A 72,089-nucleotide genomic window follows, 5' to 3' on the forward strand; every position below is an offset into this window, starting at 1 on the left:
TAAATACGTAAGTATGTAAATATGTACTTCATTTGGCCAGTGTAGGCATCTGTACCACACCACTCCAGTCTCAGACCCACCCCACTATGGGATAGGTGGTTATTACCTTGGTCAGAGCTGTTCTGGTGATGGGCTCTGTAGCCAGAAAAGCGTTGTGCACAGTAGCCAGTTGCTTCTCTATCAAGTTTGTACCAGAACTCTGCTCCTTACATAGTTGTGACCAGAATCCAATAATTTGGCATGTCCATTCAAGCTGCTGCCAAAGGCCCCATACATAACCATCTTTGGTTACACTAATATCTAGCTCATAGGGCATTGATGAGTCCATTACATTCAAGGCCTCTATAGCCTTGATAGCTTGCTTAGCATCAGTAAAAGCAACTGCACATGTCTTATCCCAGTTCCACCTGATGCCCTTTAGTACCAACCAGTATAAGGGCTTCAGAATCTATGCCAAGTGTGGGCTCTCCAGTAGCCCAAAAGTCCCCAAAAGTCATCTACTATTGCCACAGTGGTAGAGGTAGGGAAAGCCTGGGCCTTGTCTATGACTGCTTCTGGGTTAACTTTAGTTTTACCCAACCAGAAAACCCCCAAGAATTTTACAGACAAACCAGGTCCCTGAACCTTGGTGCTGTTCACAGCCCATCCTTTCTCCTGTAGATGCTGCAGCTGACTAGGAACTGCCCCTTCTAAATCTGCAAGAGAATCAGACATGAGCATGATATCATCAATGTAGTGATACAGCTGCACTGTTTGCAGTTTCATCATGTGGCCAAGTCCTGGGCTACAAGTCCATGACACATGGTAGGACTGTCGAGGTGTCCCTGTGGAAGGACAGTGAATGTCATTGCCAGCCTTCCCATTTGAAGTCAAACTGTTCCTGACTTTCCTGTGCTGTGTCAATAGAGAAGAAAGCATTATAAAGGTCCACAACATGATTCATTACCAGTTCATGACTGATGGGGTCCATGAGGGCTGCTATAGGGGGGACAGCAGCATGCAGAGGGGTTGTGGCTTTATTGAATTCCTTGTAATCTATGGGATCATACACCAAGAGCCATCTGGCATTTTCACTGGCCACCCCTAAGAATGAAAGGGACTGTGAGTGGGCCTTATGGTGCCCACCTTCTCCATATCCTGTAGAGTTTCTCCATTTTCCTAATGTCCCTCAGGCCATTTATACTGCTTAGTATTTGTCACCCACTGAGTTACGGTAAGAGCCACAAGTGGGTACTTAGCATGTCCCCTCAAAGCTGCCTTTACCACATGTACCCTCAGTCCGAACTCACCTGCAGTGCGGTCTGTAACCACAGGCCCTGCAGAATATCTACCTGCAAAAGATATTCAGGGATGGGAGAAGTGTACACAGCATACTCCTTTGGGGGTAAATGCCCTATCCCCAGTGGGATTTGGGCTTTCTTCACTCCAATTGCCTTTCCCCCTTAGCCATCTATCACAGCAGGGAGCCCAGGAAAACACTCAGGTTTGCCATAAATCAGAGAGCATTCACCTCCCGTGTCTATCAGTGCCAGGACACATTGTACCTTCATGGGGGACCAGTGAATTGCTAATTGTACATGTGGCTTCTGGTCCCCACCACATCCACCAAGGTGGGGACCTTGACCTTCCCCCAGTTGAACCGCGTCACTCAATCATTGTCTTGTGGGGGGTGGGGGCCTGAGTACCCAGGGAAAGCCTGAGTACTATTCCCTAGGAAGTCTTGCAGGGACACAGGCCAGACCTGGGGCTTTGCCTCCTGCTCCTGTGTCCTGGGCCTCCGCGGCTGGAACTGCCCCACTAGCTTTAACTGGTGCCACAGTTCGAACAAGATCCTGTTGGTTTGCCCATGAGGGTTTTCTTTTACTACCCTGGCCTTTATCAAATCAACCTGCATATGGGTTCTCAACCTTCACGGAGTCCTTTGCACCTCTCCTTTCAGTCACAGCCCATACTTCCGTCTGTGCTCTTATTATTTCAACCACCCCCAGATTTGCTAAAGTACAAGTAGCCTCAGTTATGGGTTACCCTATGTGGGGGCCAAGAATAGAAACTAGGGATTCAAAGAGAGGTGGGGGAGCTGTATGGAGCTCCAGATTTCCCATTCCTACAGTGAACAACTCCTCATCAGTGCCTTGGAGGTCTGTATTATAGATGATATTTTCCATGCTTAACTTCCGTAATACATGCTAGAGCTCTGTATACATTTTCCAGCTAGTGGCTAAACTGCCCTGCTGGCTCCTGTCAGCCTATCCAGAAGCACCTGGTTCCCTGAGGTGTGATGGGCACTTTGCAACCACTGCCAGAGCGAAGGGTGAGTCATCAGAGAAGCCAGTCTACCCATTTCAGAACCCGACATAACAATGTTTTCCACCCCCATATCCCAGAGATGCTCATGTCCACCAGCTCTTCCAGGGTACAGCGGCAGAGCGTGGGGTGTTGCACAACCTGAGGAGATGGCTCCTCCCTTGAGGGCCGACAGTGGGGCACACAGAAACAATGAGATACAGGAATTTTAACAGACTTAGCCACATTCCTCCCTGTCTATCACATCTAGTTCACATTATAATGAATTTATCTATGGTGATAGCTCTTCTGGAACAGTTCCCCTATCTAAATTATTTTCCTGCAGTTAGTAGAGGTATTCGGCAAGAAAACAGATATGAGCAGGTAGAGGGAGCATAAGACCAGTAAAGTCCACTAAAAGGACTCAAAGAGTTAAACAGGTTAGACCAGAGAGCCAGAAAGGACTCCCGGGGTTAATTAATTAATTGGTTGAAGTTCCAAAGGCCAGGAGCGACTTGGAATATCCAGATAGTCCCCAGAGGAAGTATAAGCAGCCCATGTCTTCACTGAATCAATTAGATCATGCCATTGTAAAGTCTGGCCTGCAAATAGGCCCTGCTTATTCTTTAACCTATATGCTGCTTTTCCTCTTCTTCCTGCCCCTTAATCAAGTAACCTTATCATCAGGGATGGAGACAGATCTCTGATGTGTTAATAAATCTATGTGGACAAAGAACACTGAGAACTGGACCAACACAGTCACCTAAATAACCCTGTTCTTAAGACAAACTTCAAAGGAATTATAAATCACCTGTATACATCATGTCTTATGATGATTCCTATCCAAAAAGCTGTATAAAACCCCAGACCCTAAACCCTTCAGTGTGTCTCTTCTCTGAAGATGGTTGAAAATCCCTTTCTTGAATGTGCACCTTTTTGGTTTAAATAAATGCCTCACGACTCAACTTACTATGCTTTTCTCTGAGCTTTTCCAGTGGTAAGTGCCTTTGTTACTTTGCTATTTCATTCTATTTCCAGGCTTAAGCACACATCTTCACTCTGTCCCTGTCCTACTTCAGATAATTAGGGAGGGGCTGCTGAGAGCTCCGCTTTGGGCTTGCAAGTTCCCCTTGCCTGGTTGACCGGGGTAGAACTGCAGCAGTCTGCTCATGCTCTTTAGTAGCCTGCCTGAAAATCTCCTTTGTTTGCTTTGGTAAATTCTTGAACATAACCTCACTCTATCCAGTGCTCTGAAGCTCCCCCAAATCCTGGGGTGGTAGGGACTTAGCTCCCGTGTTGTACAGATCCTAGTGGACCCTGGATGTCAGGGGACCCTGGCTTTAGGAGTGGGCAAGGGATATGCCCAATGCTGAGGAGGAGTTTAAAGAGCTTCCCTTTTCTCTCTGTTCTTCCTTACTCTCTGCTGCCTGCAAGGCAGCTGCCATTCCCTGCTACTCTTGTTCTAGTGAATTCCTTCCTCACCTTGTACTCTAATTTCCCTGTGTCTCAAAACCGAATTCCTCCCCAACAGAGGCGAGGAAGGAAAGTCAAAGTTTCTTTCTGAGTCTTTTTGTCCTGATTGTTCTCAGCTCTGAAATAATCTGCAAGCCAAAGTGGCATATCCTGGGTCAGCCTACTGTGGCCCCTACAGGTGTCAATCATTTATGGCTTAGAGAACTTCATTTTCAAAAAATAAAATATTGAAAGAAAAACATGTCTTACCGAGATACCATATTCTCCTACTTACAGACATCACATACTCCTTCAATATTATTTTCTATTTTATCATTTCTTATCTGATTTTTGTCTGAGGACAGAACATTAAAGTCCATTTAGCTGTTTCCCTCTCTAACATAGTAACAAAATTCTTGGAAAAGAGAGTTCTGATCAGGCCCAGACTCAAAAATTTTCCTATTCAGGCAACAAATTATAAAGTCATTCTCGACAGGGTCCAATGGAGGTAAGAGTGAGGAGAGACAATAATCATATTTTGATGAACAATAGTCATCTTAGAAAAGTAAATTCTTTATCCCTGTTCTTTCTTAGGAAATGAGAGCTACACCCTCAGGCCTGGTGTGATGGTTAATTTCATGTGTTAATTTGGCTAATCTGTGGTACCCAGTTGTTTACACAAACACCAGCCTAAATTTTGCAGTGGAGATATCATGTCAGTGTGATTAATATTTACAAATAATAAATGAGTAAAGCAGGTACCCTCTATAATGTGTGTAGAGCTCATATTATCAGATGAAAGCCTTATAGGTAAAAACTGAAATATTCCGATGAAAAAGGATTTCTGCTTGAAAACAGCAATGTAGAAAATCCTATTTGAACTTTATACCTACTAGCTGCCCTGCAGATTTCAGACTTTCCAGCTCCCACAATTGTATAAACTGACTCATTAAAATCTCTCTCTTTCTCTCATATATCTCAGATAGATAGATAGATGGATAGAGATATACTGTTACCTAGGATTGAATATAAGAATAGGAGTAGGGATCAAAGGCTGGAATGTAAGAAATCTTTTAACAAATTGTGCCTTTCCAGCCATGCTTGCTCACAGGAGATAATCTGATAACCACCAAATTGGCTAAAACCAGAGAAGCCCAAGATGGCAGCTGAGCTTCACCTTCAACCTAATTTTTATTCATTATGCTCTCATTATACTAGTAAAAATTCTGTGCAGAGGGAAGATATGCACCTTGCTAGGCACATATGAAGAGCATGCAAAAACCCAGGGAAACTGAGCTTGCTCCAGTGGTTCCAGACGCTGTGTTTTTTCCTGGGTAACAGCCTTACAGCCCACTTCCTCCAATCTGATGGCCTTAAAGATAGAAGAACCCTGCCCTTCCTTTGGAGAGATGCTGCCTTAGGAAATGTCCCCGGTGCTCTCCATACTTGAGCCCAGTAATAAAGCTTGTTTCTAGCTGAACCATGGCACAGACAATGGGTCTGAGAGGTGGACCTATTGTGTCTGGTAACAATCAGAGATATATGTGATATTGATATATATATATATATACATATATATACATATATATGTATATATATATGAAAAGATATAATATATATTCATATATATTCATATATATATATTCATATATATTCATATATATATTCATATATATTCATTCATATATATTCATATATATATATATGAAAAGATATAAATATCTCCTATTTGTTTTGTTTCTCAGGAGAACCCTGATTAATACACAGGGTTAGGCTGAGAAGTTCAGGTAACTGGGAGAACAATGGAACAAGGGGATAAAAGATCAGGGGCAGGCATGGGGGTAGACATAGATCACTGTATGAGAAGAAAGTTAAAAAAAAAGACACATACTAAGTAGTGATTGATTGAAATTTGGCACCAATATCTTTAATCATTAATGGCTATGTCAATATATGGGTTATTAGAATCACTTTGCATATGAGTATTTGCTAATATTTGAGCTGTTTGTAACTCTGGACAGCTACCAAAAGAAAAAGAAATTACACAGGGTAATAATAATTCTTAGATTTTTAAAATAGTTTGTAGGAAAATTCCATAATACAGTATATGCAATGGGTTTCAGCCCTGGGCAAGTTCGCTATGGATTCAATGTGACCAAAGAAAATAACAGCAAAATGTTCTTGGGGTGAAAGGGTTACACCCAACTTTATTTCCAGGTGGCAGGTCAGTCACTAGAATCCCATTCATTTACTCAGAGTGAGTCTGCAGGCAGCAAGCCGGTCTCTGCTTCTGGGCCCTTCTGCACAGCTATCTTCTGGGCCTGTCCTCAGCGCTGCCACCACTCCAGCCTCTGCTCCGCTCTCCTGCAGCCTTGCAGCCCTGCAGCCATGTCAAGCCCGGAGCACTGCGAGGAGCTCTTTTATAGAGTCAACAGCCATGTATTGCCCACAGGTGTGCAGTGAGCTAGTCAGTCAGGGCCAGGTAAGAATCCTGGCCACAGGAAGTCTCATTTTATCCACAACATTCCAGTGTTATGAGTCAATTTACTTTTAATATTGTTGGGGAGGAAGAATTTCCTCTATCCTTTATGATCCTTTTAGCTGGTCTAAGAATCAAACTGACATGAAACAGATTAACAGGAGAATGAAACCAAAATTTAATTAGTTACATGCATATAAAGAATCCATACCCATGAGATTCTAAAAAGGGTCAGGGACAACGAGGCACATTGTCAATGTAAATTAAAGAGATGGGCTAGGGAAGGAAGGCAGTTCCTATCATGTCACCTGTGCTCATCCAAGGTGTCTCATCTACTGGGGGACAGATGCAACTACTGGTCACAGGATCTATCTTGCACATCAATGTGACAGGTGTTGGGGAAGGAAAATAATGTTCCCTTTACCTTTCAGGTTCTTGGCTGAGAACCTCCAACACCATAATAAAAGACAGATTAAGAGAAAAAAACAAATAAGTTTAATAACATGTATACCTCCTATATACATGGGAGAGACTCAGGAAAGCTAAGTAACTCCAAAATACCCCTACTCACCACCATAAATATAATCTCCAGGTAAAGACAAAAGAAGATGCTTCAAATGAGGAGCAGGTTATGAGGGGATAATATCTGGAGAAGCACAGCAAACAATGGTTCGGTTGTTACAGCATTCTTCCTGACTTCTGCCCTGGTAAGAGTTTTGAGAGATTGACTCAACCCCCTCCCCCCCCTCTGGAGCATGCAGACACCCTTACAAATAGCGATTTCCCTCGTAACTATAAATGTCTCATGAAAAGGTTACCTCTACTAGTTTTCAGAACTTCTTCCATGTCTGCTGTTTCTTAAAAATAACCAGCCTAAAATAATCCTTATGCCAAAGAGGCATATTCTGGGGAGACAAATTCTGGTCCCCTTCACAGGAATCAGTGTGGCAGCTGTGGAGAATCCAGAGTGGTGAAAATTGAGTTAAAAGCAGGGGCAAAGCATTTGAGATACTCTAATCTTGTTCAAAGTGTATCCAAAAATAGACAGATTGGTTTCCAAGAAGGGAAAATACCACAGACACACATACAGCTGTTAGAGTAGGTAGATAGCCAACCATGAGCAGGAAATTGAGGTGGGGATTTCAGTCTTCTTTACAGTCAGCTGGTGTTTACGTAAAGCTGGATCCCTACTCTCTATGTGTTCTGTATAAGCTGTACTCTCAGGTTATGTTAAGTAAGAATGTAGATAACAGACCAGCTGAAATGACTGATTCTAATGTGGAGGAAAATTGACCGGATTTCGCACCAAAATATGTTATACACTCATTACCATAGTAAAAAATCACACCTCACCTCCCTCACTATGACAGTTGTGATTAGAACCAAATATAGCCCAAAACTCCAAGTCCACCCTCCAAGAAAACTCCACCTGTTTCCTGTAAAACTTAACGCCACTTGATAAATATTCCTCTCCCTTCCCATAAGCCCCCGAGTGTATCCTCTGCGAGGCTCTCTCTGGATCTGCCCATAACCACGTCGGGTGTTTCTTTATACTCTTATTTTTCAATAAAGTCCTAAAGCTCTACTGCTTTTGCATCTGTTCTTTAATTCTTTCTTATGATGAGATTAAGCCCCTATCTCTATTAATAAGGGTACCTAAATGATAAGATGAAGAGTATTGGGTCAGCAATTGCTTTCATTAAACAACTGTCTGTAAGTGGGGGACACTGGTGATCCAAATGGTCAGGAAAGCAAATCTAAGAGAATCAGGATTTCCTATCATACATTTAAAGGTTGTAAGTAATGACCAACCAGTACACTGAGGTTACAAATGGAGTACAGGAAATGTTCATTAACCTCAGATGAAAAGATTAAAGACTAATACCCAGATATAAATAAGTAGGAAAAAGGCCACAAAGAAGAACAGTCATATACACTATGGTATAATTGAGGACCCAAGAGTGGAAACAAATGACAAAAGCAGTTGGTAATCTGTAGACTGAATCTTGCAGCAAGATAAATGTTAAAAAATAACCTCATTTTAGATGGAGACTTAGGAAATATTTAGACTTGGTATTTACTTTATGCATGAGGTTGAAAGTATTGGACACTATTTAAGTAGGTGACATATTGTACAGGGGATAGTGAGAAATTGGTTGTATCTGGGAGGAAGAAAGAAAACCAATTCAGTGTATTTTACGCACTTATCTAGATATTTCATCATACCATCAGTAAAGCAATGGAACTTTGCCAGATGAACAAAGCAAAATTCAGAAAACATTAACTGGGTCTGCATGATTTTAAAGAACCAGTGAAAGTTGATTCATAAACATAAGGAAGAATACAATTAACAGTTTTGAAATAAATAGAAAAGTTATAAACTAGCTAACCAATGTTCAAACTTTCCAGCTAAGATTCTGGGACTCTTTCCCACTTACTTAAAATCGAAAGTGTTAGACCACGTTTTAAAAGGTATTTGAATTGATCACTATTTGCTTTTACAAAAATGGGGTCAATGCACTAAATATTTTCAATTAATTCGAAGTGCAAGTAAAGGACCAAAAAGATTCTAATTCCACTCCACATGAGCATCTAAGATCATTTTCTTCAGAAATGACCTGTAGACAGTATGAGAATAATTCCATCATTTAGGAAATCCCTGCCTTGTTAACAGAGTGAGAATGTAAATTTAAAGTACTTTTGACTGTGAGAACTTTATCATAATAAAATGGTTTAATATCCCCGAGTGTGAAATATTCCCCCCAAGGAATACATCTATTAATGGCATGCTATGATTAATTAATTGGTTCTGGGAACTATTATAGGACATTAGTCACTTTCATATTAGTGTGCCCAAGAGTGGCAAATAAATAAGACAGTGATTGCATTTTTGTATGTCCGGCCATTTCCTGCCAAGACATTTTGCTGATGTGCAGCTTCTGTGCAATTTCCCACAGTGTACTTCTCGCCGACTTAGTTCAAGCTTTGTTAGTTTAATGCTTAGAAATGACTCATGTTCTAGCAGGAAATCTTTCCTCTCATTACTTTTCTGTAATATTATAGACAACAATGTCCCTTGGGGGCATGACAATTGATCCCAGCAGGGTTATCTACAGTGACATGGTGGCACCATTGCCCATGGGGTGCTGCCAAAGTGTAAGCTTCTTCAAGTCAATTTTAACCTAGCAGTGATTTCTGCAGTTACAAATAATTCTATTTCATCTCTAGTCAGGTAACTGCTGTCAAATTAAAGAGGTGTTCAAAACTCACAGCACAGTTTTGCTTTCTCATTATTATATCTTCAGTTTGATTGGTGTGATATTTCTTGCATGAATGTGCATCAATTAAAGGAGATAGAAATTTATAGAAAATGTATTTAACTAAAGAGGCTTACAATTTATACATGTCAACCATCTGAATTCATATTGCAATGGTATTTTGAGAATATAAGAATGTAGTAAAAGTAAGAGTATTTTAAATGTAATCAAAATAATTTACTTAAACATTAAAGTATAGCTTTAATATATGCCCACTAAAACTTGAATTGTGTAAATATAATAACATTACTTAGAACAACCATTATGTGTCAGCCATTTCACTTACATTATTTAATTCAAATTCCCTAATAACCTATGAATAAACCATATATTGTTTCATTGGATAAATAATACTTACAGATATAAATAACTTACCCAAATTCACATATTTATTATATCTGATCTGAATTATTTAACACAAAATTTAACATACTTTTCTCCATGCCATGTTAGTTTTTCACATTCAAAAGTTACTGAAGAACACTGAGTGAAAGCCAATGGCCTTGTGTGCATTTCAAGCACCAAAATGACTCTCTTCCTGGTTCTCAAACTATCTTGAGATCAGAAGAAGCCCTCTAATCAAATGTTTGCATGATATTCAAATAGATGAAGTGAATCCTACCTGCCCAATATCTCCTCTTTTTTGTTTTCAGCAGTGTTTTAGAAGTCAGAGCCAGAGCCGAAGTTCCCCATTGCTCACAGAATGTGTCACCCACTTGTTTCTTAATAGTTCCCTTCATATGCAGCTAGAAACTATAGATATATGTTAGGTGTAATCTGATCACCTCTCAAAAGTTATTGATATTTTTAGGGTACTTTTATGAATGGGACATTAATTATATATTTTCTATTTAGTCTGCATTTTTTTGGCTCACTGATTCGGCCAAGCCACTTTAATCTTAATTTCTTTTTTCTTTTAGAACTCATAATATGTTTCTTCATTTGTGAGAAAATTACCAGCAACATATGTTCATTGATTGTGGGACTATGAAATTCAGAAAATTTTTTTACAAAAAAACTTTAAAAACATTAAAAATAGTTTCTTATTTTCCCATCATATTCAGATTTTAGTGAATAAGTACAAATGCAAAATATTAAAATGATAAAATATAGATGATGAATATCAATATGTTCTTGTTTTCAGCTTATTAGGTAATGTTTGCTAGTTGATAAACTTATTTTACTTTTGCTAATAAGAAATAAATTTAATCTTAGAGGTCAATAGACCCTCTCTTTCTTGGATAAGATTCTTAAGGTTAATAAAATATGTAGGCATATACACCAACAACAATTTACCTAAATGATTATTTTCCACCTTATACAAATCAATCACATTTATGACATCACATTTAAAGTCAAGAAACTTTTTTTCCTCTGATGTTTTCTGCATTGCTTTACATACATTATTTTGAGTTGGAAGATGATATTTAACAAGTTATACTTAAAAAAATGAAATAAAAATAATTTTAGGCTGGAAGAAAATGCAAGCAATGGTAGTACTAGGATTGATTTGATTTTTTTTGAATTTCATATTAAACAATAGTTTAGTATTTTGGGAAATCAAGTTTAGGTACACTCACAATTTAAATGAATCAATATCAATTTGAATACATTTATTTTTACTCAACTAAAGAAAGAAAGGTAAAAATACTTCATAAATGATCATAGAAAAGGGATTTCAGATCAAAATATATGATAGCTAACTATTCCAAAGACTCTCACATGGGAAAATTCCAAAGATAACGGGGATATTTATTTATGTAGTTAATTAAAATAGTAAAATCTAGCCTATCTCTAAATGTGTGTTGGTATAAATTGAGGGCCTTTGATTTGAATGAACCATCCTCAGGAGAATGAGCTATTAGCAAATTAATACCTTGCTTCTATTAATTGTCAACATGTTGCACATAAATACTTTTGACAGGCACTTGGTATCTACTAAACCAGGGTAAAACATTGTCCTTGCACTAAAGGACATTTAATAAGCCTAAATATAAGTAACATTAAATTGCAACTAATGATTAGACTTAATTAAGAAAATTTTTATTACATGTTATTCCTATTAAAATAGAAATTAGAGCTAGTCAAGTTTGTTAAGACACCAGTGACTAGGGTGTTATAGGTACTGATGGGAATTTTATTTTGTTTCATTAGTGACAAAATATGAGCTTTATGGAACTTCAAAGGACAAGGCAAGTTTAATGTTTCTTTTAAGGTCTGGCAGATTGTAAGGTAACTATGGAGGCAGAGCATAATAAAGACATAAGCAGATAAAGAAATATATGTTCAGATTCATATTTATGCATTTTCTTCACACAATGAAGTATTATGGTTTATGACTAGTGAAGACTGACATCAATTTTAATTTTATTATTGAAGAATCTTCTTACATGGAGAAAAATTAGATTTGTACATGATGGGTCATAACCTAAGTAAAAATAATAAGCAAATAGATTAAAATGACTGATAAATATATTTTTAAATCAAAATGATCCATGCTTAGTCTGAGTGGAGATAGCATGTATTGCTGCCGGGCAGCTGCGTCTGGGGAGGTCTCTGTGCACCAGGTGAAGCGCGAGGAGAAACCTCAACCTGGGTGGTGGAGGGTTCTTGCCTCTGAAAGAGAAATAATTCTTGAGCAGGTCAGAGGAGTGTAGATAAGGAGGGAATTCAGTAAAGTGAAAACAGTAGGGAATGGTAGCTGCCCTGGAGGTGGCTGAGAGAAGGGAGAGATCCAGGTTGAGCCCCCGAAGATGTTACTGGCTGAGATGCCATTTTTCCCAGGATCGGGTCTTGGAGGTGATGAAGAATGAAGCCAGCAGACAAAGGTATAGAGTAACCAGCAAAGTTTAATAAAAGAGTGAAAGAAGAAAGGAAAGTTCCTGCTTATTGGGAGGAGGTGCAAGGGAAGACACCATTAGAGCTGCAGCGTCTAGGGTTTAGAAGCCCAAAACTGGAATAAACCGCATGAGTGGCTGCGAGTTGTTGATAGGCCCCATTGCTAGGGCTGAGCTGGGATTAGAAGAAAAGAAAAACTCCCTTTTTTTCTCAGGCTGAATTTTTCCAGATGTCCAGGATGTGGCTTCTTGTTTAATGCGCAGCCTTGACCCTAGTTCCCTTCTGCCTGGGCCTTACCAGGATATTGAGCTACGTATTTGCCTGTGTCTAGGGCCTTGAGTTCTACCTGCCCGTGTCTAACACCTGCCTCAGTATTATCAAACCATTTGTGCAAATCTGATAAGACAGAGGTCCCTGTTTTAGTTGCTAACCAGTGGTCACTTAAAAAATGAAGGATAAACCTCTGTCCCATTGAGATCTACCATTTGGAAATTCGTAATTGGCTAAATAAAAATCTCCATAAATCTTAGTATCTAAAAAATCTTTGTTGCTTCTGTATGTGCGTCTGTGTACATGTCCTTATCTGTTATCTCCTGATGGTATTAAGTGAACATTTTTTTGTCTTGTTCTATGTAAATAAGGCTACTGCCAGAGGCGATCTTAGAGGCCAAAAAGCCACAGAATTAGTGGGCACAAGTTGAGCATTTAAGAGTTATTAGAGCATTCACCACCTCAGGAAGATTCCTATGATAAGATAAGTTGGTCACAGAATGGGTTAGATTGACACTAGGTCACCCACTAACCTCAAGAAAATTTCCATACATCAGGGTACACGTAAAACATGCACAGTCCCCAAACCCATGGCGGATCTCTTTTAGTTATTAAATCTGGCTGTGAAAAACCCAAAGGCTTTGGCTAACGTGGTTTTTAAATTCTAGAACCAGGCACTCCACCTTCTGGCAGTAAAACTATGGTCCTGGAAGCTGTGAATATCCAGCAAAAATGACAAAATCTTGGTAAGCTTGCTTTGTGATCTGAGAAACTGGCTTAATAAGTATCGTGTGGAGACCCCTTGATCAGATAGAACTGTAAGTTACACCCCATTTGTGGCCAGATATGGTGGGACAGAAGTATACGTTAAAATTCCATTCTCAAGTAGGATCCTAGCAAACTGCTGCCAGCTACCAGGGGAATTAAAACCTACAATAATTATACCCATTATGAGGAACATTCCACTTAGATAAAATCATTTTAGAAGTGCGCTTTAAAAGCAAAATCTTCAAAATTCGTAACTAGCGAGTTTTGTATTATAACAAATGTGTGGGAACTTTTCCTCTTAAGCTATGACTTACAGCAGTAGTTTGGCAATTTATGCCTTCATAAGCAGAATTGAAACATTTACCTTTTTTCTCCCTGGCTGACCCTTCTAGAATTTGGAAACTAGTATTTTTACAACAATTTATTTGCATAACTTCAATAAAAATTGTCCTTGTAACAGGACACACTGATTATACCAACCAGGGCTTTGGCTGGAATGTCATATTTGAGATAGATATAGACTCATACAGGGTCGGACAGTTTCGAGGAACTAAAGTTGACTTTATGGAGTCAATGAAGCTCTTGGAAGCTTTCAGCCTGGTACCTTATTTACAGAATTCCTTGCAGCTTCACCAGGTGAGTAAAGAAGTCACTTCCTGGTAAATGCTGGAGCCTCAGGAAATTTCAAGGACCTTGAGAAGAGAACAAGCAACACATACCCTATAGGTATTGCAGGCAAACTCAGATGGAAAAGTTCTTAGATTGGCTTTCCTGGCCTTGAGAGGCCTTGTAAAAGGTCAATCTGATGTTCCTTATGAAATGTACCAACAAAGCAGATTTAAAAACATCTATAATGTCAGTCGCTATTCTTGCTGCACTTACATAAATAATTGGGCCAAGTTCGTTGGACTTAATTTACAAGTAAATTATCTTTGATAAAGTGAGGGTGATTTTAGAGAGAAAAATTATGTTTCAGTAGTGTACCTTATGGATATTAGATTCTAATACTGTTAATTGCAAACTGGACTGGATCCTGAATTCTTCTGATTTCCTTAAATATCTGGCTATGACTTCTCAAAATAACATTTCCAATTTTCTCCTATCCTTTTGGCTTAGAATCATTAAGAACTAAATTTGCTTTTTCCCTGAAGCCCTTCAAGCTAAAACTAGGTGACTTGATAAAGACCTCACAGGAATTGCCACAATAGTCCACGTTTAAACTATCTTATTCCTACTGCTGTATGGGCCACTTGGAAAGATCACTAAATGCATCCAAACTGCTTTCGATTGCAAATCTGTCAGATTGCCATAGCCTTCACTTCACTCACTCTGTCTGAAGGTACTTGGAACCTGACATCTCAAAATTGTCTCTTTGTCAACACTCAGGACTCATACTGGGTTTCTGATTTGCTCCAGCCATTAACCTTAGTTTTCCATTTGTCTCAGTAGAAATGCTTCTTATTAACTACCTGATTGCTTACACAATACAGGCTTAACTTCAGGTGCCCTCCCGCAAGACTGCTTCCAGAAATGAGACAGAAATGGTTCACTGAATTGACCTATTCTCAAGACCGAGATTGGCTCAGAAGTGGGACTGAAGTGGGAAACCCTTCTAGTATTTCTAGCCAGGAATCTTAAGGTTGCCAGTTTTAATGAGAATTAAGTCTGGGTACTTGAGCTTATTTTCAATAGTAGGTCCCCTGTTTTAATTCCATAACTTCCTTTCTTTGCCCATTGTCAGCAGAAAGTAGCTAAGAATAATCATCTCCCTATTCCCCAAATTGAGGACTTTTAAAACAGTAGTGGAGACTTGAGCCCAGGCATGTATTTCTTTATGTCCTCTGTGGTTACAGTGATTCTCTGTTCTGGCTTAAAGTGTCTCTCAGAAAAATGGTGCAATAAAATTTTAAGGACCATGTGGACACATGGTGGGGTGGGGTGTCAGGACAAACACTTCCTGCTTATAACTTTTTGTCCCAGAATAACCATGTGTCTACAGGATCCCCTCCTTTGGATGGTATGTTTGATATTTGATACATAGACTCACCTTATCGAGGGAAACATCTTATTGGGAGGCAGACCCATCTCACCAAGGTTTTACTTCTTGGGGTGCTAGTTGCACAAGAATGATCCCTCCTAGCAAAGCACATAGCATTTGTCTCCTAGGCCCATATAAGTAGTTGTTTCCTTGTCCAAGACAGTAGTGCACAACCTTGTCTAGCTAGACGCTCCTGGAATCCTTGAATATAAATCCCAATAAACCCTCGTGTCTCATGTGGTGACTCTGGATCTTTCCTTCAGTCTCTTGAGCTCTTTCACATCAAAAGTTTCCCACTTGGGTGTGTGATCAGATTTGTGTCGCACAATTAAAATGTGAAATAAATGATTTTTCAAGTTCTTAAATCTGATAAAATTTCCACAGCCTGCTTATATTTGTTAGTTGTTTATTGAGTTGATAATTGGCATAGCATGTATATTTATATATAAAAAAATGATATTTTATGTAAGAATATAAATATATTCTTTCCCTTTCAATTCAAAATTCAAGTCAGAATTTCCATGGGTTATAAGCAAAATGGAAAGAAAGTTTAGATAAGTGCCTCTAAATTAACTTTCTAAATACCTGGGTCCCAAAAGGTGGCTAGTGTTCATATCACAGTTACTCTGTGACTTTTCACTAGTCAAAACTTTTTGTCTCTGATTTACCTCATATACTAAATAAAGATAATATTTCTCACACTAACTCTAGACTTTGTCATATGAATATCATAAGAATATGCAGCAAGCTTACTTTTAAAAATATAAGCTGAAAGAAAAGGCAGAATTTAATTTAAATGAATCTTTTTTCTTCCTATAAAAACAAGATTTGTACAGAGAAAGTTTTCATTTTCTGAGAGAAAAAAAACAATTCATGTGAAAAGGACCAAAAAAAAAGAAAGAAAGAAAGAAAGAAAGAAAATGTTGAAAATGAACTACAAAATTTGGTAAGCACACTTAGAAATCTTGGGGTCCATTATCCCCTCATCCAAGACACCATTTTAATCATCATTCAAATACTCAGAGTTCAGAGTTCTGTTTTACCTATGGTAAAAAAAGGAATATGTAAACAACATAGTACACTGTCTACTACAAGTAAATAACTCAAAACAAGTTAGCTGGAAACTCAATCGTTGTAGGCATACTACTATCACCAAGTTCTTGAACTGAACTTTCCTCCATTTAGAGGCATGGAAACAACCTTTCAAATGACTCCATTTAAAAATAATCTTATCAAAAAACCTCTTCTGATAATTCTCTTCATTTCTAAGAAGCAACTTGCCTCTAATTATACTTAACTGGTTCTTAATAAATGATTGGAAAGTTGAAACAGCCTGATAAAAAGTTCCTTGGACTGCATGCAAAATGTTTTCCGAGATTCTATCTGATGTATCTTAATGCTTATATCATTGTCTTGGTGTTGAAACAAATTGATCTAAAGTAATGTTAATTACTTGTAGTTTGCATAGGGATGCAAAGGATGGGCTAGTAAAACATGTTTAGGCATTTGAATCAAACAGAACCCATCAGGTTATTTGGCTGCAAACTGTGCTATGCCTTCCTCCATTACCTACAGCCAAATATGTTATGCACCAATTTTATTGACTTGAAAAATATCAAGTGGTAAACTGTACAATTTTTTGTTGTAGTTTTTACCCCTTTTGAAGTTTTACTGCATATACAAATAGATTAGGTAACAAGAGGTCATGGAAGATGCTATCAAAAAGTCAAGGTGATGAAATTTCAGAAATAGAGCAGGAGCAAGAATATAGATGTTATTAAAAATAACTTAAAGGTGAAACCTAGATCAACAAGGCTGAAAACAGTAGAATTATTATAGCAGCATGAGGGCAATAAACTACAAAAAAGAAGTCATTTTCATATAAGAACAATTCTAGAATAAGTGTATGCAAAAATAGGACAGACCCTGTAGAATCTTTTAGATAAACAATGTAAATGGACATTTGAGAGGCTAGATGGTTCTGGGTAAAATTGTAGTATTTCCAGAATATCTTGCCTGGCTTTGGAGTATTTGCATACCCTCAGGGGTGGAGAGAAGTTCATCTCCATGTCAATGGGTAATTACCTGGGCAACCAAGGACGTGTCTGAACCTGAGAGGTTAAGGGGAGGGACTTGCTTGCTTCTATCTGAGCAGGGGAGAAAGAGAGGGCACTGGACTGCAGTTTGTAAGCAATAAATGGGTTTTAAATTTTACTTCTCCCTTTGACTGATTTAGGATTTTAGAGGTATTTTGCCCAGGAATTTCCTCTCCCTGGACTTGCAATGGTATTAACTTTAAAAATCTAGGAAGACATTGGTCAGATGAAGTAAAGAAATGTTCTCTGAGGCTATGTTGCATGAAAAGGGAAAAACTGTATAACTGGCAGTTCAAGAGGACAACTGAAGAAAATACTTCAAATTCAATTATAAAGTCTTAAGAAATTAAAGGAAAAGCAGAGATAGAAATATAAAACTTCTAATATTAAATTTTACTGTGGCAACTACATATATGTACTAAAAACCTAACTTTGTCAGAAACTTTTCAGATACTAGAATAATTTTCATCACACACATGTTCACACACACACACATGCACACACACACAGAGTTTATGGAATAAGGTTTTGTTTTGCATTGTTTTATTTTTTCCTATTTGCAAAAGGGAAGTTGGGATTCATAAACAGAGTATGCATGGTTAGCGATCATGCAGTTCACAGGTGCTGGATTTTGATTTTAGATCCAGATTATTTGAATTCCATATTTTACTATCCTTGAATACTCCATGTTATATTTAATGAACATATGACACCTATGACAGTATTTAACTATGAACAGTAGTTCTCATCATATTCATATGCCAAAATGTAATTAGGAAATGAATTTCTCAGAATTGGATTATTCTTTCAGTTATGCCAGTTTTTAAAAGCCTATATATTAATCCTAAATTTCGGCTTTCAAATATACTTTAAGGATAGCAAGGGAAACAAAATGAAAAAAATAGAGAATCTAGGGCTCAAATTCTTAACAAATTTATTTAAGACAAGAATATATTTTGAAATCATAAAATATTTTGATAAGAAGGCATACAAGTCAAGATTTTATCAGACAGGTGGAATCACTAGATGATGTGCATGTATATGTGTGTTTGTGTACACATACATAAAAATATGTAAAGTTTATTATATTGATTTTTTCCAATACAAGTGTAGGACTGAATTCAGTTTTTGTAATGTTACTCTTTCAATGCAGGACACTCATGTCATGAGAAAACATGAAAAATCTGGAAAGCAAAGAAAAATGGCAACCTGTAATGATGGAATCCACAAGAAGGAATTGAAACCTGCATGTATCTCTCATTGACTCCAAGACTCCTACTTCCAATGCAGGCATCCTCTAAGGTAACTCTTGGGAAAGGAAATCCCAGAGCAAAATACCTCTAAAACTAAAATCAGTCAAAGGGAGAAATAAAATTTAAAACGTGTTTTTTGCTTACAAACTTCAATCTAGGGCCATCTCTCTTTCCTGCTCTGGCAGAAGCAAAACCAGCCCTCCTCCTCACCTCTCAGGTTCAGATAAGCCCTCCATTGCCCAGGTAATTATGCATTGATATGGAGATGAACTTTCTCCAACCCTGAGGAATGTCTATTTATATGCAGATGCACTAAAGCCCTACTTTACTCCACCCCTGGAAAACACCTGTTGATATGCAGATGCACTAAAGCCAGGTGAGATATTCTGGAAATATTACAATTTAACCCACACCTCTAGCACGACATGGAGCCCTTCTTCATGAATCTAGACCAGGATTCGAGAAAATAAAGCAAGAGACTATGGAGGAGTTGGAGCAGATATGGGCCCTATAATAAGCCAGCATTTAAATGATGACATCCAGTGTGAATTACAACAAACACATCCTGCCATGCAAAAGCTGCTGTTTTTGCTCATGCCTAGAAATTCTCACACAAAACTTCTCTTGTCACATATCTCCCACTATAACCTGGGACCATACAAAGAAGAAATGTCTAGGAAATGTAGTTTTCTAAATTTGACACAAGACAAATACATCTCAAAAGAGATTTTAAACATTGCATAAATCAAACATTAGGTTTTATAATCAACGCCAGAATATAATTTCTTTTTCTCAACTATAATAATATCCTGTATTTTCACTCAGTTTTAGCTTTCTACAATCATGAAATTAACTTGTACTCATCATTTCGAACTGTTGGATTCCCCTGAGGAAGGCGCCGCCCCAAATCACTCACCAAAGACGTTTCTTGATGCAACAAGCAAGAGGAATTTATTCAGAAGCCAACTAGTTGGGGTCCAAGTCTGCCCGTCGCAGCGGGTCTCAACGAGGACCCTGAGCACTTACAACTAAGTGGTTATATAGGATTTTCTGAGGCATTCAGCCCTAGAGGATTACCATGGTTACAGATTATGTTGTAGTAACAAGATAACAATACTACATAGCAAGATAACAATACTACAAAGGCAGTAATTTTTCAAACCTACGATTTCTGGGTTAGTGCCACGTCCTGGGGGTGTAGCAAGGTAGGGTCAGCTTTTATGCTTAACTAACCGAAAGGTTAGCGCTGCCAGCAGTCATGATTGATTAACTTGTTTTTCCAGAGGAGTTACCTGGTTTCAGTTGTTCCCTCTGAGTCATATATCAGAATGGCTTTTTGGGCTTCAAGATGGCTACTCTTAGGCTAACTTATTTCTCAGGGAGGTTGGGGTCCTACATTCCCCACTTCTTTTTCTGAACATTCTAATCATGGAATGTTGGTTTCTTCTTGTTGTGTGAGGGTATGATACTGTTGTCTCAGCATTAGCACCTGCACAGCACTTACTCTTTCTCTAATCAAGGTTATTACTCAATTTAAAATGCAGGGACCTAAGGTGAGGAGCAATATTGAAATAAGCAGGGGTCCTGCCAAAGTGGATATTAGAGTTGTAAGCCATGGGGATCTAGAAAACCAGGATTCAAACAGGCTCTGGTTAGCTTCTTGTTCTCGCTTTCGCTGATCTAATCTTTCTCTTAATTTAGACATTGAGTCTCTTACTACTCCAGTATGGTCTGCATAGAAGCAGCACTCTTCCTTTAGAGCTGCACACAATCCACTTTCTTTTAGAAATAGTAAATCTAACCCTCGTCTATTTTGCAGCACTACTTCAGAGAGAGAGGTTAGGGACTTTTCAAGTTTAGAAATAGACTGTTCTATAGTTCTCAAATCTTCATCGATAGCTATTCTTAGTCCTTCGTAATGTTGGTTTCCTTGTATAATTGCAGCTGCCCCTGGTCCTACTCCGGCTGCGACTCCTACTCTTAGTAATACAGCTAGAGTGAGTGAGACTGGCTCTTTTTTATACCTTAGTTTAGGTTCTAATTCTGCCACGAATGATAAGTCATCATGATACATTAGTCTGGGTACTAACTGGACCATGATACAGAAATCACAGGAGGAGTTGAAGGCAGAAGTAGAGACACATGGGATCACTCCAGTGTTACAAGCCCACCATCTCTTGGGAGGAGGGATTAAATACCTGTTTTTACCAGGGAAGGCTATGGGTATGGTCTCATTCTTTCTTCTACAGATAAAGACTCTAGCTGCTGCTAGGGAAAAGGGGCAATGACCGCTCTGGCTGCTTCGTGCTGAGAAGGGGGCGCAGTAAAGGGTGCAGCTAGGTCTCCATCACTGGTCAGTTGAGAGGGCTTCAGAAGGCTGGCGCTTCTATTCTGGGTTTCATTTTTATTACTATTTGCAGTTTTGTGGCTTCTAGGCAAGATAAAACAAATTGTGTTATTAGGTTATGTAGCAACATCTGGAGTTGGATTTTTTATTCTGGAAGGAGGCTACATTATTGAAACGATACTTCTCTCTAAAATCACTCTCATTTTTACTAGAAGTAACTAGGTTAAGAAAATAATTAACAGCTGGCTTGATTATTTGCACAGGTGCAGCAAGAAGAGCAATTGATTACACAGGCTCTTTTAAATATGCTTTGCTGGAACTTTTTGTAAGGAATTTCAGATTGAACTTTTAAAGGCCTCTTGAGGCCAGACAGCCAAGCCAGACTTGCCATCAGGCTTTACCTGCAGTACCTGTAGATTTGGATGAATTCTTCTCTTCTCGAGGTCTCTGCACCTGCCAGGAAGTGACCTTCTTTACTCACCTGGTAAGGCTGCTGGGAACTCTGTAAGCAAGGTACTAGGCCAGTTCTTCCAAGGGGCTTTGTTGGCTTTATAAAGTCAATCTTAGTTCTTTAAAGTTGTTCACATCTGAGTCTATGCACATGTCTCTCAGGTACGACATTCCAGTCAAAGCCCTGGTAGTATAACCAGTGTTCTTAAGTAGTCTTCTCACAAGGAAAGCAGATTCTTATTGAACTCGTGCAAATAAACATACTGCCATGGAATACAAAAACAGTCACTGAAAGTTTTTAAACTCTGGAGGGATCAAGTAGAGAGAAGGATGTTTCAATTCTGCTCATAAAGATAGTCATTTACTAAACTGTTGTCAGTTTAAGAGAACAAGGTTAAAACACTTTACCAGCAACATTTGAAACAAAAAGACACAAAATCATTTTCTTTAGTTTATGTAATCTTATGTAACTAATACCTGTTCTGCTGAAATCTAGTTCTTTACCAGTTTAGGGATAATACTATAAATGACAAAAGACTTACAAATGACAATGGTTAAAGATCTGATGAGAGCTTACTGTAAAACAGTTGACATAAGGAAATTCTGATATTTCTGTAATACAAAACATTTAGTAACAAAGTTTAGCATCATTCTCTTTGACAGTGCTTTCCTGGTAAATAAATATATATATATCAGATAAATAAGCCAAATTAGTCAAATACTTTCTCTAGTGAGAAAAAATTCTTCTGACATGTTCCAGGGGCCCTCTGGAAAATATCAGAGTTAACTAGAGGTAAAAGCACCTTTTTGCATTTAATTTTTTTAGAACTATCATTACACATTTATTGTCTATATACTCAGCACAGTAAACAAGATATCTTAAAAAGTGGGGCAGCAGGGGAGATTGCTGCTGTCAATTTTTAAAGACAACATACAGAAAGTCAAACTAATTTTAGGTTACTAAGCATTCTTGAGAGAATGGTAGCAGATGGTAGATTCTTCTGCTTTCATCTTCAGGAGGGGAAAAAAGCTACAATAAGAATTCATATTTAGCTGAAAGAACTGTCTAAACTCAAGGCAGAGTATAATATCACCAGGCATACAAAAGACTTGTTAGAGATACATACAAAGAATGAATATGGCTATAGTCAAATTCAACTTAAAAGTTTAAGCAGAATCTCAAATTTAAATGTCTCTTTCTTTCACACAGATTTTCAGATATGACCAGAAATATGATTTGAGATGAAAGAGGTCAGGCATTTTACTTCTTCATTTAGGGACTGAGAAATGATGACCTTTGGCTTACAATCAATAGCTTACAAACAGTGAAAATAATAAGAACATAACTCAGCATAAGTGTCTAAGACCAGATACAAAAAAGCAGAGAAAGTGCTTAAGTTTACAGGTCTTCCCTGAAAGCTTCAAGAATGTTTTACTCTTTAATAGTAGATATAAGCTGCTATGCAAATTCTATTAAAAGCTCTAAGATTATTTGCATTAAAAAATATGGAGAGTCCCCCATGTTTTTTTTTAAAACATACAGCATATAAATTAAACAAGAAGACCTGGTGGTTCTCAAAAAATCTATTACAACTTTTCTCAAAAGTGGTCACACGTTCGTCTATCTAAACCTTTACAGTGAAACCTGTTTTTCTGGGAGAAACATAATCTTGTCCAGATTCTACAGTTTAATAAATTTTGGTTTGTTAACTAAGTGCATTTAATCAGCTGAAAAAAGCTTTGTTACTATTCTACTTAGGAATTCAATTTTTCAGGCCATGCAATCATTTTTAATAACAAAATATTTCAAAGGCAAATAAAGGTTATACAGTTGTTAACAAACTTTAGCTTTTAGTCCCTTTAACATTACGATTTCATGGCAACTCACTGAGACTTTAAGCATGAGAAACTGCTGTGATCTTTCAACATAGAGAAATGCCCTCTCTATCACTTTAAGCAGTTCTAACCAGAACTCAAAACTATTAGAAACTTCAAGCTCCAGTGAACACTGAGAAGCAGGACACTGCAAACTGTCAAACTAACATTTCCTAGACCGACAAACTTACGAACACATTCTACAATTTCTGCAACCATGAGCTTCACAGCACAATCTCCCAGAAAACACAGAGCACATCTTCTCAACTTAACAAAACTCTAAGGCCTTAAAGTTACTACAAAGATTCTCAGGCTGCAGGTAGGCATACACACTGCAACACACAATTAAAAAGGTGTTCACTTGCCACACTTATCCAGTTCACCTACCTGCAACAACTATGCTAGCCTACTCACAAGACCCCCACTCAACACTAGACAAAGCCAAGCTTCTAAGCATTCTATTCTTAAAAGATTTAGCAGATAACATGACTCAAATGACTCTAGGTAAACTCAGGTAGCCGACAACTACCAGGACATGCCCGCCTCAGGCAAACTCAAATTAGCATTAATGCTTAACACTTTTTTATCAGGTTTTCTGGAAGTTTTAGAACACTCAATTTTCACAAGCGCTTGTCTTTAAATCAATTTCATTAATACCATCCGGAGGTAGAAAGATATATTCATTTACACACTTAGGGGGTTGTCTGAGTCTGTCCCATTGTCAGTATAACAATTATTAGGCACATGAAAGACACAAAAAACAGAGACACACACAGATTAGACACACAGCGGCCGCTTTTTGTTTTTTCTCAGATTTTCAAACAGAAACCGAAAGGAATCAGAGGGTTGATATTCCTGGCGCCTGAAAATCAACCCTATCTCATCAGATTCACCTTGCCAGAAAAACAGACGGGAGGCTACCAGGCGTCCCTGGCCTCCCAACCTCCCCGAGGCGTCCCCCAGGGTTGCAGCCTGCGGTGCTCCTAGTACGTCTACCGACCGCAGTCTCGACCCCTTTACGGGATCGGGACAGCTGCCAGACAGTGGGTACCCCTTTTCAGAATTCTGACCGGTCTCACTGAAAAACAGAAGACAGAACACAGACAACTCAAGGCGCCACTAATCTTACCTCTTCCTCCAAGAGCGACTTCGGGAGTGAAGCGGGGTGAGCGCATGATCCCGGACGAGCCCCCAAATGTTGGATTCCCCTGAGGAAGGCGCCGCCCCAAATCACTCACCAAAGACGTTTCTTGATGCAACAAGCAAGAGGAATTTATTCAGAAGCCAACTAGTTGGGGTCCAAGTCTGCCCGTCGCAGCGGGTCTCAACGAGGACCCTGAGCACTTACAACTAAGTGGTTATATAGGATTTTCTGAGGCATTCAGCCCTAGAGGATTACCATGGTTACAGATTATGTTGTAGTAACAAGATAACAATACTACATAGCAAGATAACAATACTACAAAGGCAGTAATTTTTCAAACCTACGATTTCTGGGTTAGTGCCACGTCCTGGGGGTGTAGCAAGGTAGGGTCAGCTTTTATGCTTAACTAACCGAAAGGTTAGCGCTGCCAGCAGTCATGATTGATTAACTTGTTTTTCCAGAGGAGTTACCTGGTTTCAGTTGTTCCCTCTGAGTCATATATCAGAATGGCTTTTTGGGCTTCAAGATGGCTACTCTTAGGCTAACTTATTTCTCAGGGAGGTTGGGGTCCTACAGAACTGTTTCTCCTATGAAATCAAAAACAATAATATTCCCACTTTATTTTTCCAACTAATATATTACTCATATCTCTGTTATATCTATTATCTTTTACCTTGACATTTTTTTGCTGAGCGTCATTTTGAAATACACTGTTTATGTTATCATTAACTTTCCAAATTAAAAATATAATAATGCAAGTCAGAGTAGGATGATAAATACAGGTACATATATATGTAAATGTATATGTGCTAGGGGCAATGTGTGTATTTCAGAGTGAGGAAATGTCCATAATGCCTTCTGCTACTCTCAACGAAGGTCTCATATTGAAGAGGACATATAGGTTGTGTTACTATAAGCACAACTTTGAGTTGTTTGTTATGATTTAGAAAGATAGAAAATTAGTTATTAAATGTCTAATAAAAATTTCAAAAACTGTTATGACTACTTGTTGGAGGAATAAAAATATTCTTCAGTCATTATATCCAACCAGACCACCTTGCCTAGAAGAAAGATTAACTCACTTAAACCACAAACTGAAGAAGATGGAAAAGAAAGAATAGTGGAGGGGAGAAAATAGGAATTAACAATTGTATGTAGGGAATCTAGATATTAAAAAATATTGGGGGGAAGATTTTATTCAAATAAATTAATTAAAGCTAATATTCCTTTAAAATTGTCCTGTCTACTTTAAAGTTCACCCTGTTCTAAAATTAAATGTTATAACATTGTGTCAGTTAATGGTAGAGCTTCCACTACAAATATTTGTTGAACATTATGAGTCCAGAAAGATCACTGGAGGCTGCTCCTAATATGTAGATTCCTGAAGATAAAAAAAAAAAAATCTGAAAAATAAATTAAAAAAACTAGAAAGGAAGTTAATTTACATTTGAAACTAATCAGTGTTCCCAAAACTCATTTGTTCCCTTAGATATTTTTATAGTCTGCTATATTTATGACTTTTCTCAAACCTGTGTTTATTGTTCTGAAAAATAAATGAAAGGTGTTGACATCTGGCACCACTGTAACCATGCCTTCTGTCGGATCAGAACGGTTATAATAAATGACTTGGAAGTGCTTGTCAATTGTATTTAAACTCACTAGCTTCAACATGTCAAAACCTGAGATTGTCACTACCTTTTCACAAATTTGAAATAGAATTGTTCAGAATATTTTAAAAGTTAGACTTTTTGGAGCCAGGATGGCGGCGTGAGTAGAGCAGTGGAAATCTCCTCCCAAAAACACATAGAGCTATGAAAATATACCAAAGAAAAATCTTCCTAAAATAGAGACCACAGGACACAGGACAACATCCAGACCACATCCAGACCTGCAAGAACCCAAGAACACCTGCGAAGGGGGTAGGATACAAGCCCTGGCCCAGAGGGACCCGAGCGCTCCTCCCACCAGCTCCCGGCAGGTGGAAAGAAACCGGAGTGTTTTTTTTTTTGGCAAGTGCTTTTTGGAAGCCTTAAAGGGACGGGCCCCCGTTGCTAGGGAGGCAGGGTGGCGGGACCGGTGAACAGGTGCCTGGGACTGGCGCCTGAGAACAAAGAATATCCCATGTTTCTCCCTGCGGGACCGGCGGACGGGTGCCTGAGACCGGCGCTTGAGGACAGAGGAAAACGCGCGTTTTTCCCCTTTTTTTTTCTCTTTTTTGCGAGTGCTTTTTGGAAGCCTTAAAGGGACAGGGACCCCGGTGCTAGGGAGGCAGGGGGGCGGGACTGGTGAGCAGGTGCCTGGGACCGGCGCCTGAGGACAAAGAATATCCCACGTTTTTCCCTGCGGGACCAGGGGGCGGGTGACTGAGACCGGCACTTGAGGACAGAGGAAAATGCGCTTTTTTCCCTTTTTTTTTCTCTTTTTTGCGAGTGCTTTTTGGAAGCCTAAAAGGGACAGGGACCCCGGTGCTAGGGAGGCAGGGCAGCGGGACTGGTGAGCGGGTGCCTGGGACCGGTGCCTGAGGACAAAGAATATCGCGCGTTTATCCCTGTGGGACTGGTGGGCGGGTGCCTGAGACCAGCACCTGAGGACGGAGGAAATAGCGCGTTTTTCCCCTTTTTTTCTCTCTTTTTGGCGAGTGCTTTTTGGAAGCCTTAAAGGGACAGGGACCCCGGTGCTAGGGAGGCAGGGCGGCGGGACGGGTGAGCGGGTGGCTGGGACCAGAATCTGAGGACAAAGAATATCGAGCGTTCCTTCCCTGCGGGACCGGTGGGTGGGTGCTTTTTGGAAGCCTTGAAAGGACAGGGACCCTGGTGCTAGGGAGACAGGGCAGCAGGACCAGTGAGCGGGTGCCTGGGACCGGCACCTGAGGACAAAAAAAAAAAAAAAAAATCGCGTGTTTTTTCTTTCTTTTTCCCTTTCTGTTCCCTCTCTCATTGCTGCTGTTGTTGTTTTGGTTTGGAGAGTGCTTTTTGGAAGTCTTAAAGGGGCAGGACAGGTCACTTAGACCAGAGGCAGGGAATCTGGGGATATCTGGGCACTCTAACCCCCTGGGCAGCAGGGAGCACAGAGGTACCTTACGGAGATAAATAGCCTCCCGGCTGCTCCCCCTCCAATGGGGCTCCACCATTTTGGAGGAACAGCCCCAGCCAGGCCAAGCCCACAGCAACAGCGGAGATAAACCCCAAAGCAACTGGGCAGGAAGCAGAAGCGCTGTCTGCGCACAGCTGCCCAGCACAAGCCACTAGAGGTCGCTATTCTCCCAGGAGAAGGCCACAAACCAACAAGAAGGGAAGCTCTTCCAGTGGTCACTTCTACCAGCTCTGCAAACTATCTCTATCACCATGAAAAGGCAAAAGTACAGGCAGACAAAGATCACAGAGACAACACCTGAGAGGGAGACAGACCTAACCAGTCCTCCTGAAAAAGAATTCAAAATAAAAGTCATGAACATGCTGACGGAGATGCAGAGAAAAATGCAAGAGCAATGGGATGAGATGCAGAGAAAAATGCAAGAGCAGTGGGATGAAGTCCGGAAGGAGATCACAGATGTCAGGAAGGAGATCACAGAAGTGAAACAATCCCTGGAAGGATTTATAAGCAGAATGGATAAGATGCAAGAGGCCATTGAAGGAATAGAAGCCAGAGAACAGGAACGTATAGAAGCTGACATAGAGAGTGATAAAAGGATCTCCAGGAATGAAACAACACTAAGAGAAATATGTGACCAATACAAAAGGAATAATATTCGTATTATAGGGATACCAGAAGAGGAAGAAAGAGGAAAAGGGATAGAAAGTCTCTTTGAAGAAATAATTGCTGAAAACTTCCCCAAACTAGGGGAGGAAATAATCGAACAGACCATGGAATTACACAGAACTCCCAACAGAAAGGATCCAAGGAGGACAACACCAAGACACATAGTAATTAAAATGGCAAGGATCAAGGACAAGGAAAGAGTTTTAAAGGCAGCTAGAGAGAAAAAGGTCACCTATAAAGGAAAACCAATCAGGCTAATATCAGACTTCTCGACAGAAACCCTACAGGCCAGAAGAGAATGGCATGATATACTTAATGCAATGAAACAGAAGGGCCTTGAACCAAGGATACTGTATCCAGCACGACTAGCATTTAAATATGATGGCGGCATTAAACAATTCCCAGACAAGCAAAAGCTGAGGGAATTTGCTTCCCACAAACCAACTCTACAGGGAATCCTACAGGGACTGCTCTAGATGGGAGCACCCCTAAAAAGAGCACAGAACAAAGCACACAACATATGAAGAATGGAGGAGGAGGAATAAGAAGGGAGAGAAGAAAAGAATCTCCAGACAGTGTATATAACAGCTCAATAAGCGAGCTAAGTTAGGCAGTAAGATAATAAAGAAGCTAACCTTGAACCTTTGGTAACCACGAATCTAAAGCCTGCAATGGCAATAAGTACATATCTCTCAATAGTCACCCTAAATGTAAATGGACTTAATGCACCAATCAAAAGACATAGAGCAATAGTATGGATAAAAAAGCAAGACCCATCTATATGCTGCTTACAAGAAACTCACGTTATACCCAAAAATAAGCATAGTCAAAAAGTCAAGGGATGGAAAAACATATTTCAGGCAAACAACAGTGAGAAGAAAGCAGGGGTTGCAGTACTAATATCAGACAAAATAGACTTCAAAACAAGGAAAGTAATAAGAGATAAAGAAGGATACTACATAATGATAAAGGGCTCAGTCCAACAAGAGGATATAACCATTCTAAATATATATGCACACAATACAGGAGCACCAGCATATGTGAAGCAAATACTAACAGAACTAAAGACAGAAATAGACTGCAATGCATTCATTGTAGGAGACTTCAACACACCACTCACCCCAAAGGATAGATCCACTGGGCAGAAAATAAGTAGACACACAGGCACTGAACAACACACTAGAACAGATGGACCTAATAGACATCTATAGAACTCTACATCCAAAAGCAACAGGATATACATTCTTATCAAGTGCACATGGAACATTCTCCAGAATAGACCACATACTAGCTCACAAAAAGAGCCTCAGTAAATTCCAAAATATTGAAATTCTACCAACCAATTTTTCAGACCACAAAGGTATGAAAGTAGAAATAAATTCTACAAAGAAAACAAAAAGGCTCACAAACACATGGAGGCTTAACAACATGCTTCTAAATAATCAACGGATCAATGAACAAATCAAAATAGAGATCAAGGAATATATAGAAACAAATGACAACAACAACACTAAGCCCCAACTTCTGTGGGATGCAGCGAAAGCAGTCTTAAGAGGAAAGTATATAGCAATCCAGGCACACTTGAAGAAGGAAGAACAATCCCAAATGAATAGTCTAACATCACAATTATTAAAATTGGAAAAAGAAGAACAAATGAGGCCTAAAGTCAGCAGAAGGAGGGACATAATAAAGATCAGAGAAGAAATAAACAAAATTGAGAAGAATAAGACAATAGCAAAAATCAATGAAACCAAGAGCTGGTTCTTTGAAAAAATAAACAAAATAGATAAGCCTCCAGCCCAACTTATTAAGAGAAAAAGAGAGTCAACACAAATCAACATATTCAGAAATGAGAATGGAAAAATCACGACAGACTCCACAGAAATACAAAGAATTATCAAAGACTACTATGAAAACCTATATGCCAACAAGCTGGAAAACCTAGAAGAAATGGACAACTTCCTAGAAAAATACAACCTCCCAAGACTGACCAAGGAAGAAACACAAAAGTTAAACAAACCAATTACAAGCAAAGAAATTGAAACGGTAATCAAAAAACTTCCCAAGAACAAAACCCCGGGGCTGGACGGATTTACCTCGGAATTTTATGAGACACACAGAGAAGACATAATACCCATTCTCCTTAAAGTGTTCCACAAAATAGAAGAAGAGGGAATACTCCCAAACTCATTCTATGAGGCCAACATCACCCTAATACCAAAACCAGGCAAAGACCCCACCGAAAAAGAAAATTACAGACCAATATCCCTGATGAATGTAGATGCAAAAATACTCAATAAAATATTAGCAAACAGAATTCAACAGTATATCAAAAGGATCATACACCATGACCAAGTGGGGTTCATCCCAGGGATGCAAGGATGGTACAACATTCGAAAATCCATCAACATCATCCACCACATCAACAAAAAGAAAGACAAAAACCACATGATCATCTCCATAGATGCTGAAAAAGCATTTGACAAAATTCAACATCCATTCATGATAAAAACTCTCAGCAAAATGGGAATAGAGGTCAAGTACCTCAACATAATAAAGGCCATATATGACAAACCCACAGCCAGCATTATACTGAACAGCGAGAAGCTGAAAGCATTTCCTCTGAGATCGGGAATCAGACAGGGATGCCCACTCTCCCCACTGTTATTTAACATAGTTCTGGAGGTCCTAGCCACAGCAATCAGACAAAACAAAGAAATACAAGGAATCCAGATTGGTAAAGAAGTTAAACTGTCACTATTTGCAGATGATATGATACTGTACATAAAAAACCCTAAAGACTCCACTCCAAAACTACTAGAACTGATATCGGAATATAGCAAAGTTGCAGGATACAAAATTAACACACAGAAATCTGTAGCTTTCGTATACACTAACAACGAATCAATAGAAAGAGAAATCAGGAAAACAATTCCATTCACCATTGCATCAAAAAGAATAAAATACCTAGGAATAAACCTAACCAAAGAAGTGAAAGACTTATACTCTGAAAACTACAAGTCACTCTTAAGAGAAATTAAAGGGGACACTAATAAATGGAAACTCATCCCATGCTCATGGCTAGGAAGAATTAATATCGTCAAAATGGCCATCCTGCCCAAAGCAATATACAGATATCATGCAATCCCTCTCAAATTACCAGCAACATTCTTCAATGAATTGGAACAAATAATTCAAAAATTCATATGGAAACACCAAAGACCCCGAATAGCCAAAGCAATCCTGAAAAAGAAGAATAAAGTAGGGGGGATCTCAGTCCCCAACTTCAAGCTCTACTACAAAGCCATTGTAATCAAGACAATTTGGTACTGGCACAAGAACAGAGCCACAGACCAGTGGAACAGATTAGAGACTCCAGAAATTAACCCAAACATATATGGTCAATTAATATTTGATAAAGGAGCCATGGACATACAATGGCAAAATGACAGTCTCTTCAACAGATGGTGCTGGCAAAACTGGACAGCTACATGTAGGAGAATGAAAATGGACCATTGTCTAACCCCGTATACAAAGGTAAACTCAAAATGGATCAAAGACCTGAATGTAAGTCATGAAACCATTAAACTCTTGGAAAAAACATAGGCAAAAACCTCTTAGACATAAACATGAGTGATCTCTTCTTGAACATATCTTCCCAGGCAAGGAAAACAACAGCAAAAATGAGCAAGTGGGACGACATTAAGCTGAAAAGCTTCTGTACAGCGAAAGACACCATCAATAGACCAAAAAGGAACCCTACAGTATGGGAGAATATATTTGAAAATGACACATCCGATAAAGGCTTGACGTCCAGAATATATAAAGAGCTCACACGCCTCAACAAACAAAAAACAAATAACCCAATTAAAAAATGGGCAGAGGAACTGAACAGATAGTTCTCCAAAAAAGAAATACAGATGGCCAAGGGACACATGAAAAGATGCTCCACATCACTAATTATCAGAGAAATGCAAATTAAAACTACAATGAGGTATCACCTCACACCAGTAAGGATAGCTGCCATCCAAAAGACAAACAACAACAAATGTTGGCGAGGCTGTGGAGAAAGGGGAACCCTCCTACACTGCTGGTGGGAATGTAAATTAGTTCAACCATTGTGGAAAGCAGTATGGAGGTGCGTCAAAATGCTCAAAACAGACCTACCATTTGACCCAGGAATTCCACTCCTAGGAATTTACCCTAAGAACGCAGCAATCAAGTTTGAGAAAGACAGATGCACCCCTATGTTTATCGCAGCACTATTTACAATAGCCAAGAATTGGAAGCAACCTAAATGTCCATCGGTAGATAATGGATAAAGAAGATGTGGTACATATACACAATGGAATACTACTCAGCCATAAGAAGTGGAAAAATCCAACCATTTGCAGCAACATGGATGGAGCTGGAGAGTATTATGCTCAGTGAAATAAGCCAAGCGGAGAAAGAGAAATACCAAATGGTTTCACTCATCTGAGGAGTATAGGAACAAAGGAAAAACTGAAGGAACAAAATAGCAGTGGAATTACAGAACCCAAAAATGGACTAACAGGTACCAAAGGGAAAGGAACTCCGGAGGATGGGTGGGCAGGGAGGGATAAGAGGGGGGAAGAAGAAGAGGGGTATTAAGATTAGCATGCATGGGGGGGAGGGAGAAAGGGGAGGGTGGGCTGCACAACACAGAGAGGACAAGTAGTGACTCTACAACATTTTGCTAAGCTGATGGACAATAACCGTAATGTGGTTGTTAGGGGGGACCTGATATAGGGGAGAGCATAGTAAACATAGTATTCTTCATGTAAGTGTAGATTAAAAATTAAAAAAAAAAAAAGAAAGAAAGAAAGAAAGAAAGAAAAGGGGGATTACTCCTTAACAGGATAAAACTATTGGTAAATCAAAGATCAGCGCATGCTTTAAATATCCTTAATGTTGATCACTTAAAGGGTGTCAGATGATCAGCTATGGAGGTACTCTTTTCTGATAATATTCCTTTCTCTTAATTAAAAAAAAAAAAAAAAAAAGCAGTTGTTGTGTGCTGACCTCCAATGAGTTCTGCACAGTGGTATAGAGGGCATGTCAAAGTGTGGGCAAAGGGTCTGTTTGTTTCTATGCAGAAGATCAAGGCCTAGCTTGGATACCCAGAAAATGAACTAAGATACGATATGAGGAGGAGCTTCCGGCATCAGCACTCTCTGGAGGACTTGTGCCAGGGGGATGATCATCAAAAAGCCTCCACAGGGATCCGGACGATGCTGCGGTTGTGGCTGCATCCAGCCCACCGTCTCCTGGCCTTGCCATAGGAATGAGGAGGGAGATGTCTAGGCTGGCATGTGCATACAGTGAGACAACGAATTTGACCGGATCTGTACTGTTGGAACTCAACCAGGAGTTGGGAGGGGTGCAAGTTGTAGCACTCCAAAATCTCATGACTATAGACTATCTATGGTTAAAAGAACATATGGGATGTGAACAGATCCCAGAAATGGGCTGCTTTAATTTGTCTGATGGTTCAAGCACAGTTGGACAATATCCATCATATCATAGATAAATTTTCACAAATCCTAGGGTGCCTAAATGGTTTTCTTGGCTTCACTGGAGATGGATGGTAATTATAGATTTGCTTTGTTTTTGTCACCGTATTCCTATTATGTTAATATGTGTGTGCAAATTAGTAGTTTAAAACCTATACATACTTAAGGTACTCTACAAGAAGATATGTCAAAGAAATAATCAATCCTCCCATGTTTCCTTCATATGCTACATCTATAGCTTTTCTTCTTCCTTCCTAATTACAACCCTTAAATAGAATTCGTGCCTCATATCGAATTTACCGAGTATCATAATTCCTCCAGGTGGTAAAGATACCTCGAGACAAGTGCTGGGCATAGAAGCCACTGGGCATAAATGTGCAAAGAAGTAAAAAGCTAACCTTTGCAAACAATATGGCTTCTCTCTCACTTACCAACTTTACATTTCCCTGTATGGCCCTGGAAGATGACTGGTAGCCAGAGACGGGTAAGATTCCTCAAGGGAGGAACAACCTAAGACAGGCACAGTCGCAGGGGGGCCATCAGGTGAGAATTTGGGGATCAACAGAGGTGAGGCTCAGAACCTCACCCCCCCTGCTTTGAGAGAAATCTTCTGCATCCGTGGATGTCTTGCTGCCCTTGTCTAGCCTGGATTAATACTTGGTCCATATGCACAGACCTGATCATCTACATTTGCTCTCTTACAGCACTAAACTATGTTTTCTACCTTTATCTTGCATCTACCTACCACTTCAGCATTTTATTAAAAATAAAAATAATAATAATAATAATAGGAGAAATGTGGGATCAACATATAAATCAAGTACAAAAATCAAACGAATATTCATATTTGACCTGATTGTTTATAGGTCATAATGCATGATCAAAACCGAAAGTTTCTGTGATGAATGCCCTTGTACTGTTCACCATGTAAGAATTTATTCACTGTGCAAGAATTCGTTCACCATGTAAGAACTTGTTTGTTATGCTTCAGAAGATTGGAGACTGACGAGAATTAGGCTTGAGATTGATTAATGATTGTACATTGAGCATTGACCCCCCTATACTGAATTTTATTGTTGTTAACAACCACAACCATTTGATCAATAAATATGAGAGATGCCCTCTCAAAAAAAAAAAAAAAAAAAAGTTTAACTAATTTAGGAATTGAGAAGACACCACTCTCCAGCATGGAATGTTTCAGAATAATTTGGGCCATAATCCTGTCCTTTAGCAACAAGAAATAATAATTCGGCATATATATTTTTCCAGGGTTTTATACACACATAAACGTTGATTTTAAAAATATAAATGGAATCATATATTCTGTAACTCTTTTTCATTCAACTAATACATTGTGGAATTTTTCTATCAAGTATGGTTTCCTTTGGTAATGGAAGCATGTCAGCCCACTGGGCAAATATACCTTGATTTAAACAAACAAACAAAAAAAAAAGTTAGACTTTTTGTAAGTTATAGTACAAAGCTTGCTGTATTTAAACAAAAAATAATTTTTCAATTATTTGTGACAAATGATAAGGGAGCATTTAAAACAGGAAATTGTATTAAATTTGGCATATACAAACCTACATGTATAATTTATGCAGGACTATTGATTATTGTTTTAAAGCCATCCTGGAGAAAAAACCTTTACTAGCATGAAGCAGAAACAGTTATGTAGCAACTTCAACCAATGATTTTCATAGAGATGTACAAAGAGGTAATTAAAAATGGGAATAAATAATACTCAGCAATAGAGCTGATATGCTATTGAAATGAATAATATTTATAATATCCCAAGTGGGATGTGTTAAAAGAATAAGGTGAAATATCGCAGTGGTTAATATAAATTCTGCAGTTAGCATTAAAAAGATACGGGATTAAATATAGTTGAAATACCAAAAGTGAAGGAGAAGCAAAGTAAATTGAAGGATGAGGTTAAATATTAGTCCAAAACTGCAACAAAGATTTAATTTGAACAGATGGTAAGAATGAGAATCAGAAAACACTCATGTATCTACATAGAAAATCCCCAAGTAGACCAGATTTGACAGGAAGGGTTAGTCATGGGTAAAATTCAGTCCAATTCACATGATATGTCTAATTTCTACATTGTTAAATATTTGATCCAAGTTGTTACTTTAATTGGTGGTTGGTCAAATGTATAAAATCATGTTTCTCAAGTTTGGATCAAGTATAGGAAATTGAGGAGTATCTTACTGAAGCTTCCTATTTAGACATATGTGATAGTGGTTAATTATGGCTTGATTCCTGAGACTACAACCAATATGACCAGTACTTACACAATCACAAGTCAACAAGTTTCTATTATATTTGCAATTAGTGGCTTGAACAGAGAATATCGTGCTTGGCAGTGATTCTTAAGTGGAGGTTTGAATAACTACCAAGCAACAAAGTGAAATGCCTGAGGTATACTGAATTGAAGGGTAAATGTAGTGGCTTATTTTGTGCTCAGATATTTACTCAGAGACTATGGAAATAATATTGAATAAAATATTACTCGAAGAATATGGCAAGAATTAGGCAAAGTTAAACGATATTGTCTTATTCTCAAACAAAACTATCTTGTATAGAAATATACATTTCATGGCTATTTAAGACAAAGCACATTCAACCTTAAAAACAAGAACAACCTCATGACTATGATACCAAACTCACTGTAAAAAAGGAAGACATATATAATCTTTGCCCTTTGTGGTACTCCAGCAGAAATATAAAAAATTATTTCTTCTATGGAACTTACACACTTATTATAAAATAAAATATAATTCTTCAAGGGTATAATCTTTGCAATTACCAGCAAAATAAAATTCCAAATCATACCTTATATTAAAATATTCTCCTTGTATTTGTTAAACTATTTTTCAACTTTGCATAAACCTATTAAATGCAGTATATGATTCTTAGAGACAGAGCTACAATGTATTCTCATATTGACTTCACTGTGTCAAATATATGTGTGTACATGTGCATGTGTGTCATAATGTTGTATTATAACCAATTGTGATGTCTTCAGTGTGCATCTCCCTTCCAGGATCCCTCCATAAACTTCATGCTGACAGAGTCAATGCCATTTTTTCAGTTTCAATAAATAATTTGGGCATAAATGAATAAAAATTCACAGGGAATGTGGGGTCAAAGTACTGCTATGTTCAAACTCTCCTACCCATACATACTTTCCCTTGAATCTAATCAATTTCTCCTGACAATAACTTTATTTCAATTATTTACAGGACATAAAAAGCATGATGTGGATAATCTGAATGTATTTGATTCTCCCAAGTGATGCAAATTTTGCAATATTGGCAGGCTTCAAGGAAGATTTTTTACCTTTACCCCTTACTTAGATGACATAAATAAATTCTATCAAAGAATTTTATTAACTCTGCTTACAGTGTATACAGTAGTCATTTGTTTTGTCAATAAATTTCTGATTTTTATTGGTCATGCCATATTAAACAGAGCATAAAATGCAGCAGCATAATAACTTAAGGCAGAAAGGAAAAGCTTTCAGTGACAAACTCAAAAATGAAAATGCAACTAGTAAAATAAAAATTTGGTCATCACAAAAAGAACATCAAAATTAGGGCAAAAAAATCATAAAATTTTACTGTGCAGATCAAATACTACCTGTATTGATTTGCCTTTTGAGTGATTGATATATTTTCATATTCATCTTCATCAATATGATGAATATGATATTTTGAGCTAATCCATAGTTAATAAATTGTGACTAAAATAGCAATATTTCAGGAATCTCTTGCCTGATCTTACTGCATCTCAGTTATCAATAGGTATTTCCAAGGGGTGAACAGAAGTAGTCCATCTCCGTATCAACTGGTGATTATAAGGGTTGGGGGAAGTGACAGCGTATCTGGACTGGAGAACTGAGTGGGGTCCATTTATGCAGCTGGGTCATGAGAGACACAGGCAAGCAGAAGTGGATGATAGCTGGTATGCAATAAATGGGTTTCTCTCATTTTATTTCTCCCTTTGACTGATTTTGGTTTCAAAGATAATTTGCCCCAGGCTGGGAATATATTTCCCCCCCAGAGTAACATCTGGTTATAGTCTGCAGGACATCTAAACCTGAAATCTGTCTTCATGGGTGCAACCTTTGAGTGTGGGCTGCCCTTAGAGAGATGGTGGGAAGATGAAGAGATACATGGAAATGCCCCTGTAGATGGCTGGGATGCCCCAGTAGCTGCAGTGATGGAGGGTACGACTTCACCAGGGATTCTCCTATCCATTGGGCTTCCAATTGGGGAGCCCCTAGTGGGGAATTAGTCTAGGGTAAAGCACATCCTAGATACATGGAATTAGCCTGGCGTGAGATAGTAGACAGCTTAGTGGCCCTGAGTGGTCATGTAGCAGCTGGGATTATGTGATGCTTATTTCTTGAGATAATGGAAAGCATTACTGAGGAGAGAGAGAGACTTCAGCAGGAAAGGGACACACTTCAGCATCACTTGGAGGAGCTGGGCAATGACCTATGGGATGCCTTTAAGAAAGAGAGACAGTTATTGAGAAGACAGGTCATGCTTCTGGAAGATACGTTAGCAGTGAAGGAGGAGGCAACTGGAGAATCCAGGTTGCAAGAGGCTGTGGAGGAGGGGGAGGAAAGAGAAGTGCCTTCAGCCCTGGAGATGGTAGAGATGCCAGAGGATGATGAGGGTCTGGGGCCCAGGGCTGAACTGCTGCCGAGATCATCACCTGAGGCGCAAGCCTCTCCCGTGTTAAAGGACTGACCAGTTGTAATTAATAAAATAAAAATGCAGTAACCACAGACTCCTTCGTGGGAGGAACAGCCCCCTCCCCGGGTTGTGGAGCTCCCTGTGCTCTGCCCCTACATCCAGGATGAGCTGGTGGGCAAGAGCATCCAGTTTCGGCAGAAGACATCAGAGCATCTGCCTACATGGGTTTTGCATTTCCAGGACATGGGAGTTGGAAACATTGTTATGTCAGGTTCTGAAAGGGGTAGACTGGCTTCCCTGATGACTCACACTTCCTTCCAGCAATGGATGAAAAGTGCCTATCACACCTCAGGTGCTTCTGGATTGGCTGACAGTAGCCATCAGGGTAGTTGGGCCTAATAAGAGTGATTTACCATACTTACCCACTGGCTGAAAAATGTATGAAGAGCTCCAGCAGATGTTATGGCAGTTGGACATGAAAAATATCACTTATAATATGAACCCCCAGGGCCCCTATGAAGAGTTGTTCACCATAGGAATGAGAAATTTAGTGCTGCATACACTAAATTTCCTGACAATAATTGGATCCCCAGTGGCTGTTCTTTAGGTACCCCATGACTATAATCCCACACATAGGGCAACCCACATGTGAGGCTACTGGTACTTGAGCAGACCTGGGGAGGTTGAAACAATAAAAGCATGGAAGGAAGCATGTACTACGACTGAAAGGAGAGGTGCAAAGGACTCCGTGAAGGTCAAGGACCCTTATGTGTGTTGATTTGGTAAAGACTGGGGTAGTGAAAGAAAATATTGATGAACAGCCCAATAAGATCTTGTCACAACTGTGGAAACAATTAAAACCAGAGCAACAGTTCTAGTGACTGATGTCCAGGACATGGAAGCCAGAGGCAAAGCTCCACGTCCAGCCTGTTTCCCTGCAAGACTTCCTTGGAGACAGTACTCAGGCTCTGCCTGAGCCAACACCCCCACAGAAGGACAATTGACCATTGCAATACGACTGAGGAGGATGGGGGTCAAGGCACCCAACTTGAGTGACATGGTGGGGACCGGAGCCCACATGTGGAATTAGCAATTCATTGGTCCCCTGTGAAGGTACATTTCCTGGCACTGGTGGACACAGGAGCTGAATGTTCTCGATTTTTTTTTTTGGTATCATTAATCTACAATTAGATGAAGAACATTATGTTTACTAGGCTCTCCCCTTCACCAAGCACCCCTCCCCCCACATACCCCTTCACAGTCACTGTCCATCAGCATAGTAAGATGCTGTAAAATCACTACTTGTCTTCTCTGTGTTGCACAGCCCTCCCAATGTCCCCCCCAATACTATACGTGCTAATTGTAATGCCCCCTTTCTTTTTCCCCATTCTTATCCCTCCCTTCCCAACCATCCTCCCCAGTCCCTTTCCCTTTGGTAACTATTAGTCCATTCTTGAGTTCTGTGATTCTGCTCTTTTGTTCCTTCAGTTTGTGGAATATAAGAACAAAGGAAAACTGTTCTCTGATTTTTACCAACCCTGAGCATTTTTCTGAGCCCCCCTGCTGTGAAAGATGACTATATGGGTAAGGCACTTAGAATGTGGAAAGCCCAAATCCCATTGAGGATAAAGGAATTACCCCCAAAGGAGTATACTATATACATTTCTCCCACCCCTGAATATGTTTTGTTGGTAGGTATCTTGCAGGGCCTGTGGTTACAGGCCCTGAGGGTGCATGTGGTAAAGGCAGTTCTGAGGGGACATGCTAAGCACACACCTATAGCTCTGTCTGTACCTCGGTGGGTAATGAATACTGAGCAGTTAAAGTGCCTGCAGGAAACAAAGAAATTAGAGAAACTCTACAGGAGTTGGAGAAGGTGGGCATCATAAAGCCCACTCATAGTCCTTTTAATTCCCAAGCGTGGCCAAAGAAAAAGCCAGATGGCTTGTGGTGTGTGACCATGGATTACAGGTAATTGAATAAAGCCACACTCCCTTTGCATGCTGCTGTCCCCGCTGTAGCAGCCCTCATGGACCCTGTCAGTCATGAACTAGGAACATATCATTATGTTGTGGACCTTGCTAATGATTTCTTCTCTATTGACACAGCACAGGAAAGTCAGGAACAGTTGGCCTTCTCATGGGAAAGCCAGCAGTGGACATTCACTGTCCTTCCGCAGGGACACCTCCGCAGTCCCACCGTTTGTCATGGACTTGCAGCCCAGGACTTGGCCACATGGAGGAAACCACAAACAGTGCAGCTGTATCACTATATTGATGACATCATGCTCACATCTGATTCTCTTGCAGATTTAGAAGGGGAAGTTCCTAGACTGCTCAACATTTACAAGAAAAAGGATGAGCTATGAACAGCACCATCAGGGATCTGGTTTGTCAGTAAACTTCTTGGGGGTTGTCTGGTCAGGTAAACCTAACGTTATCCCAGAAGCAGTCAAGACAAGGTCCAGGCTTTCCCTACCCTTACCACTGTGGCAGTATTACAAGACTTTTTGGGTCTTTTGGGGCTACTGGGATATGCTTATCCCACACTTGTCACAAATTCTGAAGCCTTTATTCCAGTTATTACAAAAGGGCATCAGGTGGAACTGAGATGAAAGATATGCAGCTGCTTTTACTGTTGCAAAGCAATAAGTCAAGGCCGTACAGGCCTTGAGTGTAGTGGACTCATCAAGGCCCTGTGAGCTAGATGTTCATGTAACTGAAGATGGTTATAGATGGGGTCTTTGGCAGTGGCTTCTACAGACACACCAAGCTATTGGATTCTGGTCACAACTCTGGGAAGGAGCAGAGATCTGGGTCACCTTGACAGAGAAGCAACTGGCTGCTGTGTACCACTCCTTGCTGGCTATGGAGCCCATCACTGGAACAGTTCCAACCAAGGTAATAACCACTTATTCCATCATGGGGTGGGTGAGAGACTCGACTCAAAGACCACAGCATGGCGTGGCACAGATGCCTACACTGACCAAATGGGCCACGTACTTACAGCAGCCTAGCACCCTTTCCAATAACCCCTTAAGTGGAGAATTCCAAAATCTTACTGGGGCATTTGACATATACAAGTGGAGAGCAGGAAGACGTTTCTTTTGAGCCATTGGTAGCCAAGAGTGCTTATCAGGAGGGAAGAGCCCTATACCTGATGATGCTTGGTATATAGATGGCTCCAGTCATGGGCAGGGCAGCCCCCAAACTGGAGAGTCTTTCCATCTTAAGACCAAGACAATACGGATGAAGGACAGAGAGAGGAAGAGCAGTCAATAGGCTGAGTTGTGGGCAGTATGGCTCGTGATCACCCAGGAGCCCTCGTCTATAATTGTCTGCACTGACTGGACTTGACCCAGTGGCTAGCTACATGGTACCATGCCAACTGGATGGTTGGTCATCAGCCCCTTTGGGGGCAAGAGTTGTGGCAAGACCTATGGGCCTCTGGTCAGACTAACACAGTTACTGGATATCATGTGACTGGCCATTTGCCTTTAGCACCAACAGGGAGTGATGAAGCAGACACATTGGCCCAGGTGCATTGACTATAAGGAAAGCCTGCTTCTGATGTAGCCCAGTGGTTATTTCAGTGTTTGTTGCATGGGGGGGGCTAAAGAAAATGTAGACTGTAGCCTGTCGGTGGAGCTTGCCGGTGACCTTTGAAGAAGTCAGCAGAGCCCAGAAGGAGTGCCTTGTGTGCTCTAAGAGGGGCTTACACCGAATCCCACAGCAACATGGGACAATAGTAAAGATGCCATTATCCCTTGTCAGGTGGCAGATAGACTCTACTGGTTCTCTGCCCACATCAGAAGGATATCAGCATGCCATGACTTGTGTGGAAATAGCTTTTGGACGGATGGTTGCTTTTCCTTCATTATGTGCAGATCAGTAAATGACCAAAAGAGGTCTACAGCCTATCTTTGAATCATATGGCCGGCTACAGGTGTTTGAGAGGGATCAAGGCACCCACTTTACCTGACATGTGTTATAAGAATGGGTGCAGCAATTAGGAATAATGTGGAGTTTCATGTACCATATAATCCTACTGGGTCAGGCATGATAGAGAGGTACAATGGTTTGCTGAAATCTGTCCTGAAGTCAGACACCAATAGTCTACAGAGCTGGTCAGTTTGATTATGGGCAGTGCTATGACATTTGAATGAGGAGCCCCAAAAAGGAGCCTTGAGCCCTGTGGATATGCTAACCCACCTTGCTGCCTCCCCTAAACAACTGTATGTGCAAACCAAAGAGAAGTTATTCAAGCCAGGATATGACCAGCAGAGCAACATCCTGCTGCCAGCCCTGACTGCATGAAGTCCTGGAGACTCTGTTGAATGGACATGGCCCTGGACCTTTTGTCACATGTACCAGCAATACCTGATCTTTAGGGTACCTTGGGGAAACGGCCTGGAAGCTGTCCTTCTGTGTGTTCCTGGAGTAACAGTAATGGGGCCCCCAAAGATCATGGTAGTATACCTAAAACATCTGGGAGGTAAGAGCATCTTATGGGGAAGTTTGGTTTTATCCTTATGGCAACTGCGTATACCTCCCATAGCCCAGTGTATTGACCCATCTGCAACTCCCACAGGGAGTGGGGTGAAGGGCTGGTATACGAGACCAAGACAAGATCCCATTCCTGTCACTGTCCTATCACAGGACCACTCTCTTGCAGGCATCCTACTTGATGGACAAGATTTGCCTATGCTCATATCATTAAAATATTTATCTTATCTTTTTTAAGGTTATTTACTTCTGCATTCTCTGTGGCCTGGACCCACCCCCTGACTGCAGCTGCAGTATTATGATTTCTTTGAACTTTCTACCTGTTCAGCTACTGGCTTCCTGTGGGATGGGCAAGCTATGGATTTAATCTGCATAGGGCTTTGAACGTAGCTGAATCCTCTAGCTTGACGATGGATTATCATGATTTTATTGCTGTTGTTATTGTATGTTATTAGTTTGGTTACAGTGCTCCAGTTTTCTTGCCCAGGGGCGACTGTGGAAGATGGAGAGTGTGTAGATTGTGAGGTAACATTTCTGGAGGGGTGGGCTGTGGGTAAAATTGTAACATTTCCAGAATCTCTCACCTGGCCCTAGTGCATCTCCATATTAATAGGTTATTACCTGGGGGAGTGAGGGTATGTCTGGACTGGAGAGGTTCCAGGGTCCCTTTTTGTAGCTAGGTCACGAGAGACATGGGCAAGCAGAAGTGGATGACTGCTTCTAAGCAATAAATGGGTTTCTCACACTTTATTTCTCACACTCTCTTTTATTGATTTTGGCTTCTAAGGTAATTTGCCCAGCCTGAGAACATATTTTCCCCTCAGAGTTACATAAGTATCTATCTATTTATATATCTATTTGATTGTGTAACTCTTCTGTGATGTATTTCAACCACTGCTTATTTATGTGAGTTGGGTGTGTGAATTAATTTATCTAAGTCTCAATGTTTACATTGTGAAAAATAGTGCATATCATGATATAAAATTTTTTTCTATATTAATCTCAATCTCATCACCGTTCTACTTTGTCTTTCTTTTTAAAGACCCAGTCTTTGACTTTGATGATTCTCCTTTATCTTTGTTTTATATTTCATTAATTTCTGCTCTTACTAATTTTTGTCCCTTTCCCCTAATTTTATATGCATTTATTCTCTGATTTATTTTGCAAGTATTTAAGTTTGATATTCAATTTTATTTTTTATCTTTTTTTTCCCTAATATAAGGACTCAGTGTTACAAACTTCCCTTTATTTAACAGAATTAGTGTATAACACAACTCTATTTGTAGCAGTTCCTTTATCTACTGGTTCTAAGTAGGCTTTTTATTTCTATTGTTTTCACTGCTGACCATCAATTATTGTATGAATTTTCAATTTCCAAATATTAGTGTTTGCAATTTTTGTATTAATTTTCCTCTAACTGAATTAAGTTCAGAGAAATAATTTGTATAGTATACATTGTTTGGATATTTTAGAGTTTGAGCTATTAATAATTACAGCAAACATTTATATAACATATTATATATCTGAAATTGTCCAAAATTGCTTTTCTATATTATATCATTTAAACATCTTCAGAACTTTCAGAATATGATCTCCACATCTATGTCACATTTTGCAGAACAGGGTACAGGTTGCTAAAAGTGAGACAGAATTGTGAAGATGAGTGGTTATAAAATAACCTACAACATTTCCAAGGCTGAATTGTAATAAGGTTCCTCAGCCTTTCCTCTGTTTATAAAAATTATAGCAACTCTGCAGTCTTCTTTTTAAAGATGGAACCGAAAATATACAAAACAAGTATCTCATGCTGAGAAAATATCCACCCTGTCTATGCTAATTTTCCCGATCACTAAGAATGGGAGCGTGTACTATAAATCAAAATCAGCATCATCTCATGTGGAAGGGAATGTGCTCCAGGGAAACTGATGTGGAACTGAAAACTTTGTTATAAAGACAGCAGAACAAGCAATATGAAACCTTGAGAAAGAAAATACAAAATAGAAAAAAAAATGGACTGCATCTAGAACTAAGCATTTATCTTCATGTCCTTTTACTGGGTTGAATACCTTGTACTCCTATCCCTAGATCTTAGCTGTTGCCTTCTATTGGCTGAATAGAACTTGAACCAAAAGACAAGGGAAAAGAGTCTTTGAGTCCATAAGGGTTGGCTTCACAGGTACAGAGCAGGGTGAAGGATGGAGAGTAAATCTTCAGATGAACATGGAAGACACAAGTGCACAAATTTTGTTATTCAGTTATTAGAGAGGTTTTTTCTAGGGCATTGGAGTCTCCTGAGAGTGAGTGAGCAATGGCTATTTATCAAATGATGGCATAAATAAATTATCAAATACACTTCATAGAAAAAAATACTTAAAAGGAAATAAAACTAGGTTTTAGTTCCAGTAAAGGAGTTTTTACTGTGTCACATTGGAAAGTTGAACACCATTTAGTTTTGAAGTTAGATATTAATTATTTTGTTATGTTCATTAAAAAAAAGATTATATTACACCGGATATATATCTCTCAAAATAAATGAATGGATTAAAATAAACTATAATACTAAACATAAATTAAAATATAGTATATTCTAAGTTTACTGTATTTACTATACTATATATAGCAGTTAAATATGAAACAAGATTTTAATAAGACAAAGTAGTTTAAATCAAAATCTGTTTTTAATCTAGTTATTAAAATAAATACATTTATCTCCTAAAACAGTATTACTAATTTAAGGTATAGTCCTTGTAAATTTATTCTTTAGGAATTTTTTTGGCATTTATAATAATGAAATACTCTCTTTTATTTCTAAAATGTCCTGATTCCAATGTAGAGTTAATTAGAATGTTTTTAAGACATTTTATAGGTAAAAAACACTGTCCTAATTACTACATATGGATATTTCCTAAAATTGATTTTGAGCCTATGAGATATATTAGAATTATATTTTATTTTTAATAAATGAAAAAACAGAGTTTGGGATATTTTAAATAGTTTTCCAAGGTCATGCAGCTAGAAGATAGGAAGTAAAAGATCGACTTATGGCCAATAATTTTAATACCAATATCATTATACTGAAAACCAACAGGGAAAAAATAATGTCTGCAACTCATAAACCTCTTTATGGTATTTATTTGAATCATGATCATATTAGGAATAGATTTAAAAATAAATCCAAATATAAACATAGAATGTACATCTCATTTGCTTAAATGGTAGACTCCTAAAGGGCAAAAAATATTTATACTGCATTTAGTATCACTCTTTGTTTAATGAATTTGTATGAGTGATGAAATTGTTTCATTTCCCCTTAGAATAAGGTTGTTTCAAGTAAAATAAAATTAAAAAATGCTTATAGAGAGGTAGTTTCTTGAAATGTTTAATGTTTTGTAGATGGTAACCCGAGAGACCAAAAAATATTGTATTATTTTGTTCAATTTGTTATAGATTCTATTGTCTCCAGTATAATTTAATTTTTAATTTAGTAGCAAAATATTGCTGCAGGCCCTGTCTGCAAGAGTTACCTTTAATATTATTCAATATCAATTAACTGAGGGATTTTATTTTTCTCTAAGATAATAAACCAATGCTATGTTTATTTCCCGATTGTAATAATTTTTATTGAATCCAAATGTTTTGTGTTACACCTATGACGTAGCCCCATTCTCCTTAAAGATTACTCATCAAAATCGATTCATCCTTTCTGAACTAATATGAAATAAATTCCCTTTTTCTACCATGAATATACAGGGCTGTCATCTATAAAATTTTTTTATATATGAAATGGCTTTAAAATTGTATATTTCATTATTGTGCTAAAAACTGCAGAGATGATTATTATGTTCCCACTACTGTGTTTCTCTATGAAGTTTGTTTTATAATTTTAAGCAAATAATTGCACCTGAATATGAAAATTATTTCTTGTTTCAAAACAATGCTGTGTGAAAGATATTGAGATTTGTTGACTTTCTTTCTTTCTTTCTTTTCCCTTAAACCTTATTCCAAATACTTCTTTACAGGATACTGTCTTTAAATGAGGTATGTAATTATTGGTTAATGTTCCCCTTAATTATTCAAAAGTGCAGAAATGTAAAAAGTTAACTTTTGTGTCCGATACCAAAATATCTTAAAGAGGACAAACATTTTATCAGGGTCTTCTCCATTTTCCTGTCCCAACCCACATGCCCTATCTAAGCAACCATCAATTGCCCTATCCTCCCATTTATTTGTTAACATCCATTCTCACCAAGTCTGCAGCTTATTTTAATTCTATTTCCTCATGTCCAGACTATTACAATAGCTGAGGTCTCACTGCATTTAATTATCCCTCTCCCACCCATCCTGAACTTAGCAATCAATCCCATTTTTTCCTAAAATCGCATTTTCCTTATAGTTTTTCCTTTCAAGATCTTCATTGTCAAAGACCTTTAGTGTCAAAGTGTTAAATCCTCAACTTTGAATCCAAGGCACTAGAAAATCTTCGCATGCTTACCTTCCATTTTTCCTGTATGGAGAATGCACTTCAGTGATACTATGCTGTTTTATGCATAAAATTTTCATTGCATTTTCTACCAATATTCTTTTATCACACCATTACCCTTTAATGTAAAACTGCTTTTTTTTCCACATTTTTCCTCTTTAAATTCTACCCTACCCTTCAAGCTCTAGCTAGCTTAAATCTTTCTTATTTCAAAAAAGCCCATTTTTAGACACTTCAGGCAAAGTGTTATTGTTTCTACTCTAAATGTCTATGTAATTCAACATCTGTCTACACTTAGGAATGTATTATTCACTAGTCCATAGAACTGGAAAAGGCATTTTATATGTTTAATTTCCTAGATTGATTTTTATAAATGTATTTGTATCACCCTGACTCTTAGAAGGGTGGTTTCCTGGAATTGAATCTATATTCAATGAATGAAGAGCTATTTACCTAAGAAGAAAAATGAGAATTAATAAGAGAATTATTCAAAAGAAAGAGTTAATTCAGTGTTACAAATGCTTAGTTTTTCTTCTAGATCGAGTCCTCTTCCTTATTTAATTTCTTTCTTCAGTGATATTATGGTTTTATATTTACTGATCATAGAAAATGTGCTTGGCACTGCACACAACTCAATAAACAGGCATGGTTTCTGTTCAATGAGTTTGAAATATTCATAACAAACATAGGGCCAAAAAGGATACAAATAATTCAGACCAAAGTGGTATTATCTTCTTTATCAGCCCCTTCCTTTCCATTATCTCTATTTTTTCCCTGGGTTTGATTCTAGTTTCTCATGTTTGGACAATTAACATGGCTGCCAAACTAGTTTCCCACCAATAACTTTTTCCTCCACATTTGTCTAGTACTTTTGGAAATGTTATTCCTACCTTCACCTAAAGCCAAACCTAACGTTGTTAACTTCTTTCCCTATTTCTCCCCTGTATATTCAACTATACTAAGAATTTCATCAATCTTCCATAAGTTCAACATTTTGCTTTCTATATTCTCATTTTCACTTCTTATGCCTAAAGAGTCTCAAATATATCCTATTTTAAGGACCTAACCAAACTATCAAAACAAACAAAAGACCCTTAAACATATTACCCTCTAGTTTCCCAGAAAAGTTTTCCTTCCTATCATGTCATATCAAAATCGAGACTCTTTGTTATAAGTGACAAAAATCCTAAATCTCAAATTGCTTTAAACAAAAAATGAAATGTCTGTCTCAGGAACCTTAAAAAAAGATGTAGGTCCTATTTAGGTTTGGCTTGACAGGAAACCTTAAGGTCTGCTTCAGTGTTTTCCTCAAGCCAGCCCTCACACGTGATAGTAAATGGTCATAGGAGCTATAGATCTCATGTCCTCAAACACTGTAACTCAGGGAAAACAATATGCATCTCTATCTTTAAAATTCCAACAAAGATCAATCACACATATTGCCTCTGACTGATTACTTTGCCACTCTTGAATTGATGCCAGGTCATGGGTATGGTTACACTTACTATATGGAGACAAGCCCTAGAACTGGAACAGGATAAACGTTGGTTAGAATGTAAGAGTGCCAAGTTCCATTAAGAAAAAAAACATGGTGCTATTGATTAAATAATGGATCATCAATTCTATGAAGGCAAAGAACAAATACCCATTGTACTAGTAAAGTATCTTTAATGTTGGCTGCCTACTCACTTTCTTTCTCATTTATACCTAACAAAAAATACACTCTAGTTTTTAACTTCATTGATTCATTAAACTTCTCTATCTAAATCCATGCTTACATCTTTTTATTAACCATTCATTTATTCATTAAGTTTTGAGAGTTTCCCTCTCAAACCCTGTATCACTTTAATTGTTATTATGCACTTTAGATAGATTCATAAATAGACGAGTGCCTTTGCCTTAATAGAGTGATGTGTAGAAGAGTTTATTAAAGTTTAGGCAAATTTATTAAATTTGCCTATATATTAAGGAAATACACAAATTTTAGATGCACATAGTAACCTTGTGAAATTGATAAAAATGCAGATGTCAATTTAGTAGATCTGGGGAGGGGCTTTAGAAAATGCATCTCTAATACACTCCACAGAATTGTTGAAATTGCTCATGGTCATACCAGATTTTGCATAGTGAAGTATTAAATGAGAAATATTAAATGAGAATTTGATTAGGTACCTGGTTTTCAGAGGAGAGGTCTAGCCTATATAACTATGTCAGAAATTAGCAAATTGTAGATGATATGTAGTATTTAGAGAGTTACATTTGTCCAGAATTATGTTTGTTATTTGAGAGTACAAGGAAGGGAGAGAAAATCAAGAGACATCAGAGTACTAATAAGAGGGTTATTATACTAATAGACAGTTTAATGTAATTTGGATAAGAAGAGAAATAAAGGCATCAAGGGACAGTGAAAGGTGTTAGTATCAATGGATTGGAAGTCCAAGGGTGCCAAAGAGTGTGGAAATTGGGGACTAGAAAGACTTATTGGAGGGACTGCAGACGGTCATAGAGAATGAGTGTGCAGAGGGTACATACTGGTACTGACAGGTTGGATGGTAGGACCAAGATGGTGGCTGGCTGAGACGGGTTATTGTGAAAGATAATTAAAGAAGAATTCAAAGATCTCAGATGTTAAAATGATCAAGAACATACATATGGAGATCTTACAGATATAGTGATGGAGAGAATGTTAGTAAAAAGAAAGCCAAATTGTCGTAAAATATCCAGGGGTTGGCAGATGACAGGAGTAATCTGGTATAATGGGTGATCAAATAAGGTGGCATGAGATTAGAGAAAGCTAAGGAAATGGTGGGAAACATGAATGAGTGGCAAGAAGGATCAATACTTCATCTATGGGGGAAAACAACATTCACTTCAGAACATACAGGAAGGTCAAATACATACAGCAGCTAAAATAAACATTCAAAGCACATTTGGAATTATGTAAAATTTTGTTGATGATGGACCATGGTTTCCAGAGGTGAAAGATTTCAGAGCCTGGCAGGGCTGAGAGGAAGAAACCTGTCAGGGGTTGTTGCTGTAAAGCTTAATGTGATTTAGTGTTGAAAATGAGGAGTCACCTAAAAGTGTGAGGTCTCTTATACACACTTACATAAATGGGGAAAAGTGGCATAATGCTCTCAGTCCTGCACATTTCAAGTAATATGGTGGTGTGAGGTTCTGAGTTTTGAGTTTAGAGAAGGGTTAATGTCTGGGCGTCCTCTCTACCTTTTGATGATAAAAAGAAGGAAGCCTCAGGAGACAGATCTCAGTTCCAGTGCACAGAATGCTCCTCTTTTCCTCTGGCCTACCACAGAAGGTAGCAGAGGATATGTGGGAAACTTCTTACATCAGAAACATGAACTCTGCATCAAAATAGCAATCTGATGACAACTCACCCCTTGTATGCCCCTCCCCCCGACACCCCTTCTCTTTCTTTGGTTTCCTTTGATTTTTCTCAATATTGCATAAGTTGCTCCATTTCTGTTTTTTTTCCTTTAAATTTTTATGTTGTATCAGGGTATCTGTTTTCTCTTTTTCTGCCATTATTGACCATCTTTACTAGTCCTTCACTTTAACACAGATGAAAAAAAATCTTAGTGTGACACACAAAGCCTTCAAGTCTTCAAAGATTGATTCCTTGGTTATCTTTCCAGAGGCAACTTTGAGAGTTGTCATACTTGAAATTTAAACCCTATTTCTCCAATTATTTATTATACAAGTAATTTTATGTCCTCCAATATGCCATTACTCTATCAGGTAGAAGCTTGTTATATAATTATCTGGATGCAGGATCTTCTACACACAGACTGCATTCATCTCTCCACACAGACTGTCCTTTTCCTGCTACTATTCACTGATATAACTGCTATGCAGCCTCTACAACATCATTTAAAAGCTTATGAAAATCTTTTCAAAATAATCTAATTTCCAGAAACAGAGATGAAGTAGCAGGAAGTTAGATTTTTTTTTAATTCCAGAAACGTCAATAAGGGATACAAAATAAAGGTATGCATAGAAAGGAAACTTAAGTCAAGTTTATTGGAAACCTTATAATGTAAAGGACACACGTTAGCATATTGAGTGAGGCATTAAGAAGGGAATTACCAGTACACCGAGATTTGGGAATCACTTCAATTTGGGTTTGGCATTCCTTCAATTTGTGAATTGAAGGAATATGAAGAAACACTGTAATTAAGAAAAAGTAACTATGGCAATTAGAGAGGGCCATGGAAACTGTACCTGTACCCTCCAGTCTAAATATGCAAATTTTGTAATATTGAACTTATCTGGAAAAAGCTAAAGCACCCTAAAGTAGTATTATAGTGCTTATTTTGTTTTCTGTAATCAGATATCTTACCCTTTTAAACTTTTCTCACTTCAAATATTTTTCAAATATTTTAATTATATTTTTATTGAACTATAGTTGATATACAATATTATATTGGTTCCAAGTATATAACAGATACACACATTAGTGTAATTTCTTAATTTACTTACTTATGCAAGTCTTATAATCTACACAGTTCATAACATAATGAACAGAAGTCAAGAACAGTTTGTTGCCTATAGCATATTAAGTAGGTAATATATCCTTACTAATATACATCATCCTTAAAAATATTAAGACAGTTTGCAATTACTATCTCAGAAGAATTAAGACTAACAGGAAGTACTTCTCATTGATAATCACACTGGTGTAGACTTCTAAGTCCCTAAAAAACTGCAGTCACCATTGTTACATATGTCCACCTTAATAGAGTTACTGTTTCTTCTTTTCTATATAGATTTTAACAAATGGAAGATCATCATAATAGCTTTAATTATTATAGCTGTTTCCTAAAATGTTTTTATTGACATTTGCATTAAATTTTGTTACTAGTTAAAAAAAGTTGGCAAAACTTTGTAAATATGAACAACTTATATTTTTCTAGGTGTTTCTTAGGCAGGATGTTTGAAAAAGGCTTTGATAGAATTATATTTAAAAATATTTTAATGATGTTAAATTTTTGATGGCGTATTTCAAAATATGTAAACATATTATCAAAACATTTAATAAGATGCTTTATAATAATATAATTAATACTAAAAAGAAATACGAAGCTTAGAGAAAAAGGTTCTCATGTCTATGTCTATATATCACATTTATGCTGTTGAGATAAGTCACTTATTACAATTTTAAATGTGGCATATATGTATTAAAAAATATGAATAAAAATGAATGATGATATTAATTCTTCCTAGCCAGGAGCATGGGATGAGTTTCCATTTATTAGTGACCTCTTTAATTTCTCTTAAGAGTGTCTTGTAGTTTTCAGGGTATAGGTCTTTCACTTCCTTGGTTAGGTTATTTCCTAGGTATTTTATTCTTTTTGACATAATTGTGAATGGAATTGTTTTACTGATTTCTCTTTCTTTTAGTTCATTGTTAGTGTATAGGAAAGCCACAGATTTCTGTGTGTTAATTTTGTATCCTGCAACTTTGCTGAATTCCAATATTAGTTCTAGTAGTTTTGGAGTGGAGTCTTTAGGGTTTTTTATGTACAGTATCATGTCATCTGCAAATAGTGACAGTTTGACTTCTTCTCTACCAATCTGAATTCCTTTTATTTCTTTGTTACTCAGCCATAAGAAGAAAACAGATCCTACCATTTGCAACAACATGGGTGGAGCTAGAGGGTATTATGCTCAGTGAAATAAGCCAGGCGGAGACAGACAAGTACCAAATGATTTCACTCATCTGTGGAGTACAAGAACAAAGGAAAACTGAAGGAACAAAACAGCAGCAGAATCACAGAACCCAAGAATGGACTAATAGTTACCAAAGGGAAAGGGACTGGGGAGGATGGGTGGGTAGGGAGGGATAAGGGCGGGAAAAGAGAAAGGGGGCATTAAGATTAGCATGTATAGTGTGTGGGGGGGCACGGGGAGTGCTGTGCAACACAGAGAAGACAAATTGTGATTTTACAGCATCTTACTACACTGATGGACAGTGATTGTGAAGGGGTTTGTCGGGGGGGACTTGGTGAAGGGGGGAGCCTAGTAAACATAATGTTCTTCATGTAATTGTAGATTAATGATACCAAAATAAAAAAAAAATGAATGAAAGCTTCAGTGCTTGTTAATAGAGATGAAATTTAATCACATTGATTACAAGTTAAAAAGAAATCCAAATGGGATTTTTAAATTCCATCATTTTTGATGATTGAGAAACCTTATGGTACTTAAGAATTTTAAAAAATATTAAAGATAATTAGAACACAAATATATTTTGATGATGAAATTGTAGCTAGACTACTTGCAAATATTTAGAACTATGAATAAAGAGATCTTTATTTATATGAAATAGAAATATTTATGACATACCAAGATTTTTGTATTAATCTTATCTTTCCCTTTTCACAGTTATGGTAAACAGACTATATATGTGCAGAATTCTTGTGAAAAGAGAAAGCATAAGCTAGTGCTATGATGTTCTACAAAAAAAGAGGCAATAGAGAAAGAAATCTTGGACATGAATTAGGAGTATCAACTTTTTTCGGATCATGTCGGCTTCATGACTGCCAATTAATTTCTGGTGGTCTCAGTCAAGGTACTTTGATTTTCAGAGGTCCTGGTGCCTCATCTCTGAAACATTTAATTTTGATACCTTCACTTTAAAGATGAGAACATTGAATTTTCTGTGTATACTTTTCAGATTGTGAATAAATGAGTAAACATGTTAAAATATTTATACATTTTATAAACAATATGAAGTATTATAATTAAATCAGGTATTTAGTAAAATATTAATAAAAATCTTTAAATATTTTAATAGACCTAATTACAGACATTAAATATTTCTGAGGTTTCATATACATTTAAATAATAAAAGAATAAAAGCACATATTTTACATATTTATATACACAGTATGTAGTACATATATAGTGTATATATATAGTGTGTAAAGTATAGTATATATATCAGTTATAAAGTATGTATGTGTGTGTATATATATATATATGTATCCTAATAACTCATCAAAATAGAACATAAATTCAAAAGTATTATCACAGAGGATTCTGGGAAGGTGGAAGACTAAAGAGCACCAGGAAAGTGTCTCCCTACCTAGACAATGATTGCACTGGAAGACCTGTCTGATATAACTGTTTTGAAACTCTAGAATCTATTAAAGGCTTGCAACTTCCAGGGGAAAGACCTGATGGTAAATTGTGTTCAATTTCAATGCTTAGCCCGGTAGCACTACCCATCCCCCACCTCCAACCCCCTGGCATACAGCTGTCCGTCCACATATGCCTAGAGCCACCTGCACAGCGTTTGCTCGGATGAGCAAAGAGGGACCCTGTCCTCCAAATATCAGGGGTTTTCTCCTGATCATTGATAGCTACTTCTGGTCACAGAAGGGCAAAGAGGCTGCAGTCATTATTGCTGCACTTCCTTCTTTGTCAAAAGCCCCTCATCTTATGTCTGCAGTGACTATGAGAGGACTTAAAGGACCACAATCCTTTTTCTTCCATATCATTTTTCTTTTTTTCCCCTTTGGGAGCCAGACATTAGCATCTAGGATAATAAAAAGCAACTGAGTCTATGAGGAAAGTTAGACAGTGCCTAAAGAAAGGTTCAGAAAACACCTGAGAAGACCTTAAGTTTACCCCTTGAGCTGATGCTAGGCATAAAGATAGACTACAATAATGGAAAGAAACAAAAACATTAGCTAAAACAGCAAACCCTGGGGAAGGAGGAGAATATGATTTCAGTTACTACATTATTATAGTTAAATGCTTAGTTTTCAACAAAATGATCATAAGGCATGCAAAGAAAGGAAAGTAGGGCCCATTCAAAGGAAAAATAAATAAATAAAAACTGTCCATGGAAAGGAGAAAGTCAAGAAAATGCTGTATGAACAAAAATGAAATATGGAAAACCTAATGGCTTTATGACTCTAGAGATGTCTTTATTGTTTTCATTGTGTGTTAAAACATGGTCTAATACTTACTCAGATATTTCTACACCATTGGTAGCTTCCCATTTTATCTGGACAGTCTCATTCTTTTCTCTTTTCTTCCAGACCTGATCATTTTGAATACTATTTCCTGTTGATATGGAACAGTGCTGTGCTTTGACCAATAAAGTGATTGTATCTTGAATAGTCATATGGCCTTTCAGTCATTCCTCTGGCCCTAGGCACTGCCAGCGAGCTAGAGACTACAGATTGTTCTTTTACTTTTTGATGTCCTTCCCAAATGGCCACCAGTGACAATAGAATGCACTGGATCTCAGGTTAGTCATGCCTTTCTTTATCGTTTTTCTGCCTATTTCCAGATATTTCTATTATAATGTGAGTCATGTAGCTGTTGGTAGCCTGTCCCTAGCTGCATAGATTGCCATAGATTTATAGGTTCCTCATGATAGATATCATGCATGAGTGTGTGTAAGTATATTAATTTTTGTGAAATATAAGTGTATATGTGTGTGTGTATGTAGAGAAGAGAGAGAAGTATTAAAAGATATACATCTGATTATTAGCACTGCTTATACAAGAAAGGTTTTGAAGGATTGGGTAGGAAGAAATGACTAACTGTTCCTGCATTTTTTGACATAATACATTGCCCAAATATGGCTTATATAACATAAAATATCATAAAGCATGGCATATCATGAAATATTCTAAATAGCTTTTGGTAGTCTGTTTTCTAAAGCATAATTTCTATACCCCTTGTATCAGAATAAACTGGCGAGATGATTTTAAATGCTGATTACTCTTCCCATCTTCCAAGTAACTGAAATCAATTTGTCTGTATTCTTAAGATACTGTGAAGGTGATTCTTTTGTAAATTAAAAACTTAGAAAAACATTTTCTCCGGGGGAGAAGTCCTGCATTGCTTTCTAAAGCCATCTTGATATTAAAAGCACCTCTCTTACTATTTCCATGCATACAATACATACATACAAATATTTGTGCTTAATTACATATCAAATTTACCTCAGATTACAAAGACAAGCAGAGAAGGGGCAAGCACTGGAAGGGTGAGTGTATTCATTATACTATACATTCATGTTTAATGCTCATTACTTCACTAAAAAAATAAATTTCTCTTTCTCTTTCTGCTTTATTTTAGTTCCACAAGGCAGGAAACAATACATATTTTAGTAGAGGTTGGCTGATTGTGAAATAGTTCCCATAGATCAAAATTTGATTTCTGATGTGGGCAATTCAGTGAATCATTTATTCTATTACACACAGGTGTTCATTAGGAAAGCATCATACTCTGGTGGAAAGCACAGCTATTCTCTCAAGTTCATTCAAGTGCAAAATTGCATTAGGGACAATGATAAGGGTTTAAGTGACCATAAGTGCTATCTTAATGCCTTATGTTATAAGCAGTAGAAATGACCCTTATTGTCCCTATGTTACAAGCAATAATGTATAGTTCTTTCAGAAGTGATCCGGGATGCTCAGCATTTCCAGAGAGTGTCACATAACTGAGCAGATTCACACTGGGCTATCAATATTGTTTCACATTTCTTCTCTTTTCTTAGTCATTTTCTTCAAATTCCAAAATCACTATTTCAAAACTCCTCTGTCTCAAATACCTCATCCTCTAGCTCTACCTTCTCTTTTAGTATATGACTTAATATCCTATTTCATATAGACAATTAAAACCCATGAACCAATAACAACTTTAAAACCAAATTATTTAAATCTACCCATTCTCACTTAGATATTGACATATTTGTTAATAGACAAAACAACAGAATTTCCTGCTTTGGTTACTACTTATTATTTTTCCTTCTTCACCGAATTGTTTCCTATAAGTTTCTGTATTTTAAACTAAAGTCTCTCCTTTTCCTTATCTCCCATTTGTTACAGAAAACATGGTAATCAGGGATTCAACTTTACCAATCGACTCAAGGAGCTTTTCTAAAACCCCACATGACTTCCACCACGTTACATGGAAAAGGGACATTCAGAACTCCGTCTTGCATCACTTTCATCCAGGTCTCATGTGGGAAAATTCTCTTCTTAAATTATGACCATTTTGTCTTCTGTGACACTGAACACTCTGATTTCCTCTCATTTCACTCTCTCTCCTCTCTGTTTCTTAAATGTTATCTTGACTCATATCTCTGTCCTCAGCTCTCTGCTTTCTTAATATACAAGAGTCCTTTAACACCTCCATTCCCTTCATAGGCATTAGTACCACCCAGCCAAAGTACGCGTAATAAAAGTAGTAACAGCATGTGACCCTGTCACCAAGGGGATGATAGTATCACATGATTCCCATATTACTTTGAATATTTAAAGGGTACCTGCAGTTAGATCATTGAATCTCAAAATATGCATCTCGTAGTGCTGTGAGACAGTGAAAAAGAAAAAACAAGACTAAGAGAGAACTCTGACTTAAAGCTATCAAGAAAGCATCATTAGAATATGAGATATGTGGTAGGATGCTAACTATGATGTTTTGATATACATATATATGCTATGTGTGTGTATGTCAAGCACATGCTTCTTCTTAAAGAGAACATATTCTAAGGAAAGTCACAACACACACACACCCCACATGCCCCCATGTATGTATGCTAAGTTATGTATAATGCAATGTGAAATGCACAATGAATACAAGGTAATAAAAGAAAAAACAGAGAGATCCTAACTTTAGGGAAACTGGGGAAGGTTGACTGTGTTCATATTCAATATTAAGTCATAAACATTGATCCTCTTTTTAAAGAAACATTCCTTTTCCTCAAGTAGCAACAAAGTTAAACCTACACCATGTTATAAAACTTCCACAAGACAAGAAATGTAAAAACATTTAAGGATATAAATATCAACTCTAATAACCAAACAAATCAGGAGGTGAAGAAAGTAAAGCTAACATTTAGGGACCTTTGCTGAACCATTGGCCTTTGGCATTGTTTTTCATACTTCATACTATAGATACTCCTCTATACGTCATATTAGCTCTGCTATAATCACAGTTATTTCCTAGATATTATACTCACAATGTTGTAATCAAATTCTAATATTTTAAGTTGTTTCTGACAGCTTTAGTCACAATTTCCTGTTACGTATTAAACAGGTCTGTTTTTTTTCTTATTCAAAGTGCCTAATATTAAAAGTGTTCAATTCAAGCAAATGATGCTGATGGTTATGGGGGAGGTTTCAAAAGTTGCTTTCTGATGCCTAAACTTATCTAGATAATTTACAGAAGTTGTCTGCCATATTTCCTAATGACCAGGCTTCCACAAAATCACTTTATACCCATTAAGATAGAATACGCCCATTACTTCTACTTCACTGTAATTCAACATCCCCTTGGCTACAGTAGATCCTATTCTCAGACCTGATTGTATGCTCATTCACAATGTTAATGAAACTAAATTCCTTTATTATTTCTGTCAACTGTTTATTCTGCTTTTCTTCTCATTGCAAAATGTTTCTATAGCTAAACAAACATATGAGTATAAATGCATGGTCTCCTCAAATGTTATGCTTTGAGATTTCTATGAGGTAGTGCTATAACTTGGGAGGATTTTCCTTATTTCGGTAAATTCTTTAATGAATGCCCCCAACTAAGCACTCCAAGCTCTGTCTTGCTTCAGTCCTAAGTTTCATGGGTTTACCAACTTCAAATTTAAGTAGGCAGTCCCTCCTCTGTCCTCCTAATTTACTAATAATTCATATATAATCAATATAACTATATTTATACTTCTTATTTGAATATATACTTAATTCCTACCATCTACGAAGAACACTTTTCATTTAATCTAGTAAACATTAAGATGTGCATTAAAAAAGTTCAACAATGAGTCATTCGGTTCAGAAACCTAATTACTGAAAGGAGCACGCAAACTTTGGAAGTCTAAAAATTGAAGAGAGAGGCATGACATGCATCTTTGGTCATAAATGTGAAAAGGAGTCCACAGAGACCAGATGTGGGACTAATCCTACGTGACACAGCCTTGCATGAATCTTCCCACAGTATTTCTATGACTAAATCTTTTCCCACACTTCTGGTCGCATACAATCCCACTAACCTTGCTTGTTGTTCCTTAAACACACCAAGCATGATTTCACCGTTCCTCCACTCAATCACTGTCTAAAACATACTTCCCTAACGGCACAATTATTAGCTTTCTCACTTCCCTCAGGTCTTTGCTCAAATACATCCAAAGCAAATGAGCAGGCCTGTCCTGATCACTATATATAAAAGTGTGACCCCTATTATATCCTTTATCCCCTTTATGAATTTACTCGATATCACCATGGGGCATAGGTATCTGTTTTCGTTTCCTTTTTGTTTTCTCTCAGTTGCCTGCCACTTGAATGAAAGCTCTTTAAGGGTGGAACCTTAGTCTTCACTGTTGGCTTTTGTATATCCCAGCTCTTCTAACAATGCATGATGTATAACATGCATTCAATAAAGCTGCATGAATGAATAAAAAGCCTGATACCTATGGCAAAGGGGCAGTTCAGGAGTAAGAATAAGCAACAGGAGCACGAGGAAGAGGTAATCTCCCAAGAAAACAGTCAGAATTCAGTCCCAGAAAGTAAGTGAGGTTTTCAGTCTGGAAACTGATACACTAGTAATAGACTTTGACACTGAGAGGTTTATCTTTCTGTGTGGTCTGTATGTCAACAGAAATGGTGGCATTGCTCATGCACCCCTTAGTAAGTGAGTTCATGTACTGACTGGAGCACAGGTGAAGAAAGGAGGGTAGAAACCATGACATCAAATCCACTATCAATGATAATAACAAAATTCAGGAATACTCCTCTCTTAATACCAACCTTTGTATATTTGTCACAAAGGTGGGATAGTACAAGCTTGGAATATTTCTGGGAGCAAATCATTGCGTTTGATGGAGAAAATAAGACTTTTATGTAAAATTAAACTTTTTAATTCTATTAGGTTTTGGCCTTGTTTTTTCACAGGATATTCAATGGTGTAGAGAGGAATGAATTTTCCTCCTGTTTTTGAGTAATGAGCCTCTATTCTTACATAGAACACCCGGAATGTCCCTTAATTTTTAATTCCTGTGTAAGTAGGTTACTCATTCAATTCTTTCAGCTCCTTGCTATAGAATTTCAAACTTTTCTTGATTCCAAAGTAGAATGAGTGTTATTCAAAACTTCCTCATGACTGTTTCTGTGGTCTATAATTGCATCCTATACCTCCGCAAGGAACTCTCACACACAGACATGAAAATTTTGTTTCCCCCACAATCACCAGTATAAAACAGATGTGGGCTTCTGGTTTTCCTCTTGGCATGATAATCAACACAACTATCTAAAGGGAGTTAAACAGTTTTAGAAGTTCATCTCAACTGATCATTCAAGCTAGCAGTTACCTGTTACTTATAACTCCAGGGTTTCAAAGTTCTAGTTTCACAAGTTTAAAATGATGAAAGGAACGTCGATTCTACAGCTACGTGTGAGGGACAGAAACCATACGGTGTTTTGCCCAATTTACAGTGCTTGTGTTTAGTTTCATATCTGTTTAATTTCAGAATTTAAAGATATTGGGTCAGATTTGAATCCATCATCTGGAATTTTCCTTCAGTGGCAGATACCTTGCCAGGAGAACGCATATTAATAGTGAGTTTTGAAAGAAAGAGTTATCTTGGGGAATATTGTGAAGAGAATTCTTAGGAAACAGTGTTCAGTGTTATGTGCTAAACATTAAATTTTTATCATAAAGTTGTATGAGAAAAGATCTAACTAAAACCAGGAGGCAGATGGTGACGTTGGGAGACAAACAGTATCGCAGTGAAGACGTTGTAAGAGCTGATGTAAATATGGCACCACCATCGTCAGCCTGGGTAGTTAAGCTGTAATTGCCATTTTTAAAGCTCTCTTGATACTTTCCTCTACAAATCCCTGCCATAATTTTCTAGAAAGCGATTTTCAGTAGTAAACATACAAAGGAGGGAGGTGTATAACTTTCTGTAAAGTTGATATTAAAAATCGTAGGACTTTGTACTCAGTATGAGACTATCTTCTAAACTTTAAATGGTGTGATGATTTGGTGACTTGATAAGGGAAGATAGCCAAAATGCGTAATTTTTAGTGGCTTTTTACTGTCCTTTAACTGGTAGTGCTCTCTAAAACAAGCCAAAGGAGAATATCAAATATTTTGCCTCGTGCTGTGGGGACAGATCCTTAAAGCATTTCCGGTCCACGTGCTGTTACTGGAATTTCGGTAGATGCACACCTGGCTACCAGTTTCTGCAGCTGGAAAAGGAGAAAGCACGTGGTCAGTCTTGACTTTCAGACACTTGCACAACACTACCTCTCAGGGCCGCCATGGTATAATTTGAACAATAAATTATGCACTTTATTATCCATGAATTAAGTTGAGGAATGTTGCTCTGCATTGTGAATTTTTTTTTCTTTACTTTTTAAACTGATTTTTCTGTAGCTGTACCACAACAGGATATTTTTTTACAGTGAGAAGACAAGGCATTTTCATCAGCATATTTAAAAAAAACTTAATGATTTCACTTCATGAAAATCATATTTGAGCTATTTTCCTCATAATATCTATTGTTTCTGAGACTCTAAATATGTTCTATAATGTAACTTCCATTACACTGTATGGTTTGATATTGAATGAATGATACATGCAAAGTAACCACCTCTAATGCCTTAAGGAAAAAGTGTTAGGAGAAAAAAATCTACAAAATAGATTATCAAGGGCATATCGACATAAAAGTAGAACCAGTAAAATTTCCAGGCACAAATAAGTATTCAGGGGAAAAAATTATGTTGATTATTCCCTAATGTAACATGCATTTTATTTCCCTGGATAGTTTGTGTTTTAATGTGAAGGGACATTATCTATGGCAGGCATCAGACTAGTTAAATATGTACTTTAAACATCCTAGCAGCTTTCTTAATTTTACATACGCTGTTTTGTTCAACTAAGTGTTTCTTCTTTTTTTCCAGTCTCTACATTCTAATATATTTAAATACTTTAATTCAATTTTATATGATGTTAATATTGCTGGAACAACTTAATATTTTTAGAATAAGATTCAAATATTGTTTCCAAAGAAAGAAAAAAAGTCATTAGTCATTTAAAGATCATTTTATATATCTGTGATATTTTTAAATTTTCATGGACAAAATGTTACTAGGTATTAACATAAAATAATTTATATGTCTTTTGGAGTTAGCATCCAGTTTTCTTTTTCACTGAAGAAAACAGTTTTTCTCTTGTAATTTATTATGTTTATCTGGGTTTCATTAAAGGACGTTTCTTAATATGAGAAATCCATTTATATTTTTAAATAGGCAAAAACAAATGAAATGGTACTTATTTAAATAATAATTTTGAGATGACTACATTTCTATCATGCCACCGTTTCTATATTTGCCACAAAGATGGGATAGTACAAGCTTGGAATATTTTTGGGAGCAAATCATGAGTTTGATGGAGAAAATAAGACTTTTATGTAAAATTTAGCTAATTATAATACATTATGGTCTTGTTTTTGAATATCTCTTTTACAAGATATTCAATGGTGTAGAATGAGTTTTCCTTCCGTTTTTGGGTAATGAGCCTTTATTTTTAACATGTAGCACCCAAAATATCCCTTAATTTTTAATTCCTGTTTGAGTGTATTATTATCCCCTGGTATTTTTGCTTCTATTTAAAATTATAAACAGTATTTAATTAACATGGGAATGTGTTACTTGCTCTCATATATTTTAAATATTATATTTCTCAATTTAATTATACATGTATGTTTTTCATTGCTTCTGATGATGCTTATTAACGAAATGGCAATTATTTTTCTAGTTCATACACTTCTGTTTTAGATAGATCTTCATAACTTATGAAGAATTTATTGTTAACAATCGAAGGCTAGTGATCTATACATAATCAGTCTGTGGCCTCATTAATTTCTTTAAAAAATTAAGCAAATTACCCATATATTTATGTTTTTATTCATATATTATTTCGAGAGGAAATAATGCTGCTAACATGCTACTAATATGATAGTAAAAGTGTCTTTGCTCAAACAGAGCTGTCATTTTAGTGTAGTAAGGCAAGTTTGAATTTGGATCCAGATGGATTTGAACTTAGCTACTTGTATTGCAATTAAATACTCTATGGCATTTAGCAGGTTACTTACGTTCTTTTTAATTCTACTGATTTTAAAACATGAAAATAACTGTCATTATCTCCAAGAACTCTTCTGAGGATTTAATTAAATTCAAAATCAGGAATATCGCGGCAGCCAGTAGGTGTCTACTGTTCCTATTCACCAAGCATGGCAAACCATGAATATCATGAGCCCTAAGGAACCTGCCTGGGATGTGCACAAGCTTCCGTGCTAACCTACAAAGCAGCTCGGTAATAATGTTTTATTTCCCATAATGCCATTATTTATAGCACTCTTTATAGACTTTTTATTTTCAGAGGAATCAAGAAAAAAAATGTAACAAATTTATTTTCCCTCCATTGTTGTAAGTCAGCCAACTTGGAAACTTAGGAACTTTACAGTCAGGATAAGCTATATTATGCAGAGGTAACAAAATAAAAAGTGTGTTTCTTCATTTGGGACTTACCTTACTCAATATTGCTGTCAACTATGCCTTCTTTGCTAAGTCATGTGCTTGACTTCAGTATTCTGAAATAATTTATAGACTTTCTTGGTTAGCATTTAAAATATTAGAAATATTGTTACCTTCTGACTTTATTGGACTGAAAGTATAAACCATTTCCACAAAAGGCAAGTTGCAGCAAAAAGTGTATAGACATTTGATTGCAAAGGAGCTTGACTACTTTCTGAAAATCTACAGTATATATTGGGTGAGTTTAACAATCTTTCTTTTTTTCTTTTTGCCTTATTGGCAAGAGTTATGATCATTAAACTTATTTTAATGTCATCATCCAAGAACCTCTAAAATTTCTCATACTTATCAATTGCAAATATACACAGAGATGACCTAATGTTGATTTCTTGAGGTCTGAGAATATGTCCATTTTATTCATTCCTTGACTTCCATTCCTGATACAGAGCCTAACATTTAGTAGATACACACAAATGATTTGCCAAGAAAAGAGAAAGTCAAATGTGTCATGTACAATAGATACTGGAAAGAAATACATCAAGTTTCATTTTTAATATCAGTTTATTATAGAATATTCATCAACTGTAAAAGATAACGTAGACTTCAAGTTTCTGCAATCACTTTGTAATATCTTTACACATATAACATAATATTTTTAAACATTCAGTTCAGTGAAAACATATACTTTACAAGGGTTAAAGCCTTAAGTCATTGCATAAAATTCAAAAGATATGTAGTAAAATATCCTCTGGAAAAAAATTTATATGGCCCTTAAAATACTGTATTCATACATATAATTTTATAAGCAGCCCCACACAATCTGGTGTTCCTCTAACATTACAATAGATTGCTGTTTATTTGCTGGAACATTAAATGTACATGTCTTTTACCTTTAAGGATATGTTTTACAATAAGGGTATAGAGTGTAACACTAGGGTCATTTTTAATGATAAACACATGGGCCATGAGTCTCTGAAAGAAATGCAGAACAGTATTTCTCATCTATAGTCACGCAGGGGCATAAGATTTTCTGATAAAATGAGAAATGAAAAAACCTGCGTTATGTAAATCAATTTCCCTCTTAGTCTTTCAGTCTCTCTCTTCCCTTCCACTACCTTTATAAATTTATATAAACACATAATCAAATTCTTCATAATTTCAAAATGAATATTATAATGCTCGATTGAATTTGCAATGTAATGTGTGGCATAAAATCAATATTAGGTTTCAAAAATTCATGGCAATATTGCTAGAATGAAATGTGACATAGCAATGATTATTTCATAGCAATAAAATATCTATGCCATTTTTTCCCTTTGACGTTTTGAATTTTTAGCTTTTCTATAACAACACAGATTACTCTTATAACACTTAATCCCAAGGCATTTAACAACAAATATACATTTAAAATACGCAATCTGTATCCATCATAATTTTCAAAATATTTGTTGTGATTTTGCATGTAGTATAGGAATATTTTAAACCTACTTAGTTGTCAAACTTTGTGATAACTCTCCCTTATCTTTTTTTTAACCTTAGCATTTTAGATCTAAGAAACATTTTGAGATGATGGAAATTAAAACTGAGTATGAACTTTTTTTTTTGGATCATCAAAGAAGATAGGGTAAGACATGACAGAGAAGCAAGAGGGTCCAAGATCCGTAGACAAGAGTAAATATACATACAGTGGGTGTAGAAAGAGCCATAGGGAGTAATCTCACTTTTTTTAAAACAAAGAACATATTTGTTAAACTGAAGACAAGTTGCCTGTACAACCATGAGTATCAAATACAGATATAGAGATAATGGAGAGTTATTAAAGGTTTAAGAAAAGTTAATGATATAATAAATGTTACTTTTGGAGACTTATTATATGTATAATCTTTCAGATAAATTACATATTTTTTCCTTTAATAATATTGAACAAAGGTTGTAAGTACACAATCTTACCACAACATATCCTACTAATAAAACTTGCTTAGTGATTTATACTAAAAAAATTAGAACAAGATCTGAAACTGAAGATAATAAAATCAGACCAAGATATGTAATTAGTCACGTGTAGAAGTTTCTTGCCAGTAGGGATAGCAAGTGAATGGTTACTGATTCCACTAAAGCAATTCCTAAATCTCATCGAGACCAATCTCAAATCACATCGAGATGACTAAGACACAAGTACCGCAAATAGAAGTCCAGTCACTTGAAACATAAAACCTTATAGGAAAAGGACAATCTGCATAAAGATTAGGAAAATAGAGGCAAAGAATGCATTTATTATGTTTTTTGTTCACGTCATTAACTAGAAAAATATTTTGTTTAGACATGAATGACTTAACACTAACCAAATAATCACAGTAATTAAGATCGATGGATATTCTATTAGTATTTGACAACAATGCTCACTATGGTAATAATATTTTCTTGGCTCCCAAATTATTTTCACCAAGATCACTTTGGTCTCTTTAATCTATCAACAGGGTTGCCCTACGAAAATTAATTGTCCCTGTTATCTTGTGTCGTATATATGAGACAATATGCTCAGCTTAAGTGAGGACTACAAAGATGCGAAGAATGCCTCTACCTTGAGTAGCTGATTTTATGTTGAGAGAGAAATGCAAGCAAAGTTTCAATGTAATGCAATAAATAGAAGGATCAAGAGATAGAACATTAAGGAATAATAGGTAAGCTTGGCTAGTCAGGAATTATTGTTAGAGAAAAAAACCAATCTGAGTCTTTAGTAACAAGAATGACTTAGTAGGCTAAGAAGTTAAAAATGGTTTTCCAGACAGAATGCTTATGAAAAGAAAAGTACTTTGAAATACATCATGAATGTCGTAAATAAAGGCAGCTAGACAGATTGAACTGCAAAACGTAAGGTTGGGGGAGGTGACATATGAAATTATGACACCCAATGCCAAACACCAAAGTGACTGTATTTTTATTTCTCGTAAGTATGGAAATAAAGCTCAGCATTACAGTGGGATTAGTTTTCCCAGCATCTACCTACCTAATTAAATTGCTCTGTTTTCTTGTGTTAGGCAGAATCCTACCATGCTTTACCACTTTTGTCAGCTAAATATTCATGCTTATTTTGAAGGAAGTGAGGTAATTTTCCTGTGTATCCTAAAGTTGTCTCAAATATATCAGAATCACCTGGGGGAAACATTTTCAGTGCATAATCCTGGTTTTCTTTTGGAAATTTTAACTCCCCAAGTCCGTGTTTATGCCAATTTATCTGTGTTTATTGCAAGAATTTTGTATGACTCTGATACAATTAGACAACAGAGTGTGAAACATTGGTTTCTGATGTGTATCTGTAAGACATTTGAGTACATAATTAGAAAATGACTTGAGGAGAAATTATTTATAAAAAATATTTAAATATATTTCAATTATTCCTATATATATAGTGTGACCACATATTTGATCTCCAAAATACTAAGGTTGGAAATGTGCAGAAATGGGGGTGGGAAGTAATAAACAGTAGTATGGAAGAAAGGAGTTGGAGAGAAAAGAAAACTGATTTACTGCCTGGTAAGAAGGGAACACAAGGGAAAGGAAGTGGCATATTTTTTGTACATATATTTGGTGTTACCTAAACATTAAGTATAAATTAAATTTCTAAGAAGACCAATAATACAAGTTTTCACAGGGTGTAGCCCCAGCAGAATATGTAGCTAAGTAAATTTAGGGCATGTGTTGGTATATGTTCAGGGTGGCTTGAGCCCAGAATTAAAATTAACCCAATCTGTTGCTTTGTTGTCCAATAAAGAATTACTTGAGAATCCAGAGATCATGTCTTCATTTGAGTGCCCACTCCAATATGGTTTTCTCCTACTCAATCCAAACAAAATTACTTTTATCAAAGAACAAAGGACATTTACATTTTAAAATTATGAATCCAAGGAAAATTTCTTACCCCTTGTCTTAATTTATGCATCAGCACTTGATATAATTAATTCCTCTCTCTTTTTAAACTTTCTTGGATAAAATAAATTCCAGAAAACCAGACTTAACCTATTCCCTAACCCCCTAACATTTCTGATTACTCCTCTTTTCTGGTTTCTCCTCATTTTGACTACTTGTTCAATGCTGTAGAATCTCAAGCCTCAAGACTTAAAATTTCTGGCTTCCCTATTTACACTTAGTAAGTTTTGTGTCAAGAATTTCCAGGTATTTAATGTCATACTTAAACACTAATCACTATACCCAATACTATCTGCATTTTTCACTTTGATGTATACTAAGAATCTCAATCCTGTCAGCTTTATCTTTAGAAGTCATTAATTTCAAACAGTGTTTTCAAAATCACCTTCCCACCCCCACCATGCGGTATCTATTCCAATTTCCTCACAAGTCTAATGTAGACATTTTTGGGGACATAACAAGAATGATTATAAAGTCTTGTTTCAGGGACCCTCAGAATACTGAACAGCCATATTCTGTCTCCTTTCAAGCTTCTCTCATTGCCAGTGTTCAAACGTGTCTCTACACAGCAAACACCGAACACAATCAAACATCTAAGCCACATCAGGACATTGATTTTTAAAAAACATGTCAGTGGTTTTTCACTCAGGTAAAATCCAAAGTCTCTGTTTTGACTTACAAGATATTGTGGCATCTGGACTCCTATTCATTCTCTTATTTCATAGATCCCACTATTCTTTCTTATTTACCTTATTTACTTATTTTCTCCCACATTAGAATAAAGCTTCATTCAAGTGGACAACTTTCCACTCTTCATCCTCCAGGAGCTCGAATTCACTTGGCAAACGATAGGTGCTCAGTAAATATTTTCAAATAAATGAATTATTTAAAATATTTTTCTTTCTTTGAATCTATATTAAAACTTTAAAAATAATGTCTTTTATTCAAGGGGAAAGACTGATCTAGATAATCCTTTTTGTTTGGACATTGTTTTTGAATTAGACTGGCTCTGCTAGTATCAATTTTGATACGGGAAACTGTAAGCATTTCTTAAATTTGAAAATTATATGCATGGGGTTTAAATATATGCTCCTTTTACTCAAAGGAACAAAAGAAAGACAAATTAGTATTCTATTAAAAAAATTCCATATGTAACATGGAATCTAAATTTATTTTTCTTTCTCAATGTCTGTCCAATTATTCTCAAACCCTTGTCAAAGCCCTTCTTCACCACTTTTTTTTTTTTTAGTATATTTCAGTGATAACATTTTAAAATGTATCAGCAACTGCTTTTAGAATACTTTGTGTTCCAATGTATGGCTTGCAAAATAATGCAACATTAACAATACAATTTTCTCATGAGCAGTCTTTAAGTTGATTTAAAATATTCTTAGATTTCTTACTCATAACCATAATTTCACTCAAGTAGAATAGATACTTAACCATAATTTCATTCAGGTAGAATACATACTTCTTCAACTTTATGAAGTTTTCATTCCGTGTATTTTTGACTTGATTTTTTAACCTGTGAATCAGTTGTTTGTACCTGCACTCTTGGTTAGGATCCCCTTCCAGTTTTTTTGGTTTGATTCTGTTGTTTATTCATTAGTTTAGGTCTGTTACTGAATATTTCATTCTTAGAGGGCTCAAATTTTTTTCAAATTTTAAGATAAAATTAGTGAGATTTAAATACACTTATTCCATGAAATTGGCGAGAAATGTTAACACCATATGAACTCATGTAGTAAGTAGTAACGGATATTTTCAATTTCTTCTGGTTTTTTAAAAACACATTTTTCGGGGCGGAGCCAAGATGGCGGCGTGAGTAGAGCAGTGGAAATCTCCTCCCAAAAACACATAGAGCTATGAAAATATAACAAAGAAAAATCTTCCTAAAATAGAGACCACAGGACACAGAACAACATCCAGACCACATCCACACCTGCAAGAACCCAGCGCCTTGTGAAGGGGGTAAGATACAAGCCCCAGCCCGGCGGGACCCGAGCGCCCCTCCCCCCGGCTCCCGGCGGGTGGAGAGAAACCGGAGCGGTTTTTTTTTTTTTTTTTTTTTTTGGCAAGCGCTTTTTGGAAGCCTTAGAGGGACGGGCCCCCGTTGCTGGGGAGGCAGGGTGGCGGGACCGGTGAGGAGGTGCCTGGGAACGGCACCGGAGGACAAAGAATATCCCGCGTTTCTCCCTGCGAGACCTGGGGGCGGGTGCCTGAGACCGGTGCCTGAGGACGGAGGAGGTCGCGCGTTTTTCCCCTTTTTTTTTTTTTTCTCTTTTTGGCGAGCGCTTTTTGGAAGCCTTGAAGGGACGGGGACCCCAGTGCTAGGGAGGCACGGTGGCGGGACTGGTGAGCGGGTGGCTGGGACCGGCGCCTGAGGAAAAAGAATATCCCCCGTTTTTCCCTGCGGGACCGGTGGGCGGGTGCCTGAGACCGGCACTTGAGGACAGAGGAAATCGCGCGTTTTTCCCCTTTTTTTTTTCTCTTTTCTGCGAGTGCTTTTTGGAAGCCTAAAAGGGACAGGGACCCCGGTGCTAGGGAGGCAGGGCGGCGGGACTGGTGAGCGGGTGCCTGGGACCGGCACCTGAGGACAAAGAATATCCCGCATTTTTCCCTGTGGGACCGGTGGGTGGGTGCCTGAGACCAGCACCTGAGGACGGAAGAAATCGCGCGTTTTTCCCCTTTTTTTTCTCTCTTTTTGCCGAGTGCTTTTTGGAAGCCTTGAAGGGACAGGGACCCCGGTGCTAGGGAGGCAGGGCGGCGGGACTGGTGAGCGGGTGCGTGGGACCAGTGCCTGAGGACAAAGAATATTGAGCGTTCCTTCCCTGCGGGACCGGTGGGTGGGTGCTTTTTGGAAGCCTTGAAAGGACAGGGACCCTGGTGCTAGGGAGACAGGGCAGCAGGACCAGTGAGCGGGTGCCTGGTACCGGCACCTGAGGACAAAAAAAAAAAAAAAAAAAAATCGCTTGTTTTTTCCTTTTTTTTCCTTTTTTTTTCTCTTTGTTTCTGTTCCCTCTCTCATTGTTGCTGCTGTTGTTTTGGTTTGGAGAGTGCTTTTTGGAAATCTTAAAGGGGCAGGACAGATCACTTAGACCAGAAGCAGGGAATCTGGGGATCTCTGGGCACTCTAACCCCCTGGGCAGCAGGGAGCACAGAGGCCCCTTACAGAGATAAATAGTCTCCTGGCTGCTCCCCCTCCAACGGGGCTCCACCATTTTGGAGGAAGAGCCCTAGCCAGGCCAAGCCCACAGCAACAGCGGAGATAAACCCCAAAGCAATTGGGCAGGAAGCAGAAGCCCTGTCTGCGCACAGCTGCCCAGCACAAGCCACTAGAGGTCGCTATTCTCCCAGGAAAAGGCTACAAAACAACAAGAAGGGAAGCTCTTCCAGCGGTCACTTGTACCAGCTCTGCAAACTATCTCTATCACCATGAAAAGGCAAAACTACAGGCAGACAAAGATCACAGAGACAACACCTGAGAAGGAGACAGACCTAACTAGTCTTCCTGAAAAAGAATTCAAAATAAAAATCATGAACATGCTGACAGAGATGCAGAAAAAAATGCAAGAGCAATGGGATGAGATGCAGAGAAAAATGCAAGAGCAGTGGGATGAAGTCCGGAAGGAGATCACAGATGTCAGGTAAGAGATCACAGAAGTGAAACAATCCCTGGAAGGATTTATAAGCAGAATGGATAAGATGCAAGAGGCCATTGAAGGAATAGAAGCCAGAGAACAGGAACGTATAGAAGCTGACATAGAGAGAGATAAAAGGATCTCCAGGAATGAAACAACACTAAGAGAAATATGTGACCAATACAAAAGGAAAAACATTCGTATTATAGGGATACCAGAAGAGGAAGAAAGAGGAAAAGGGATAGAAAGTGTCTTTGAAGAAATAATTGCTGAAAACTTCCCCAAACTGGGGGAGGAAATAATCGAACAGACCATGGAATTATACAGAACCCCCA

At 37.6% G+C, this 72,089-nt stretch overlaps 1 long non-coding RNA gene across 1 annotated transcript; it reads right to left on the bottom strand.

The window, feature by feature from the left end:
- Positions 1 to 19,718: 19,718 nt before the first annotated feature.
- LOC140845960 (uncharacterized) lies at positions 19,719 to 25,181 on the bottom strand. The gene is made up of 2 exons (XR_012124916.1): positions 21,623 to 25,181; positions 19,719 to 21,225 (listed from the first exon to the last, which is right to left on the bottom strand). It is a non-coding gene; the product is annotated as an uncharacterized lncRNA (long non-coding RNA).
- Between the last annotated feature and the right edge of the window lie 46,908 nt (positions 25,182 to 72,089).

This window comes from Manis javanica, chromosome 14 (assembly GCF_040802235.1).
Source record: "Manis javanica isolate MJ-LG chromosome 14, MJ_LKY, whole genome shotgun sequence".
Classification (NCBI taxonomy): domain Eukaryota; kingdom Metazoa; phylum Chordata; class Mammalia; order Pholidota; family Manidae; genus Manis; species Manis javanica.